Source organism: Asterias rubens, chromosome 16 (assembly GCF_902459465.1).
Source record: "Asterias rubens chromosome 16, eAstRub1.3, whole genome shotgun sequence".
Taxonomy (NCBI): Eukaryota; Metazoa; Echinodermata; class Asteroidea; order Forcipulatida; family Asteriidae; genus Asterias; species Asterias rubens.
In genome coordinates, this window is record NC_047077.1 from 7,781,192 (window position 1) to 7,832,476 (window position 51,285).

Consider the following 51,285-nt stretch of genomic DNA (forward strand, 5'->3'; position numbering starts at 1 on the left):
ATGGCACTTCAGAGGGAGCCGTTTCTCACAATGTTTTATACCATCAACCTTTCCCCATTGCTCGTGACCAAGAAAGATAAAAATAATTATTTTAAGTAATTACCTATAGTGTCCACTGCCTTAAAATAAATAAGTGCACAGCTAAACTTTAGTATTTTAAAACAGTCTGCATAACTTTAATTGAAAACTGCAAGCATATGGAGGCCTGGACGTTGTGGTAGGAGATTCTGTTCCACATACGGCGATCTTTGAACAAACTTCTTCTATTATTACAAATATAATAACAAGTCTACCTAAATCAACGTGAACACTTTAAAATGGACGAAGAATGCACACTCAGAAAATGTTTCATTTAAAATGTAATTATAATAATATATGATTGTATAAGTATACCATACAAATCAAATTAAATAAGTTTGTGTAATCATAGGGACGATGTTTATACTTCATTACGTGATCATGTGTCATTTTTTTCCATTACAAAGTACTTTTCCAAGAGCAACAATTTTCCATCTTGGATAGATTTCAAGGAACCATTGAAACCCGTGATGGTGCACCTAACACTGGCAAGAGGTATGGGATGTAAAAAGATTTTGCTTGGGGGATGGTGTGGGTTGAGGTGGTAGACCGAACATCTGACGTCACACTTCGAGGCTCGTAAATAACGCCAGAGAGTGGCCTCTATAGCGTAAGTCAATCCCACTGATCTCATAGCGGGTCGAGTGCGTTCAATGAAGTCGCAAAGGACGCCATTTTGAAACACCCAAAACTGCAAATATCTGCATACAATCCTATTTTTTATAGACGAAATTATTTAGCAAAATATCTGCTTGTGCGGGAAAAACTGCAATAATAGATTATACCATGTTTGTGGAAAGACATGCTGTCTATTTTTCGCGATTGTTTATTTGTTTTTAATATCATATACCAACAGTGTGTGCATATAAATAAGCACTGGGAAAAACAACATGTTTATGTGAGAAAATGCACTCTTTAAAGTAAAAAATACATCGTAGTTTGATTACCCGCTATGTGCATCTTTTGGGTGTTTCAAAATGGCCGCCAATCCGCTCCAGTCAGTATAACAGAAATAATCGGCCAATCCCCGTTCATCTTCACCTTTCACCTATAATCATATGCAGGTGACGGCATGTGCAGCTGTCAAACGTCAACTCGGACCAATCAAACACATATAAAGCTTAATACGTCACTGCAAGTTTATCATATTAATTGATCGTACCCAACGGTTCTGAAAAGCAGTATCTGTACCAGTATCGTTTGAGGGCTCCTTCTGAAGTAAAACACAGAAAACAAACTTGATTGGGTACGAGCTCGACTCCACGGGCACTTCCCTTCGGTACAAGCTCGACCCCGCCAGCCTTTCCCTTGGGTACGAGCTCGACTCCACGGGCATTTCCCTTGGCCCGCGAGCTAACTTCACGAGCCTTTCCCTTAGTCGGTGACCCCACCAGCCTTTCCCTTACGACCTTGACCCCACGAGCCTTTCCGTTTGGTACGCCATGTTTCACGTTCATAGTTATAACAATCTTATTTTAAAAACTGGTTCCAAAACGCGCAGTCAGATAATGATCAATGTCATGTCTCTCTGAAACTAATGCATGACGAATTTGAAAAATTTGTATTAACATTGAAAACAATCAAAATCTGTTGACAAATATTGAGTACTGTCTCGGTTAACCTTTTCCAACCCCATTGGATACACTCTAAACGATCATTAATTTTGCTTCAAACCTTTCTATCATAGAATCATGATATTATGAATCACATTTAATTATGACTCCGACGACATTACTTCTGGGTAAAGTTCTTCTACCTTTTGCACAAAATTTCTGACGTCTTCTGCAAGTAACTCAGGGACTTCTAATGCTGCAAAATGGCCGCCGGTTGGGTAGGTTCGATAGGTGATAATGTTGCTGAAGTGACGGGCTGCCCAGTTACGTTGGCTTCGGTTAAGATCATTTGGAAGATCAGCCAAACCAGTTGGAACGGTGTTTATGAACCTGCAAAGAAATAAAGAAACATATCAAAGTGGATTGTTCTACCATCATATTGCATATTGTCTATTTTCTTGTATTTTTATCAACATTTATTGTTCAGCACATTTGAACAAAATTATATTGGAATTTTCTCTGTGTAGGCCTAAAAGAAGATTACTTCGATTTATTACGGTAATTTTAACTATGCGTAAATTCATTTGATCTTGATTTGCACTTCGACAAGCGTAGCAAACAGGTCGAACTGCGACACTTTGTTCGAAGACACTTTAAATAGGTGTGGCAAATAGGCTCATCAATGTTACTTAGAAAGTGTAGATGTTTCTACGACACCCATTGAAAATTACGTTACAAGCTCAGAAACGCCTTTACTGAGGTCAATGGAGACATATTCTAGACTTTTATCATGCTGTCTCCATATTGGTCACGTTCCTCGTATCAATTTACAGTAATGAATGCTAATAATCTTTTTGCAAATAAGAACCAGACTATTTTGTTTTTCCAGCCTCAGTTTGGAAATGTTGATTTCAATGGGAGAAATTCAAGATGGCTGCACCATGATAAAGGTCGATTGGCTGAGAGTAGTGTGCAGCGCGTTACCCACACGTGATTAAGGTCAATTGGCTGAGAGTAGTATGCAGCGCGTCACCCACACGTGATGAAGGTCTATTGGCTGAGAGTAGTGTGCAGCGTGTCACCCACACGTGATTAAGGTCTATTGGCTGAGAGTAGTGTGCAGCGCGTCACCCACACGTGATTAAGGTCTATTAGCTTTCCAATGGTTGACCTCAGCAATGGCAAATCAGAACAAAGTACTTAACTTACTTTTTAAGCTCAGACGATTTTGGAATGGTCTCTTTGTACAGACGCAATGATGACGTAATGCATCCTGACACCCAATAGATCATGACGTTATTTAGCAGATCATCTTTGGACCAATAGCCATCCAGTCCGCCGTCGTCCAAGTCAATCCAACCGTAATTGGTCCAAACAGAAAACTTCTCAATGATGTAAGCAGCGAGCCCAACTGGGGAGTCGGTGAGGGCGTGTCCTGAAAGTCAAATGTAAACATGAAATGTCATCTGTACAGGCGTTTGTAGCACACACACACGCACTAATTTGCGGCTTGCCCACGTGAACAAAACCAACCCCAACCCCAACAGAACATCCGTATTATCTAACAATATAAATAGCAATGACGTCAGATCAAATATTCATGGGAGACTTTTGAGACGCTGGTGGCAGATAAAGGTCCGTTTTGTGCAGCTATGTGCGTGCGCACACATGCTCAGTATTGCCAACGTAGGCCTGAGCAAGCACACAACTGGCGAGAACTGTGAAAAAGTACCTTCCAAAAGTCTACAATTCAAACTGTAAAATATTAATGTCCGATGGAAGTAATAGGTTCAGGAATAGACTTACCGATAGTGTCTGGTTTAGTTGCATTCAAATGTAGATACCCAAACTCCTTCAACCCGAAAACAATACGACTCCAACTTGGAAGAAATTTACCATACGATTCGTCATCTAGGACAAGAGACGGGACCAGCTTGCCGAGTACCACCTGACTCAATGGAGCGAGTTGTGAAGTAAAATTACTGTGCATTCCACGCACGTGTCTAATAAAGAAAAAAAAAAAAAAAAAAAAAAACCGAAATGTTACCTTAAATTGACAGCAAAATAAGAACGGAATTGATCAGTTTTAATAAAATGTTGTTTACCTAGCTGGACCACCTGCTTAAAATGCAATATTAAATCATATTGTATATTTTGTTCCACCTGCCTAAAACGTTGTTTCATTTCAAACATTATTTCACTGTTTACATGTGTCTTTTATTATTGCACATTTGCCGAGGTTTGACCTGACGTATTGGTCCATCGTCCTGATTTCAAGACGTCTTACATTTATTCAAGTCAATCTTTTTTTATAAATCGGAACCAATACGTCGTCCGCGACAGACGTCTGCCAACTACTATTACTACCTTTTGCATAACAAACTTGTATATTGAACATACATTCCAAAAGGCCCTTTTATTGACACATTCATATTTGATTGCCGTTTTCCGATAATTGTTGTAAGTTTTTTGGCCTCTCTGTGTTTTAAGTATCCTCTGTCCTTACCATGTGAAAGTTTTGTCTGTCGATGGGAAACATACTCAGAAATATTGTTTCTCTTTAGAATAGCTGTTTTTTTTTACACGTTTTCGTGTTGTAATGGTGCTCGCTACGTTACCAGTTATAGTACGCCTATGTCAAAAACATGAAGTAAACTTACGTTAACTAGATTGAATTGAGTCCGCATGATCAACCTCAATTAGTAAAGGCTTTCTATACATTTCTTTAAAGGCTGTGGACACTATTGGTTATTACTCAATAATTATTATCATAAAACCTTTCTTGCGTACGAGTAAATGGGGAGAGGTTTACAGTATAAAACATTGTGAGAAACAGCTCCCTCTGAAGTAACGTAGCCTCGGGACAAAAGAACGCTCCGGGGATCACCTCGGGAGTCATAGTTTTAACCATAGCACTCGAAGCAGTCAATATTTGTTTACTATCAACCTCTCCCCATTTACTCGTAAGCAAGAATGGTTTTATGATAATAATTATTGAGTAATTACCAATAGTGTCCACAGCCTTTAAAGAAATGTATAGAAATCAAGCATTTGAAAGCACCCAACTTAATAATAATAATAATAATAACATGGATTTATAATGCGCACTTTTCCAGAAAACCGATCAAGGCGCCTACACAAAATGAAAACATTATACTTCGGGTGACAAAGGTGTTTTTTCTTTCATTGTCTCACAACTTCGACGACCGACTGAGCTCAAATTTTCACAGGTTTGTTATGTTATGCATGTGTTGAGATACACCAACTGTGAAGACTAGTCTTTGACAATTACCAATAGTGTCCATTGCCTTTAAAACAAAATAATGTTCAACTTCCCTATCCATAATGCGCGGTTTGAGACTCAAACCAGTACATTAGTCGTACAGGCGCCTCGCTCTAACGGCTTGATAAAAAAGGCCCAAGATTGCACTAAGTTTTCCTCTGATATGACGTTAAATGACGTTATACAGGATTGCAGTTCTGTATAAAACTTACCTGTAAATGCCTAATCGAGTGGTTGAGCTTTATACTAACATAATATCCAAAGACAGTGTTCATATTTTGAGTGATCAACCATACTGTAATATATGACATAACAAACATGTGAACGTCTGGTAAGGCTTAAAGGCAGTGGACACTATTGGTAATTGTCAAAGACTAGCCTACACATTTGGAAATCAAATTCGTGGAAAATTACTTCTCTCTCGGAAACTATGGCACTTCAGAGGGAGCAGTTTCTCACAATGTTTTATACCATCAACCTCTCCACATTACTCGTCACCAAGAAAGGTTTTATGCTAATAATTATTTTGAGTAATTACCAATAGTGTCCACTGCCTTTAATCCGTTGTGTTGGCCAGGATAAAATAATAAAACATTTTCACAACTCCTATTTAGTAAGCCAGCACATTGTCATGTCATATCTGCAAGTTGGCCTTAAATTTACAAGCTGTTGTGTTTTCTTTAAAATTTCATTTACACTTTTTGTCCAATATGAAATATTCTTCGAAAATATTTCACAAAAAGTATCATGTTATAACAATGGTGTTTGTTGTACTTTGACCAATACCGTATAACGGCCTAAGCTTGATTGAGTCACTAGGTAAGCTTATCAAAAAGACCAAGATCACAGAGTGAAATCTGAGTCCAAAATTCTTTTTTGGTTTCAATCTGTTCAGGTTTTCTACTGCAGCGGGAAGTGACACGATAGGAAAGAGGTCATAACGTGACCTTGTTCATGAGATATCGCTTCCACGTCACACGGCCAAAAGGCCACTGTAATGTGAGGGCTACACGTAACTGATTTTGGGCTGTCAACTAAATCAACTGACACCAGAGGAACGTTGCTACCTACTCCTGGGGCTGAAACAGGGTTACCCCCTTGACAGTCCAGATGGATGTAGGCATGGGTATCATCCACTAGGAGCCTGGCTGGTAGAGCAGAATGCACTTTACCTTCCTGACTCTTGTGTGTTTTAAACAGCAAATAATCAAAGTGAACTATGTGTGAACTCAAATCTTTCCATTCAACCGAGGATGTGGTACCAATATCCATTTCCTTCCAGTTTCATTAAATCAGTTTTATGGACATATTTGAATTCACATGAGAGTAAACTTGCTGTCTTGAAAACAATAATTGTCATCGTGTGGATGCCCATCATCCCAAAGCAGGCGGGGTCCTGGAAGACCCAGCAAGTCCATACTCAATACCCTGATTGAGGACGCGCAGGAGTAGTTGAGGGGCTAATCGGTTGAACGGCAGGATAGAGTTATGTGGCCTGGCAGACATCAAGCCCGACTACTCAAACATGCGGCAATGTGACAACTTGGGTCGACTGATTGAGTGAGTGAATGAGTGAGTGAGTGATTGAGTGATTAAGTGAATGAGTGAATGAGAAAAATAAGTGTCTTACTTTGGGAACATTCCAGCCGTCTGATCAATCACCATAGACCCCCAATCACCTCCTTGAAGGTAGTAACTTTCAAACCCCAATCGAAGCATCAACTTGTGGAAAATACGGCCAATCTCCCTCACGTTCAGACCTAGACCATTATAATATACGTGTTTACATTTTAAACAAGATACAAATCTTTATTCAACCCTTTAATTGGCGCTTGCGCTGTTGGATGCTGTATTAAAATAACAATAAAATACAAAATAATATGAAAGTATGTTATGTTCTAAATAATTATATGAATCAATAATATATATATAGCATTTGCAGAACGTCAATGCGTATTATCATACACCCTTCTATAATTGAATTGAATTCAATTTAATCTAATATCTATTTCCGTACTCATAATAAGATAAGACAGAATCATTGGACAATATGAAAGTACAATACAAGCAAAGTGGAAGCATGGCCAATGATAATAATATTGCAATTGTTCTTAAAACTCTAAGCTTTGAGTAAGGAGGCTGTTCAAACAAGCCGAGGCATGTTGGTAGCATCCCCTGAAATAGTACGACAACAATAAGCAAATACAAAGAAACAAAACAAAACAAAACAAACCGATAATGCAAAACGTACCAGTAATAAGTTATTTATACAGATCAATGCCCAAGAAATAATAAGAGAACATAACAAACAGCTATGGAGCTTTGTACTTTTTGTAAGAAAAAAACCCATAATGTCCACAGATTTTTGTTAAAGGAACACGTTGCTTTGGATCGGTCGAGTTGCTCTTTGAAAAGCGTTTTTGTGACCGTTTATTATAAAATGCATATGGTTAGAAATATGATGTAAAGGAAGAATACGATGATCTACACAAATATGCCTCGAAATTGCGTGTTTGTTTTGGAAATCAAATTCGTGGAAAATTACTTCTCTCTCGGAAACTATGGCACTTCAGAGGGAGCAGTTTCTCACAATGTTTTATACCATCAACCTCTCCACATTACTCGTCACCAAGAAAGGTTTTATGCTAATAATTATTTTGAGTAATTACCAATAGTGTCCACTGCCTTTAATCCGTTGTGTTGGCCAGGATAAAATAATAAAACATTTTCACAATTCCTATTTAGTAAGCCAGCACATTGTCATGTCATATCTGCAAGTTGGCCTTAAATTTACAAGCTGTTGTGTTTTCTTTAAAATTTCATTTACACTTTTTGTCCAATATGAAATATTCTTCGAAAATATTTCACAAAAAGTATCATGTTATAACAATGGTGTTTGTTGTACTTTGACCAATACCGTATAACGGCCTAAGCTTGATTGAGTCACTAGGTAAGCTTATCAAAAAGACCAAGATCACAGAGTGAAATCTGAGTCCAAAATTCTTTTTTGGTTTCAATCTGTTCAGGTTTTCTACTGCAGCGGGAAGTGACACGATAGGAAAGAGGTCATAACGTGACCTTGTTCATGAGATATCGCTTCCACGTCACACGGCCAAAAGGCCACTGTAATGTGAGGGCTACACGTAACTGATTTTGGGCTGTCAACTAAATCAACTGACACCAGAGGAACGTTGCTACCTACTCCTGGGGCTGAAACAGGGTTACCCCCTTGACAGTCCAGATGGATGTAGGCATGGGTATCATCCACTAGGAGCCTGGCTGGTAGAGCAGAATGCACTTTACCTTCCTGACTCTTGTGTGTTTTAAACAGCAAATAATCAAAGTGAACTATGTGTGAACTCAAATCTTTCCATTCAACCGAGGATGTGGTACCAATATCCATTTCCTTCCAGTTTCATTAAATCAGTTTTATGGACATATTTGAATTCACATGAGAGTAAACTTGCTGTCTTGAAAACAATAATTGTCATCGTGTGGATGCCCATCATCCCAAAGCAGGCGGGGTCCTGGAAGACCCAGCAAGTCCATACTCAATACCCTGATTGAGGACGCGCAGGAGTAGTTGAGGGGCTAATCGGTTGAACGGCAGGATAGAGTTATGTGGCCTGGCAGACATCAAGCCCGACTACTCAAACATGCGGCAATGTGACAACTTGGGTCGACTGATTGAGTGAGTGAATGAGTGAGTGAGTGATTGAGTGATTAAGTGAATGAGTGAATGAGAAAAATAAGTGTCTTACTTTGGGAACATTCCAGCCGTCTGATCAATCACCATAGACCCCCAATCACCTCCTTGAAGGTAGTAACTTTCAAACCCCAATCGAAGCATCAACTTGTGGAAAATACGGCCAATCTCCCTCACGTTCAGACCTAGACCATTATAATATACGTGTTTACATTTTAAACAAGATACAAATCTTTATTCAACCCTTTAATTGGCGCTTGCGCTGTTGGATGCTGTATTAAAATAACAATAAAATACAAAATAATATGAAAGTATGTTATGTTCTAAATAATTATATGAATCAATAATATATATATAGCATTTACAGAACGTCAATGCGTATTATCATACACCCTTCTATAATTGAATTGAATTCAATTTAATCTAATATCTATTTCCGTACTCATAATAAGATAAGACAGAATCATTGGACAATATGAAAGTACAATACAAGCAAAGTGGAAGCATGGCCAATGATAATAATATTGCAATTGTTCTTAAAACTCTAAGCTTTGAGTAAGGAGGCTGTTCAAACAAGCCGAGGCATGTTGGTAGCATCCCCTGAAATAGTACGACAACAATAAGCAAATACAAAGAAACAAAACAAAACAAAACAAACCGATAATGCAAAACGTACCAGTAATAAGTTATTTATACAGATCAATGCCCAAGAAATAATAAGAGAACATAACAAACAGCTATGGAGCTTTGTACTTTTTGTAAGAAAAAAACCCATAATGTCCACAGATTTTTGTTAAAGGAACACGTTGCTTTGGATCGGTCGAGTTGCTCTTTGAAAAGCGTTTTTGTGACCGTTTATTATAAAATGCATATGGTTAGAAATATGATGTAAAGGAAGAATACGATGATCTACACAAATATGCCTCGAAATTGCGTGTTTGTTTTTTGTCACCTCGTCCAATCACACGGTCGGCCATTTATCGGAGTCAAAATTTTGACTCCCATAAATGGCCGACCGTGATAGTTCGCGACGTAAAAAGAAAACCGTGCAATTTTGAGAGATACTTGTCTGGATCATTATATTCTACTTTTAAAACATCTTTCTAACCATATACATTTCATAACAAACGGTTTCAAACGCTTTTTATAGACCAACTCGTCCGATCCAAGGCAACACAGCCCTGAAATATTACTTGCTGAGGTGCTAGAATGTTTGAGAAATGAGTAAAACAATGTCATGAAAAACAATTTTCGTCTCAGTGATCATGAGACGGCTTATTTTAACATGTCAAAACGTAGTTTCATGACACTGTTTTACTCATTTCTCAAAAAACTAGAGCACCTCAGCAGCAACTAATATTTTAAGGTACGCTTTCTACTATTATTATCTTCAAACGGTGTAAGTTTAATGTAACCTTGTGGACATTGTGTTTTGTGTTACAAAAAATACCCAAATCCTTTAAGCAAAGAGAGAGCTGATGACAAGCAGTTGATTCGCAGTAGAAGGCTTACTTACATTGCGAGCGAGTAGGGCTTTTCGAACAAGGCTTAGTAAATTGACCAACAGAAAGCTGTTTTTGATCCTGGTTTTGAAGTATAGGTTGTCAACACTACAACAACTGGTGCCTGTCCGGATATGAATCAGCAACGCTAAGGTCAACAGTGACTACAGAGCACTAATATTGATCACATGACCTATATTGCATGGCTCTGCTTACCGTAAGCGAAGAATTAACGCTTACGGAAGAGTGGAGTTCCGCATTAACGTCAATGCTTGTGCGCGCGCGTACTCCCAGTTACTAAAAAAATCATGAATTTAGTTTGTAGAGGATACCCTTTTTTGATTCGAATTTGAACGTCTTCCCGTGTTGCGCGTGTGGGTTCTAATCAATCTTAGTAGAGAAAGTACCCGCGATGTGCAATTCAATTAGTGATATACTGGCTGTTTGTTTGAAGGACTTATTTCTGTTTGGAATTAAAAACCTTTGACTTTATCTGCCAACCTTGTTTATGCGCAGCCTCAGAGAAGCCGTACCCGGGAAGAGATGGGCAGATTACTTCAAATACGTCCGCATCAGTCCCTCCATGATTAGTCGGGTCGATTAACATTGGAATAATCTGAGTTGTCAAATATAAATAAAAAACTCACTTAGTGAGTTTAGGCACTCTAGTTTCTCAAAGACTGGTCACATGGGGGTGTAACTAAATGATAGAATGAGCAACCTTATGACCTAACCGTAGCAATTAGATTTTATTTATTATAATTTTTATTTTTTAATATATTTATCAATGACTCTTTAAAAATCACAGTGCAATGTCAACTTTGGGTATGCACTATGCATGCAAGAAAGCAATATTTTCGGTGTGTGTATTGATTTGTTAATTTGTTAAGGAGTGATCACAATGTCACTGGTGATCCTCACACTGTCATGTCCCATTACGTAAAGGATCCCGATATTGAGAATTTGTTATTTAAAATAAATAATGTATTATTGTTCACACTTTCGAAGCGAATTAATCGGCACGTGGTCCCCTTCAAATTGTGACGCAAGAACATTTGCTTCACAAGAAGTATGAACCAGGTCTTGGTGATAAATAATTGGCGATTTTAGAATTCTTTATGTATGATTAACAATCTATACTTCGTTCGTTCTGATTCCTACTAACAAATGACAAACTCCTGATACCCACTCTCAAGTGGGGTAGAGACAGTGACCTGCCCTGTATGTCTTAGTGACTGAATTGAATGTGGCTGGTGAGTAAGCACAAATTACTCAACCGCTAACATTACTGGAATTAAAGCGCAGTGATTGTCTCCACATTCACATGAGAACATGAAATACTAGCACAGGATGAAACCATAAGCAAGTGAAATTGCGTGTACAACCATGTGTAAATCTCTTGATTTTGTGTGAGTGTTAACTCTAAAAATGCCGTTTTCGAACAGTATACTCTGCTCGTCTTCATGAAAAAACACACACCGGCTCTTTTCAAAGCCAACACTCACACTAAAAAGATTTAAATATGGTTGTACCCGCAAGTTTGCTATTTATTAATAACTTCTTCCTATTTGTCCATACCAAGAAAAGCTTTTAAAAATACTAAAAATCTAGCATGTTAAATTGGAGACTGAACACGTTTCATTATAAAGCCCTTTACCTTAAAGAACTCGTAAAACGATCCTGGCCATCCATGCACCATCATTATTGGTTTTGCTCTCTGTCCAGGTTTCAGCTTACTGGGTGTGGCTCGTACAAAGTGGATATCAATTCCTTCAATATTTGTCTTAAACTGTGGATACTTGTTCAGACGTTTCTCTTGTTTACGCCAACTTAAAACGAAAACAAATAATTATAGCGTTATGCATAGGGTCATTATCGTCTGAAAATAAATATTATGACCTAACTTCACTGACGTAACAGTTTTTTTTTGCGAAACTTTCTTAAAAGAACCATAGGAGGGCATTCAAAATATCTCCCCTTTAAACGATTAAAACTTGTTAAATGTCATAGGAACTCAATATCTTTATTGGTAGAAAACATTTCTATTGAACCTCACCAAATGTTCGTTGTTGTTCATGCTAGTCTTTAAAGAAGTGAACAACCCCAAAACAGAACAAAAAATTTTACAAGAAATCGAATCGACAAATTAGAAGAAAAAAACACATAATCTGACTTTATTTCCATATAACATCTTTGCTTATTTTTCACTTTTAGACTTAGCCCTAACATTCTGAAGACAATCGGAGCGTATGAATCGAAACGTTGAGTTTTCAACCATCGGTTCTTTTCAGAACCGAAAGCAAACCCCGCCTAAATAATTATACTTCCATATTATAAGAGACGTAAAATTTGCATCGGGGATAAAAAATATTTAATTTTTGGTTTTTTTCAAATACACCGATGTGTGTTGTACTTTCCCGACTCCCTTAAATAAATATCCCATGTTACTCGGGTGGGATTCGAACCCACGACCTTTGCAATTCCAGAGCAGTGTCTTACCAACTATTGCCCGGTAGCTAGAGGCAATCGAATTTTACTTCCATCGTGAAAAGTTTCAAATCGTACTTACTCGTATTCGTTGAGCCAGTATTCCTGTATTGACTTCATGTATTCTGGTTTGATACCAAAATGAAACTTGGTTTCTTCAACACTCTCAAACCATCGGGCCTTTCTCAAACGATCTAACAAGAAAACAAGATATTTGTTTGCTCTTCCATTTTTTTTCCAGAAAGCCGATAAAATTCGACAGAAATATCGAACCTTAATACTGTAAAAACGTCTATTAACATCTGTTAAATTCAAACAGACTATGAACTTATACTCGAACCATTCTTCTGTGACATAATTCCCTCTGAAATGAAGTCATATTTTGAATGAAACTAAAATGTGAAAAACGCAAGGCAACTGATATTGGTTGTCACAACAAGGACATGGTGTTAACATGCTGGTTTCCGAGCTTGGTTTTTCACTTTATTATACCTAAGCAAAGATGAAGCCCAAATTGTCACTGGCTTAAAACTATGCTTGACTAAAAAAAGTATGAACACTGGAGTTACATATGTCTTAACTCTCCAATCTTGTTAACAACACGCCTCTGTGATTCAACAATACAAACAAGTACATTGAACTATAGGAAGGATTCTCACCATTAAGATCTTCCAATTCTTCAGCAGATATCTCCAGCTTGAATTCCCTAATTGCCGCATGTTCCTCCTCCTCTGGTTTTTTGCCTCGTCCCCACCACCCATCTAACACTGGCACTATGTTACGGGGGGGACCAGAAGAGCGTCTAAAAGCACCACTCAAATACACAATCAGAACCCCGGCAGACAACACCCCGACTGCTACTAGCATTAAAGCCATGTTAATCAGCGTCTAGTCGGTAATGGACGAGTCTGTCTTGAAAACGTGTCCTTAGATACAAACTGGTAAATCGACTTCAACTTCTGCAAATCAAAAAACAGATTTCAATCATTATTATAAGGAATGACTCTATAGTGCACTGACATTGGTTTCTTTTAAACCATGAAACACGTTGCATTACAAACAGGAAATGACAATATCACCATAATGCATATAGTCACGCCAAATGGTTATACGTTAGCATAGAAGGGATCGTTAACCGAGAGATCGTATGACGAGATGACAAACACCAAAAATGCACGGAAGTGGAAGTGGTAACACACAACCTCGTTCCCATAGCTGCTTCCTAGCAAAATAGTAGACCTTTTGTTTTAACCAACATGATTAATCATAAAAGTAAACAAGTCCCATATCACAAAAACGGGCCTTAGACGCATCCAGAAAGATGTGCGCAACGCCCGCTAATCTGTGGCGTATGTTCCAATTATCCAATCGTACTGCCTTTAGTTTATTGACAACACTGTACCAAAAAAAAAAAAAAAACACACACGACAAAACAACAATTTCTCTTTTTGTTTTCTAAAGCTGAATACTTGGGTTTAAATAAACTATCCGGAGAACGACACTGAGCGGACTTCTTCAAATTATTTTAAGGGATCTTTAAAGTAAACTTTACCGGTATCCTCAATAATTAACTTTCATATGTAAAAGCAGAGTGGGCCTTCCATTCGAGTTTGTCTCCAATTTCACCCTGTCTATCATAATTACTTTTTCCATAATTTAATAATCAACATAATGTTACATGCACAAATTTAATACACAGTATAGATGATATGATATTATAAACCTAACACAGTTGTTTACTTCAGTACGCGGCGAATTACAAAGAGTATAATCAATCAATTAAAGTGCGATTCTTTGTATTTATATCTTTTAACATAATAAATCTCACATTATACTCTCTTTAAAAAAATAAATTCCACAGTTTGGATGTTAAATTTAAATAAATTTGATGAACGTTTTCCGCTGGGAATTGTGTATAAAAGACTGAGATTTGCTCTGCCAGAAAGTAAACCGGCTCAAATCTTGAAGTTAGTGAGCACCTCATGGTACCACAAACTCAAATCGAAACTCAAAATTTATCATTCGAGACTATTCGCACCAAGTAAGTGGTCAGGCTACCTGTACATACCATATCAAGGGGAGAAATCTGTATAAAGGCCTGACCAGGCTCTCTGGTTGACTCTCAATCTCTTCAAAGCAGATTTTTTATATATTTTCTTTTTAAACAGGGATACTACATTGCTCGATATAAACTTAAATGTCACTCATGCAACCATGAACAAGATTAAGAACAAACTTTGACTTGGCCCTAGGTTTCCGTTAGTGTTATCGGAAATCTCCACATGTTTGACAATCGCAAACACCTTAATCAATGCATGATGTAACCAACTGCCTGCTTTTTAACCTGGCTTCGGTAGACTCCTGTGTAATTGGCTTTAATTATTGCTACCATTCACTGGTATATCGGTAGTTTCGAAGACTGCAACCCAACTTTCATCTTCATTTAACAGCTTATCAAATGTTTCGAGGGAAGGAGATTTTTTAAAAGCCATTGGACACGTTCGGAAAAGAAAAAAGAAAAAAGTTCACAGATTTACAACAGGGTTTACAGATGGTAATGGTGAAAAACTTCTCATGAACTATTACTCCATGAAACGCTTTATTTTTAGAGAAAACATTACAACAATTATCATTTCTCGATATCGAGAATTACGGATTTATTTTACACACATGTCATGAGGCCGCGAAACGTGCGGAAACAAGCGTGGGTTTTTCCATTATTTTCCGTTATCCCGACTCCGATGACCCATTGAGCCTAAATTTTCACAGGTTTGTTACTTCATATTTAAGTTGTGATACACGAAGTTTGGGCCTTTGGGCAACACTGTTGACCGAAAGTGTCTAATGGTTTTAAGCAAGCTCAGTAATACTAAGTTTGACTTTAGCAACTTACGAAAGATACAATCTTGTGAAGTCTTGAAACTCTGCTCCTCAGCATAACTCAAGATTGAAACTGAATTGAACTTCTAAACTTGGCATAGAACATGAACATTTACACAAATGCGCTACTTGATCAATGACGTCGTGATGACGTCATCAGATGTCAAATTACATAAAGCTTAATACGAAAAAAACCCACAAAAACACACGAACAATTAAAACCCAACGTGAAACTTATATAAAATAAAATTTTAATTTTAACACACCTTTCAGGGCAGCTCAAAATAAATAATGGAACAAAAATCTCAAAAAAAAAATGGACAATTGTATGTACTGATGACGATCTGGCGATGATTGTAATTAATACAGTAGCAGGTTATTCAGTTGATTTTTAAAGCTTGAGATTATCGCTTCTTTATTTTGAACTAAACGTGGACATTCATACCTAAAGAAACTGGACAGTTTTTGTAACTGTCACAAAGACCAGTACTCTCACTTGGTGTATCCAACCATATGCATCCAATAACAGGATCTGCGAAAAATTGATCGTCGAAGTTGCAGTAAAAAAAAGAAATAACTAGACATTAAGTGTTTGTGAACAAACACTAAGCTGTTCCTTGTTGTTTTGCTTGGATTATGTGCTTCATTGCCCAAGGAATATATAACTGAAAAAAAGGTTTCAAAAAAGTTGTGTAGCTCTTGTTATAAGGTTTTACTTCCCGGTTGACCCGTAAGTAAAGGTCAACATGGGCCCACAGCTACCAAAGATTAATCTGCAATGCCAAGGAGTCTATAAAATCGGTTGTGTAGATCTTGATATATAGTCCCACTTCCGGTTTACCCAGAAGTAGAGGTCAACTTGGGGTCACAGTTTTCCAAAGCTAATATTTATTGCCTAAGAGTCTGCAACTGAAGTTTGAACATTAGCTTTGTACTTTGTTAGATATGGTCCCACTTCCGGTTGACCAGGAAGTAGGGGTCAACTTGAGGTCACGGTTTTTTAAAGTTAATATTTTATGCCTAAGGAGTTTATAACTGAAAATATTTTGAGAATCTGCTGTATAGTTCTTGAGATATGGTGACACTTCCGGTTGACGCGGAAGTAGAGGTCAACTTGAGGTCACAGTTTTTTCAAATTAATCTCCAACCCCCAAGGAGTCTTTAAAAACAAACAGTTGAAAAGTCAGCCGTGAAGTTCTTGAGATGATGCTGCAAAGATTTCCTAATTAATATGCATATGAGGGTCACTGGTGGTTAATTAATAAATAATTTTAATATGTTTTATGATAGGAATTAAGCTAAACATCCTTAAACTTCCATTTGATATTATTTTACGTGTTTAAAAACAAATAATTAATTTGTAGGATACTCCTTTATTTTCCTACTCCTGCCGATAGGGGGCGCTCTTATGAGACATTTCAATTGCACGATTTCTGCACCGTAATGTCTGTATCTGACTCTGTATTTGTATGTGTACGTCGCAGAGACCAAAACTTTCACAAAATGTCAAGCTATAATTTCCCCTATAGAACACGGCCCAGTTTTATGGCTCTGTCTGCTTCAACCAAACTCTGCCCATTTATTATACAACCACCATTCTCCGCTTACTGTGCAGGCGCTGAAATATCTGTACAATTAGTTCAAAGCAAAGATTACATATGATAAGTTTCCCCGCGCACAAGCAAAAATATCCCTGCTATGCTGTGAAATATGCTTTAAGTAAGCGATAATATCCGCGCTTCTGATGTGTCAATTCTTTGCTTACGCAGTGAAGCAGAGTCAAATTGGACCAGTTTCACAAGATTTCCCCTCATGTACTAACAATCTTTTTTGACTTTACATGTTTGAAGTGTAGGCCTTACCAAACCTACTTACAGGGCAAAATTATATGGTTCTCATGACCACCAAAGTCTGCGCTTACGATCACCATTTTCCGCTTTACTGTGATGTGCAAGCTTGGAAAATAATGTGCGAACTTGGAAGCACACAAACAAAAGAAATCCCTGCTATAAGCAGTCTATTTCGCTTGACGTAAGCGCAGAATTCAATGCTTCTGCAGAGCACTGAATCTTTTTCATTAAGCAAGTTCCCATCATGACTCGACTAGTCGAACCTCAAAACTAACTACGACACTTGTCGAGATAAAATTAATACAGATTCTCAAGATTTGTGCCGCTATGTGCCGCAAAGGCAATATTAATTATGTTGCGAATGGATGACTAGTGAATTTTACTACTCGACTAGTCGCACCTCAAACCTGCCTACGACACTTGTCGAGATAAAATACGGATTCTGAAGATTTGTACCGCTATGTGCCGCAAGGGCAATATTAATTATGTTGCGAATGGGTGTGACTAGTGAAATTTACTACTCGACTAGTCGCACTTCAAACCTAACTACGACACTTGTCGAGATAAAGTACGGATTCTCAAGATTTGTGCCGCTATGCCGCAAGGGCAATATAAATTATGTTGCGAATATAAGCAACACAACTGGTTCACCAAACAGGTAGTCGGGACAAATTTTTTAATTATGTTGAGAATGGGTGTGACTAGTGAAATTTACTACTCGACTAGTCGCAATTCAAACCTAACTATGACACTTGTCGAGATAAAGTACAGATTCTCAAGATTTGTGGCGCTTTGCCGCAAGGGCAATATTCATTATGTTGCGAATAGTAGTAAGCAACACAACTGGTTCACCAAACAGGTAGTCGGGACAAATTTTTAATTATGTTGAGAATGGGTGTGACTAGTGAAATTTACTAGTCGATGTAGTCGATGTGTGGACACGATTATAACGGAGTAGAAAAAAACAGTAGTCGCGACTCATATAATAATTTCTAGTCGCGGCTTTAACACTAAAGCACACTCTAGTCGCCCCTGCCTACTTTTGTCACAAGTAAAGCACGGTTTTTCCTGCGAATGCAAATCAAATTTTTTAGTCACTGTTTTCGCAGTGAAAGTTTCGCAGGAGTTGAGCACAATTAGTCCACTGTAGCAAATTTTTTGATGTCAATTGTGAAGTGAAAAACACATTCCCTGCTAAGCTGTAAAATACGCTTAGCGTAAGCACAGTTCCCCGATTACGTAAGCGCTGTGATTCTTTCCTTTAAAAGCCATTGGCCCAGGACCAAACTACATAATAGCTTTTTAAACACAAAAAGCAGCTTAACCATGCCTATGTTCAAGTTGTGAATCCAGGTATTCTGCTCAATTTCTGCAATTTTGTAAAGCAAAATGTTTTGCCTTTTTATTATAAGCAACTCTATAAAACTGAGCCACTCAACCACCAGAGAAACGTCAGCATAATAAAGTCTCTGCTTTTGTATTCCTGTCACAGAGTTTTTGTTTGTCATGGTCTAATTTCCGAACGTAACGCGAAATACTGGAATTAGTTTAGGCAAATGGTCATCGGCGCGAACAACGTGACTTTACCCGTAAATAATTCCAAATCCCGGGCGGTCTATTTTCGTCGTCCACGCTCGTCGGCTGAAATGAACCCGGTACACGACGCACCATGCTCAGGCTTGTCAAATTTTGGGAACAAGTTTAGACTTGTGCTAGTCGGTTACCGTAAGAAATCTATGTATATTGAACAAAAAACGCAATAACACCGGTCGAAAATGGTATAAGGCCTTGGTCAAGTTAACAGTTTTACAATTTTGACTATTCAAATCAAGTTTTACGCCGTACCCATGATCTTTGAAAAAACATCCCCGGAAATACAGGTTTTTTTAAAATAATTACACTGTTTCTATAAGTTCTGATGCTTTTAAAATGACCATCAATAAAATATATCTTAATCTAAAGCAATTTTGGGAAGTGTACAACATGTAATTTAATTTTAATCGAATAAATTGTGTTTTGGAAAGCTGGGTTTGTTTACACTTCAAGAGCCATTGTGTTTGTGCACAGACACAAAACGTGCATTACATGACGTCATGGTGACGTCGTCGAGAATTTTATGTCGGAAATCACATTAACATGACATGACTAGTGTATAGCTGAAAAAAGTTTCAGGATCGGCGGTCTACTTTTTGAGATATGTTGTTAACAAGGTTTGCTAATTAAATATTCATAAGCTTTATTGAGGATTATTAATTAACAATTTTAACTTTTTTTTACGATAAGAATTAAGCTTATGTTCTAAGCTTCAATTTGGTATAATAAACTCACTCTTTCGTATTATGGTTTAGGAGATTAGGCTGCCACAAAAACGTGTACAAACACTATGGGATTTAGGGAGAAACAAAGAATAATAATAAAAACTAGACATTAAGTGTTTGTGAACAAACACGAAGCTGTTCCTTGTTGTTTTGCTTGGATTATGTGCTTCATTGCCCAAGGAATATATAACTGAAAAAAAGGTTTCAAAAAAGTTGTGTAGCTCTTGTTATAAGGTTTTACTTCCCGGTTGACCCGCAAGTAAAGGTCAAAATGGGCCCACAGCTACCAAAGACTAATCTGCAATGCCAAGGAGTCTATAACTGAAAAAGTTAAAGCAATCGGTTGTGAAGATCTTGATATATAGTCCCACTTCCGGTTGACCCAGAAGTAGAGGTCAACATAGGGTTACAGTTTTCCAAAGTTAATATTTATTGCCTTAGAGTCTATAACTGAAGTTTGAACATTGGCTGTGTACTTATTGAGATATGGGCCCACTTCCGGTCGACCCGGAAGTAAAGGTCAACATGGGGTCAAATGTGTTTCAAACTAATCTTGAATGTCCAAAGAGTCTATAACTGAAAAAAGTTTGAAAATCGGTTGTATATTTCTTGAGATATGGTCCCACTTCCGGTTGACCCGGAAGTAGAGGTCAACTTGAGGTCACGGTTTGTCAAAAGTTATATTTTATGCCTAAGGAGTTTATAACTGAAAAAAAGTTTTATAATCTGTTGTATAGTTCTTGAGATATGTGTATTGCAAGAGCCATAGAGATGTTTAAACATTGCAATGAAAGTGACTGCACCCAATTTATGAAGTACTACGTTGTACCCATGATGCCAAGATTCTAATTGATTAATTAATTAATAGACGAACATTGATTGCTTTTATGGACTGAAACAAATCTTATTAGAATCAGTGTATTTTTCTACACATAATATGATATTTAGGAAACTAACAAATAAATTATTTCGAAGTTATTGTGTTTTTGACCAGTTTAAAGTATAGATTTGAAGAGCCATTGTGTTTGTGCACAGACACAAAACGTGCATTAAATGACGTCATGGTGACGTCGTCCGAAATTTTATGTCAGAAATCATCTTAACAGGACCTGACTAGTGTATAGCTGAAAAAAGTTTCAGGATCGGCGGTCTACTTTTTGAGATATGGTGTTAACTAGGTTTGCTAATTAGATATTCATAAGCTTAATTAAGGCTTATTAATTAACAATATTAATTTTTTTTTACGATAAGAATTAAGCTTATGTTCTAAGCTTCAATTTGGTATAATAAACTCACTCTTTCGTATTATGGTTTAGGAGATTAGGCTGCCACAAAAACGTGTACAAACACTATGGGATTTAGGGAGAAACAAAGAATAGTAATAAAAACTAGACATTAAGTGTTTGTGAACAAACACGAAGCTGTTCCGTGATGTTTTGCTTGGATTATGTGCTTCATTGCCCAAGGAATATATAACTGGAAAAAAAAAGTTTCAAAAAAGTTGTGTAGCTCTTGGTATTAGGTCACACTTCCCGGTTGACCCACAAGTAAAAGTCAAAATGGGCCCACAGCTACCAAAGACTAATCTGCAATGCCAAGGAGTCTATAACTGAAAAAGTTAAAGCAATCGGTTGTGAAGATCTTGATATATAGTCCCACTTCCGGTTGACCCAGAAGTAGAGGTCAACATAGGGTCACAGTTTTCCAAAGTTAATATTTATTGCCTTAGAGTCTATAGCTGAAGTTTGAACATTGGCTTTGTACTTCTTGAGATATGGGCCCACTTCCGGTCGAACCGGAAGTAAAGGTCAACATGGGGTCAAATGTGTTTCAAACTAATCTTGAATGTCCAAGGAGTCTATAACAGAAAAAAGTTTGAAAATCGGTTGTATATTTCTTGAGATATGGTCCCACTTCCGGTTGACCCGGAAGTAGAGGTCAACTTGAGGTCACGGTTTGTCAAAAGTTATATTTTATGCCTAGGGAGTTTATAACTGAAAAAAGTTTTATAATCTGTTGTATAGTTCTTGAGATATGGTCCCACTTCCGGTCGACCCGGAAGTAGGGGTCAACTTGAGGTCACGATTTTTCAAAATTAATCTCCAATCCCCAAAGAGTCTTTAGCAACAAACAGTCTTAAAATCGGCTGTATACTTCTTGAGATATGGTGCTGCAAAGATTTTCTAATTTAATATGCAAATGAGGGCCATGTGGTTAATTAGTTACTAGTTGCCATTTTTCAACAACAAATTAAAGATGCAAACATCACAACGTCGTCTTCTCAGACTCTCCCCGAGAGTCTTCAACACATACAGGTCTGCAGTGTGTTGCAAGAGCCATAGAGATGTCAAACCATTGCAATGAAAGTGACTACACCCAAATTATGAAGTACTACGTTGTACCCATGATGCCAAGATTCTAATTGATTAATTAATTAATAGACGAACATTGATTGCTTTTATGGACTGAAACAAATCTTATTAGAATCAGTGTATTTTTCTACACATAATATGATATTTAGGAAACTAACAAATAAATTATTTAGAAGTTATTGTGTTTTTGACCAGTTTAAAGTATAGATTTGAAGAGCCATTGTGTTTGTGCACAGACACAAAACGTGCATTACATGACGTTATGGTGACGTCGTCCAGAATTTTATTTCGGAAATCACATTAACAGGACCTGACTAGTGTATAGCTGAAAAAAGTTTCAGGATCGGCGGTCTACTTTTTGAGATATGGTGTTAACAAGGTTTGCTAATTAAATATTCACAAGCTTAATTAAGGATTATTAATTAACAATTTTTACATTTTTTACGATAAGAATTAAGCTTATGTTCTAAGCTTCAATTTGGTATAATAAACTCACTCTTTCGTATTATGGTTTAGGAGATTAGGCTGCCGCAAAAACGTGTACAAACACTATGGGATTTAGGGAGAAACAAAGAATAATAATAATAAAAACAATAAAAATCTAGACGAAAACAATACCTGTTCCGACGGACGGTCGGAACAGCTAACAATAAAAATCTAGACGAAAACAATACCTGTTCCGACGGACGGTCGGAACAGCTAATAAAAACAATAAAAATCTAGACGAAAACAATACCTGTTCCGACGGACGGTCGGAACAGCTAACAATAAAAATCTAGACGAAAACAATACCTGTTCCGACGGACGGTCGGAACAGCTAATAAACAACCTTGTTACACAAAAGTTATGTGTTTTAGGATGACTGAGGAAAGCGTCAAGCCAGAAGTCTTTCTTTGAGTGAGAATTCACCTCTTTGTCAAAAACTACGTTACTTCAGAGGGAGGTGTTTTTACACAATGCTTTATACTGTCAACAGCTCGACTCGTACCAACTAAGTTTTTATGCATCATTATTTTGATTAATAACCAAACGCGTCCAGGGCCCAATTTTATGGCTCTGCTTACCTCCGAATTCTGCGCTTACGATCACCGATGCCCAGCTTACTTACAAGCGCCTAATTTCTGCGCTAGCCTTGTAAGCATAGAATGCCTAATAACGTGGAGTACGCACGCGCAGAAGTCAAAACTAGCTGCTAACCCGTGAAATACGCTTGCCGTAAGCACAGCATTCCCTGCTTCCGTAAGCGCCGATTCTGTGCCTACGGTAAGCAGAGCCATAATATTGGGCCAAGGTCCTTTAAAAATTTCAGAATCACTAAATGCGCGTGATCGATGGCTCACAATGCATTGGTAGAACATGACTTGAATGAAGCAAGTACGCATTTATCATGCGCAGTCAGCATAGAAAGCACGTTGAATCCAATGTGATCTAATTATCGTTGGACTGCATGTAACTGAATAAACTCCCCACGGCATACAAAGACAGTTGAATAATATACTCGAAACAATATATAGTCCCTAGGGTGCTTGATGAAATCGAACCGAAAACATTGACTGAAAACTCAACCCTTTTAACACTTCAAGTTTGAGTAGGTTGGTTCTTGAAACTAAGCTTTTAGCCTCATCTAAACTTGAAAACCCGGATAAATGATTGCAACCCTTAAACCTTAATTTTACCTGAAGTCCCTATAACGAAATCTGTGATTATAGTCACAGCAGCTTGACAAGATATTTCGTCGTCGGGTGTAAAAGATAGATACAGCTGAGTGTCATCGGCATAGCAATGGATATCAGGCAGATCATGCTCCACGATGTCAAACAATTTAGAGGCATAGACAATAAATAAAAATGGTCCTAAGTAGGATCCCTGAGGAACACCACAGTTGATAAGGTACCTTGAATGGAATACACGTTGACTTATATCTGACAAATATGACGAAAACCAATCGAGGGCTTTGTCAGTGACTCCACATTTAGACTGAAGACGTGTCAATTGATCAACAGTATCGAACGCTGCACTCAGGTTTAAAAGGACAAGCAGAATGTTGGAAATTCATCCTCACCAGTAAATCATTTTTAACCCTAGTAAGAGCCATGTGTGTACCGTGATGCTTTCGGTAAGATTATTCGAGATATGGGAACATGGATCTATTTATCATACATTTATTTGTCATAGCATGGTGAAGAAAATTACGGTGGGATAAGCGGCGCCCCATGACTAGTTTTGGCAATGAGAAGCATATTGAGCCAACATAATTTATATTAATTCCTTTACAGCTTTCAGCGGCAGAAGTCTGCCGGAGATCAGCAACTGACCGAGATCCTGGCCCTATGAGGCAGTATGACGACAGGTCCTTAAACCTATCCGATAGGGATAAGTCTGACTACAGTGTCATGTCCACTGCGCCCCCTTCTTGAAGGAAAGAAGTTGGTGATGCTATTGACTTTCAACCAGCTCCAAAGACAAGATTGACTGAAATTGCTTTACTTCCCGACCTGAGCTACAGGACCAGTAAACTGTGGGGGTGGTGGTCAACCGATTCCAGACACTGGGGAATGACTACGAAGGAGATGAAGGTACGGTTAGAAAAGAGGACGTGAGGAATGAAGCAAAGGGGAGAGTTAGCCCAACAATACAGGACAAGTACACTGTGGAGGCAAGGTGGTGGTCAACCGCTTCCAGACACTGGGGCATGATTACGAAGGAGATGAAGGTACGGTTGGAAAAGAGGACGTGAGGAATGAAGCAAAGGGGAGAGTTAGCCGTACCATACATGACCAGTACACTGTTGAGGTGGTGGCCAACCGCTTCCAGACACTGGGGAATGACTACGAAGGAGATGAAGGTACGGTTGGAAAGGAAGACGTGAGGAATGAAGCAAAGGGAAGAGTTAGCCGTACCATACATGACCAGCACACTGTTGAGGTGGTGGTCAACCGCTTCCAGACACTGGAGAAAGATTCCGAAGGATATGAAGGTACGGTTGGAAGGGAGAACAGAGGAAAAGAAAAGGGGAAAGTTAGCCTAACCATACAGGACCAGTACACTGTTGAGGTGGTGGTCAACCGCTCCCAGCAATGGAGAATGATTACGAAGGTGATGAAGGTACGGTTGGAAAGGAGGACGTAGGGAAGAAGCAAGGGGGAGAGTTAGCCTAAACATACAGGACCAGTACACTGTGGGGGTGCGGTCAACCGCTTCCAGACAGTGGAGAATGTTTACGAAGGAGATGAAGGTACGGTTGGAAGGGAGGACGTGAGGAAAAGAAAAGGGGAAAGTGAGCCCAACCATACAGGACCAGTACACTGTTGAGGGAGTGGTCAACCGCTTCCAGCACTGGAGAATGATTACGTAGGAGATGGAGGTACGGTTGGAAAGGAGGACGTAGGAAAGAAGCAAAGAGGAGAGCGGCGCCCCATGACTAGTTTTGGCAATGAAAAGCATATTGAGGCAAAAGAATTTATATTAATTAATTTACAGCTTTCAGCGGCAGAAGTCTGCCGGAGATCAGCAACTGACCGACATCCTGGCCCTTTGAGGCAGTATGACGACAGGTCCTTAAACCTATCCGATAGGGATAAGTCTGACTACAGTGTCATGTCCACTGCGCCCCCTTCTTGAAGGCAAGAAGTTGGTGATGCTATTGACTTTCAACCAGCTCCAAAGACAAGATTGACTGAAAGTGCTTTACTTCCCGACCTGAGCTACAGGACCAGTAAACTGTGGGGGGTGGTGGTCAACCGATTCCAGACACTGGGGAATGACTACGAAGGAGATGAAGGTACGGTTAGAAAAGAGGACGTGAGGAATGAAGCAAAGGGGAGAGTTAGCCCAACACTACAGGACAAGTACACTGTGGAGGCAAGGTGGTGGTCAACCGCTTCCAGACACTGGGGCATGATTACAAAGGAGATGAAGGTACGGTTGGAAAAGAGGACGTGAGGAATGAAGCAAAGGGGAGAGTTAGCCGTACCATACATGACCAGTACACTGTTGAGGTGGTGGCCAACTGCTTCCAGACACTGGGGAATGACTACGAAGGAGATGAAGGTACGGTTGGAAAGGAAGACGCGAGGAATGAAGCAAAGGGAAGAGTAAGCCTAACCATACAGGACCATTAACACTGTGGGGGTGCGGTCAACCGTTTCCAGACAGTGGAGAATGTTTACGAAGGAGATGAAGGTACGATTGGAAGGGAGGACGTGAGGAAAAGAAAAGGGGAAAGTGAGCCCAACCATACAGGACCAGTAAACTGTTCCGGGAGTGGTCAACCGCTTCCAGCAATGGAGAATGATTACGAAGGAGATGAAGGTACGGTTGGTAAGGAGGACGTGATGAATGAAGCAAAGGGGAGTTAGCCTAACCATACATAACCAGTACACTGTTGAGGGGGAGGCCGTTCAGTACACCCTCTGCCACTTCACTTCGGATCTGCCTGCCGACTGAAATTACCTCGTCCACATCCATTGCTTCCTTCAAAACTGGTTTGAAGACCCACTTGTTTCTAAAATGATTGTACTGCCTTCTAGGTTTTGGTTACTGTTTAGTTTAAGTTTTAATTTACTTATTGTTGTAATATGTTTGCTTAGAACTGCTACTGGCTTCCTTTAAAATCCTAAGACCCACTTGTTTCTTAAATGTTTGTACTGCCTTCCAGGTTTTAGTTACAGTTTGGTTTAAGTTTACTCTATATTGTAGCTTGTTTGCTTAGATTTGCTTCTGGGTGGTCCAGGTTTTAGGGATGGTTCATTTCCAGATTTTTTAGTGTGTTTTTATAATTGTATTGCTGGTTTTAATTTCTGAGGTTTGTCAATGATTTATTACTTAGATTTGTTTTGTTTAGCCTTTGATTTTTTGTTCTTAAATTTTTATTTATGTTTTCGTTATTATTATTGTTACTTACATTGGCACCATCGCTAAGGTTGTCACCCGGACAGAAACACTTTCTCCCAGATTAGAAGGGCTTCAGAGTATAAATGAAAAAAAGAGAGGTAGAAACCAAGAGTTTAATGACTTGACGTTTCGACCCTCGCAAAGTATTCCCCAAAGGCTACATGACAACACAACAAACATTAACAGGCATAAGTGTAACAAGCAATCAAGTGGGAATACATGAATAGAAAGAGGAAGAGAGAGTCCAAAGGAAAGCAGCAATAAGCAAAGGGGGGTTAACAATGCAAAGAGAGACAAAGACGGGGGAGGGAAAGGGGACTGGTTTGACCACAAGAAGATGGAAACACGAAAGACAATATCAAAATAATGCGGGAAGAGGGGAAACAAGTTATTACCAGTAAATGCGGCAGGGTAAACATTGGGACATCTGTGTGTAAAAAAATTTGGCAAACATAAAAGGTTTTTAGCCGTTCCTTTTCTGGATGTTCAGACCATGGGGTTGAACGATCTGAATGCGCCTAATATCCACTGGTTCTCTCTATAGACGAAAAGTCCCTGTGTGTTTACCTAGTACCTTATTTGTCCTGTACCATCATGTCAGAAGTAGAGTGATTATGAAGATTGAAGTGATGTCTTACAGCTGTATTCAGCTTTAAAGTGTTGAATGTTGATCTATGGCCGTAGAAACGCCTCTTTGGTGTAGTTCTTGTTGCAACCTTAGATTAATTTACAAGATATGAGATACATGAGATTAGTGAAGTGGGTGTCACGACTCCTTTGTCTAATGGTTGGTACCATCGGTGTTGCTGATGAAGGAGTCCGATTCGCTGATGTGTTGTCTACAGACGATGCAGTTGGAAATGTATGAACATTTGAAAGTACCCTGTGGTATATCGAGATTAACAGTATCAATAATGCGAGGGACGTCTGAGCAGATAATGAGATCCCTGAGATTGGGGGCTTAGGGGCCTGAGGGCTTGGGGGGCATCTGTAGGCATCTATGATCGGTTGTTTGATTAATTGATTGAGTTTATTCGTATACTTTTTTTTTCAAAATACATACACATTTAAAAATGACAATACAATATGACCGACCGAAATAGAACACAATAAAGAAAACAATACTACACACAATTATCCAAGGATAACCTAAAAATCACAAACACAATTCTTGTCCAGGACGTTAATCTGAAAATTTAAGAATATGATGGTTAGAACTGGTCAATTTACGACGGGGGAGGGAGGGAGTAAGAGGTGGAAAGTAACAACAAAAGGAATGTTCGTCTTGGAACTCTGTCGTTGCGTTAGTCTTCAAGAAAGTATACACTCCCTAGAGCAAGCCTTTACTTTCTGGATCGCTAGATGGACCACTAGGAAGCTATGACACCGATGGAACATTGAGTTTCGTAAGTTCCTGCGAGTGATGGATCAACATTCCGTGTCATCACACAACTTCTTGCCAATGTTGGGCAACTTGGAGTACATTGTCATTGGTCTCTGCGAGTTCCTACACCCTATATGGGTTATATGCAGCAAGCCACAGTTCAATAGGTGGTACATAGTCTGGGGTCCTGGTCCACACTTGGAGAACCCATTTCTTGTTGTTCCCTTTGCATTTCCCTGACCTGAGTGCAGTCTGTTATAACGAGCCATGTAAACATAAAACATTTGTTATCAGATCTTAATACAGTTTTTTTCTTCTTTATTATATCCATACGACATACGATACCATAGTTGCGTGAAGAACCAAGTGCGCACGCGCAAACTCAACGACGCCAGGTCGCCTATTGTTTGTGTAAGGTATGTGTGAATGCGAGGAGTCGTGAAACGACCGCGGTACCACGGGTTCGGCTTTTGAAGTCCCTTCGTTCGAGCTCCTTCTCTTCCTTCCTCTATCGTAATGACTAAACAAAACCGAATATTCAAGCCAATCATTCGTACTGCCTACGATTGAAATTGTTTATTTAATTTACCTTTCCAACTAAACATGACTACGAAACATTAAGGCCATTAATGTTCTCAAAATCGCAAATTGAATGTTGCTCAGATTCTGAAACTCCCTTGACACCTACTTATGCTTCACAATTTTCAATACACACTTTGAATGAATATCATGAACATCAATATCATATTATCTTATCATACCTTTTGAAATAATTTAGTATTACGTCAGCCAACGATGCAACGCGTGGTTAGGTTGCTTGTACATACCAAATCTAGGGGAGGAATCCGTATAAAGGCCTGACCAGGCTCTCTGCTTGGCTCTTAATCTCTTCAGAGTTTGAGGAAAGCAGATGTTTCGTCTTGTTCAAAATCTTCATCACTACTAAATCTCAACCTGTGACTTTGTATTACTCCAGACAATCTACAAGTAGTAAGTTTCCTGCACTTGGCCTTTTTCGGAAGTAAACATTCTGGGTTCACTATGGAACAAGCTATCGTCGTGCAAGCGTATGTAATGATGGCACAGGGTTCCGTTGGTATAGCTGGAAATCTTCTTGTGTGTTTGACAATTGCAAAAACTAAATCAATGCACAATGTAACGAACGGCTTTCTCTTCAACCTGGCTTCGGTAGACGCTTTCGTTTCACTCATGGCTTTCTTACAGCCATACCTAGAACATCATTTTGGTTCCAAAATCACTGCATTTGGATACTGCACTCCATCATTCGTCTACAACTTCGCCTGCAATTTCATCACGACATGGTTCGTGAGAAGTTTTTTTACTTGCTCAATACTGAGTCTGACTTTAGCAACCCTCGAACGCTACATTGGGATCATTCACCCATTCCAGCATTCAAGTTTCTTTACAAGAAGAAAGATCATTATTTTGCTGTGTTCCGTCTGGGTGATTTCTTTTCTTACTGAGACACCGTTTACAGTAGCCTTTATCACCCTGTACGTATCCGATAACTGCACATTAGCAACAAACGACAAGTACCCAGGTTTGCTTGTACAAGAAGTAGTGAAATCATTCGCGACATTTGTATTGCCTTGCATTGTACTGGCTTTTATGTACATCAAGATCATGATCAATTTGAAGTCAGGAGCTCAACATCTTGAAGAACAAGGAGTCCAGGGGCCACCTCAAGAACTGTATCGAGCTCACAAGAAAGTCACCCAAGCTCTTAGCTTCGTGATAGGAGCCTTCTTCATTCTCATTTTGCCAGGTCAAATCTTGAAGCTCGTTATAGTTTACACTGGACAGTTTGGTGGTGATCGAAGATTATCATCTTTTGTCTCTAGAGTCTCATCCACAGTGATAATGACGAACTCTGCCATAAATCCAATCGTATATGGATTCAAATACACCCAGCTACGTAGAGCCTGTATTGCCATCATATGCCCATGTAGTACACGCTGTAACAGGTCCAACCAAGTTCAACAAGACGTTCAAGGCACAACTTAAAAATAGTCGATTCAAAGAGCTGTACACTGAATGTTTCTGCCACAAAGTTAATTCTGAAATGCTCTCATAGCAGTTTTAAAGGCAAGGTTAACATTTTGATTTTAGAAGCGACTAATTGGTTTAATCATGTATAAATGTAGTTGTACATGTATACAATAACGTTTAACTTTCAACGTTTCATTTGATAATGTGTTTCTTAACGATTTTGAGATATCGCCGAAAGTACGGAGTGAATTTTTCCAGGTAGGTAAAACTGTTCTTTTGATATGTTCCTGAGCCACTATTTCCCCCATTGGTTATGTAATTAAGTTTAAGTTTTAATTTACTTATTGTTGTAATATGTTTGCTTAGAACTGCTACTGGCTTCCTTTAAAATCCTAAGACCCACTTGTTTCTTAAATGTTTGTACTGCCTTCCAGGTTTTAGTTACAGTTTGGTTTAAGTTTACTCTATACTGTAGCTTGTTTGCTTAGATTTGCTTCTGGGTGGTCCAGGTTTTAGGGATGGTTCATTTCCAGATTTTTTAGTGTGTTTTTATAATTGTATTGCTGGTTTTAATTTCTGAGGTTTGTTAATGATTTATTACTTTGTTTTGTTTAGCCTTTGATTTTTTGTTCTTAAATTTTTATTTATGTTTTCGTTATTATTATTGTTACTTACATTGGCACCATCGCTAAGGTTGTCACCCGGACAGAAACACTTTCTCCCAGATTAGAAGGGCTTCAGGGTATAAATGAAAAAAAGAGAGGTAGAAACCAAGAGTTTAATGACTTGACGTTTCGACCCTCGCAAAGTATTCCCCAAAGGCTACATGACAACACAACAAACATTAACAGGCATAAGTGTAACAAGCAATCAAGTGGGAATACATGAATAGAAAGAGGAAGAGAGAGTCCAAAGGAAAGCAGCAATAAGCAAAGGGGGGTTAACAATGCAAAGAGAGACAAAGACGGGGAGGGAAAGGGGACTGGTTTGACCACAAGAAGATGGAAACACGAAAGACAATATCAAAATAATGTGGGAAGAGGGGAAAAAAGTTATTACCAGTAAATGCGGCAGGGTAAACATTGGGACATCTGTGTGTACAAAAATTTGGCAAACATAAAAGGTTTTTAGCCGTTCCTTTTCTGGATGTTCAGACCATGGGGTTGAACGATCTGAATGCGCCTAATATCCACTGGTTCTCTCTATAGACGAAAAGTCCCTGTGTGTTTACCTAGTACCTTATTTGTCCTGTACCATCATGTCAGAAGTAGAGTGATTATGAAGATTGAAGTGATGTCTTACAGCTGTATTCAGCTTTAAAGTGTTGAATGTTGATCTATGGCCGTAGAAACGCCTCTTTGGTGTAGTTCTTGTTGCAACCTTAGATTAATTTACAAGATATGAGATACATGAGATTAGTGAAGTGGGTGTCACGACTCCTCTGTCTAATGGTTGGTTCCATCGGTGTTGCTGGTGAAGGAGTCCGATTCGCTGATGTGTTGTCTACAGACGATGCAGTTGGAAATGTGTGAACATTTGAAAGTACCCTGTGGTATATCGAGATTAACAGTATCAATAATGCGAGGGACGTCTGAGCAGATAATGAGATCCCTGAGATTGGGGGCTTAGGGGCTTGAGGGCTTGGGGGGCATCTGTAGGCATCTATGATCGGTTGTTTGATTAATTGATTGAGTTTATTCGTATACTTTTTTTTTTCAAAATACATACACATTTAAAAATGACAATACAATATGACCGACCGAAATAGAACACAATAAAGAAAACAATACTACACACAATTATCCAAGGATAACCTAAAAATCACAAACACAATTCTTGTCCAGGACGTTAATCTGAAAATTTAAGAATATGATGGTTAGAACTGGTCAATTTACGACGGGGGGGGGGAGTAAGAGGTGGAAAGTAACAACAAAAGGAATGTTCGTCTTGGAACTCTGTCGTTGCGTTAGTCTTCAAGAAAGTATACACTCCCTAGAGCAAGCTTTTACTTTCTGGATCGCTAGATGGACCACTAGGAAGCTATGACACCGATGGAACATTGAGTTTCGTAAGTTCCTGCGAGTGATGGATCAACATTCCGTGTCATCACACAACTTCTTGCCAATGTTGGGCAACTTGGAGTACATTGTCATTGGTCTCTGCGAGTTCCTACACCCTATATGTGTTATATGCAGCAAGCCACAGTTCAATTAGGTGGTACATAGTCTGGTGTCCTAGTCCACACTTGGAGAACCCATTTCTTATTGTTCCCTTTGCATTTCCCTGGCCGGAGTGCAGTCTGTTATAACGAGCCATGTTATCCGACGATGATCCGTACCTGAAGGGAGTGACTCGCGAGGATTGATGGCGTTTTTTTTGGCCGGTTCTGTAGGGTTTTTTTTTTCCACATGAAAATCGGAAGTGTAAAAGGTGAGTTGTGATTGACTTCTTCATTTACTGCTTGTGGTGTTTTCATGGAAATATCAAAGCATATTTTTACATTTTCAGCGATTTTCCTGTCATTAGCGGTGGTTCAAAATATGGGTATTAGCACACAAGAGTGGTTGGTATTCAATTGTGTTTTTCGTTTTGGTGGGCGAACGCGTACATATTTTTTATCAGATCTCAAAACAGTTTTTTTCTTCTTTATTATATCCATACGACATACGATACCATAGTTGCGTGAAGACATTTTCTGAAGCTTTCTTCGTTCTTAAAAAGAGGGGTTGGCTGGCGTGGATGGGGTTTAAAGGAGAGGCGAAACGGGGAAAGTCAACAAATTACGTTGAAGGGGATCTGATTTCATACAGTGGAAACATCATGAGCGGGTTGTTTCAGTTAAGGTTTTGAAGAAGAATAAGACCGAGCATTCAACAGACTTCCAACAATAACCACCAATTAATATGCACAAACATGTCGTTACTGAACAATTAGTACAACACGGCAAGTTTTAACCCAGACAAAATTAAGTATTTGGACTAGTCATGCCGATAATCCTTACTGCATTAATTCTATTGTTCAATTCAACGTGGATTCCCCCCCCCCAAAAAAAAACGCAATTAAAAGTAGATCAAATATCATAGAAAGACTAGTAAACACATAATACATTAAAAATTAGTCATTGATCATACTGAGAGGTAATTTTCTTTTTCTTTTGCCATTTAATTGTTGTCCTTTCGTAAATTATTTTTTTGATCGGATCCTGTAACTCCCTTGGTACCATTTTTGGACACACAAGCTACACTAATGCTATTTATGGTAGTGTGGTATTGCGTCAACTGACGATGCAACGTACGGTTAGGTGACCTGTACATGCCATATCTAGGGGAGGAATCTGTATAAAGGCCTGATCAGGCTCTCTGCTTGACTCTAAATCTCTTCAGAGTTTGAAGGAAGCAGATGTTTCGTTTATTTTAAAACCTTCATCAATACTAAATCTTAACCAGGGACTTTTTTACTCCACACAATCTACAAGCTGATAGTTTCCTGCACTGGGCCGTAGTCTGAAGTTTAAATATCACAACAGAGTTGATTTTTACTTGTCACTATGGAAGAAATGAATGCCAAGCTATCATCTGTAATGACGGCACAGGGTTGCGTTGGTGTAATCGGGAATCTTCTAGTGTGTTTGACAGTTGCAAAAACTAAATCAATGCATAATGTAACAAACTGCCTGCTTTTTAACCTGGCTTCGGTAGACGCCTGCGTTTCAGTTATTGCCTCCTTGGAACTTGTCATTGGACGTTATTTCCTTCTCAGAATCGGTTTAGTCGGTTACTGCTCCCCATCATTCATTTACAACTTCGCCTGCCATTTCTTCATCAAATGCTTCGAGAGAAGTTTTTTTACATGCTCAATACTGAGTCTGACTTTAGCAACCCTCGAACGCTACATTGGGATCATTCACCCATTCCAGCATTCAAGTTTCTTGACAAGAAGAAAGATCATTATTTTGCTGTGTTCCGTCTGGGTGATTTCTTTTCTTACTGAGATACCGTTTTCCGTAGCCTTTACCATCCTGTACGTATCCGATAACTGCACAATACCAACAAACGACAAGTACCCAGGTTTGCTTGTACAAGAAGTAGTGAAATCATTCGCGACGTTTGTATTGCCTTGCATTGTACTGGCTTTCATGTACATCAAGATCATGATCAATTTGAAGTCAGGAGCTCAACATCTTGAAGAACAAGGAGTCCAGGGGCCACCTCAAGAGCTGTATCGAGCCCACAAGAAAGTCACACAAGCTCTCGGCTTTGTCGTAGCAGCCTTCTTCATTCTCATTCTGCCAGGTCAAATCTTAAAACTCTCTATAACTTACACAAACACATTTGGTGGTAATTACCGTTTAGCAAATCTTTGCGCAAAAATATCTGCCACAATGATAACGACGAACTCTGCCATAAATCCAATTGTATATGGATTCAAATACACACAGCTACGCAGAGCCTGTATTGCCATCATATGCCCATGTAGTAAACGCTGTAACAGGTCCAACCAAGTTCAACAAGACGTTCAAGTCACAACTTAAAAATAGTCGAGTCAAGGAACTGTACATGGAATGTTTCAGTCAAAAATTCTGAAATGACCTCAGAGTAATTGATGACTACATTGGGTTAAGAGTTTTATAGTAGTATAACATTAACTACCTTGTAGAAACATTGATGTAAAAAAGTATTCATTATCCCACATAAATCAAAATGGTGAAGCCGTTTTCGTAGACACTCCTTCAGTCTTATCAGTTACCCAATTTATCACTATGAACATGATTTTTACTGTCATGGTTGATATAATTATTCAAATATAAGGCCTTACTAAGTAAAAAATATGTAAATAGTTGATACCAGGTACTCTGAACACAATAAAAACTACCTTTATTACGAGTCTTGATGCCGGTTATTTTGGATCGTTCCCAAAACGCGATTATAGCTAACTGTTGTGGTTTCCATGTTGTGCAAGCAACCCTTTCAATATGCATTATGGCGTTCGTGTGGTCTCTTGTAATTAACCTTGTTATAAGCCTCAATCCCTAGGATAGTCATTAGGCCATGAATATTATCGCATATTATTTCTTGTTAAGTGGCCTTTGTTCTTACATCAGGGAGAGGGGTTAAATGAGATGGGAATAGGAGAAAGTGTAAACAGTTACTTTAAAGGGGATCCGATTTAATACAATGGAGGAAACAACACGATCGGCTCGTTTTCAGTAAAGGTTTGGTAGGAAAATTAAACCCGACATTCACCAGACTTTGTAATTTTAAATATATTTACCTATGTATGCTAAAATTACTGAATACTTAACAGGTAATACTTAACGGTAAGCTTTAACCAAGAAACAAAATTATAATAATACTCGACAGTAACTTTACATAGAAAAAGAACTAATGTAGATAAAAATTATTAACGTACTCTAAAAAGATTATTTATCAAGACATTACGAATTAGTCACTGGTCACACTTTCTTGTACTTCTGTTTTTTGTTTTTTTTAATCGGCAAATGATTATGATTCAAAAACTACCTTTATAACTTATTTTGATACAGGGTGTCATTATAATTGCTGTTAATAAGTTTGGTATAACGTCAACCAACTATGCAACGCGTGGTTATGTTGCCTGTACATACCACACCTAGGGGAGGAATCTGTATAAAGGCCCGACCAGGCTCTCTGCTTGACTCTAAATCTCTTCAAAGTTTGAGGAAAGCAGATGTTTCGTCTTGTTCAAAATCTTCACCAATACTAAATCTCAACCAGGGACTTTTTAGAACCGATTTGAAACTATGGAACTTAATCCCAAGCTACACTATGTACAGCTGGCTGAGGGTTGCGTTGGTGTAATCGATCATCTTCTAGTGTGTTTGACAATTGCAAAAACTAAATCAATGCATAATGTAACCAACTGTCTGCTTTTTAACCTGGCTTCGGTGGACGTTTGCGTTTCAGTTATGGCTTTCTTGGAACCATTCGTTGGACTTTATTTTCGTTCCAAAATCGTTCTCGGATACTGCACTACAGCATTCATCCACAACTTCAACAGCCATTTCATGATCAAGTGCTTCGAGAAAAGTTTGTTTACATGCTCAATACTGAGTCTGACTTTAGCATCATTCAAACGCTACATTGGGATCATTCACCCATTCCAGCATTCAAGTTTCTTGACAAGAAGAAAGATCATTATTTTGCTGTGTTCCGTCTGGGTGATTTCTTTTCTTACTGAGATACCGTTTACAGTAGCCTTTATCATCCTGTACGTATCCGATAACTGCACAATACCAACAAACGACAAGTACCCTGGTTTGCTTGTACAACAAGTAGTGAAAACAATCGCGACGTTTGTATTGCCTTGCATTGTACTGGCTTTCATGTACATCAAGATCATGATCAATTTGAAGTCAGGAGCTCAACATCTTGAAGAACAAGGAGTCCAGGGGCTACCTCAAGAGCTGTATCGAGCTCACAAGAAAGTCACCCAAGCTCTCAGCTTCGTCGTAGTAGCCTTCTTCATTCTCATTCTGCCAGGTCTAATCTTAAGGCTCTTAATAGTTTACACTAATTATTTTGGTGGTAATTACGACTTATCGAAATGCCTTGATAAAATCACCTCTATATTGATTTCATGTAACTCTGCCATAAATCCAATTGTATATGGATTCAAACACACGCAGCTACGTAGAGCCTGTATTGCCGTCCTATGTCCATGTAGTACACGTTGTAACAGGTCCAACCAAGTCCAACAACACGTCCCACGCAGAATTTAAAAATTATAGCCGATTCAAGAAAAAGGTGCATTGAATGTTTCAGTCAGCAATTTCTAAAATGTTATCTTATGTTGACTGTATGGGATGTCACTGAATACCTTACTTATTTGATATTGAAATCAAAGGTATACACAGCCATCATCGGTACTTCTGATGTGTCTTCTCTATACACAGACACTCCCCAAGATGAAGGGATTGCTGCCTGCTCTTCAGCTCTGGCTATTCATCGTTTAACCCTGGCTTTTGTCGGTGTAATTTCTAGCTCCACCCATATATTTTCACTGCTTTTGTTACACTTACTGTTCACGTTGGTTGTGTTGTCATTAGGCCTTTGAGAAGGACTATGCTAAGGTCGAAACCTCCTTTACTTATGCCATATCCTTGAAACCTTGCAATGATCCTGCGCTCAGTTAAAAAAAAACCTCTATAACAAAAGTTGTTACTTTGGCGCTCGGTTTAACCGACTACTATACGTGCCCTCGTTTTAATCTCGTATTCAACTGCACTTGGTGAAAACTATACTAAATATCATAAGTGATAAGTTTAGCTGCACTTAGTAAAACTATATACATTGATGATTCAAGCTATTTTGCAATATGTAAACACTACCGGTTGCTATGCAAACGTCAGGCCAAGACTGTTGTTTGCATAATTGAAACCTTGCATTGATAACCCCCCCCCCAAAAAAAAAAAAAATAAAAATAAAAAATAAAAAATAAAATCTATAACAACTGTTGTTACTCTTGCACTCGGGATAACAGACTACGTCCGCCTCTGTTTAAATTACTTATTAAGTTAAATTACTTATTCAACTGCACTTGGTGAAAACTATACTAAATATTATAAGTGATAAGTTTAGCTGCACATATATACATCGACTTATTTTGCAGCCTGCAAAAACTACCGGTTATTAATTTCCACGTTGATATGATGCTACGTGTCGACTGCAGTCAGTTAAACCATAGAGGTAGAAATGTTATCCTTATTGGTGTATAGTTGATTTACACAAAGTAAAAACTATGTACATCCATGGAGAAAGAAAAAACATTTTATATGCACTAAAAACCAACAAACAATAGTACTACATACAGCTAGCATTTTCTATCTGCACCCGAGTAAAAGCTATTAGGTAGATTATTTATAAGGCGTGCACTCGGTAAAACTATACTTGACATACAATCGTTGATCATTATAAGTTTATCTGCCGTAAGGAGCTTCCCTTGATGTACACATCGAGTTCTTGGTGGTTGTAAGCAGTTGAACCTAGTTCCCTGCCTTACTAGAGCACTTGTGAATACTGTTCCTAGTGGTGTGGTTCCTAGAACTGCTGGCAGGAGAACAGTGCAGTGAGATCAGGTGACAAGCAGGTTTTTGTTACTTCGTATGGTTCCATTTCAAGCCTTGCCAAGTCTCTCTGTGTTATGTGATTTTCTCCATGTAGTTGGGTTCACAGGTGGTTATTTTATACAATTCTTGTATTGAGTGTGTTTTACTGTATTACGCATGTAGGAAAACCTCTGCTGGGTCATTCAACTGGTAATCGTTATGTTTATACACATAGAATGCTACCTTTCTACTCAGCAGCCAGTTGATTGGCCTACCAGATGACCACGTTGGTTACTTTCTAATTTGGTTTTTGCTCCAAATAAGTCATAAAAAAAGAGAAAAAAATATCTAAATCAACACCTCCTGATCATGGAGGTAATTTTATCTGCAAAACTACACTGGGTAAAAATATTTGATGTCATCATCGATGATATAAGTTTACAGCAAATTAAAAAAGTGTTCATCGTCTGCACTTGACAATTTTTTTTTTTTAAATATCATCGTTGATATATTTTAAGGTTATCTGCACAAAGTAAAACTAGGAATAATGTCTGCACTTGGTAAAACTTAAAACTTAAATAATATCATTGATATTAATTTGTCTCTATTCACCACGTTACAAATATGTACATCGTCTGCACTAGCTATTTTATAAAGTATATCTTTACCAATTATAAAATGTGCACATCGTTTGCACTTTGTGAAACTATTTCATAAACACCAAAGTAAATCTTCACCAAGTTTAAATGTGTACATCGTGTACACTTTGTGAAACTATTTCATAAACATCAATGTTGATATAAGTTATCTTCACCAAGTGTATTATAAACCTCGTTGATAAAAGTTTATGTACAATACGTACAACGTCTGCACTCTGTAAAACTATATATTAAATATCACTGGTGATGTAAGTTTATCTGCACCGAGTAAAAACCGTATACGTCGCCTGCACTTGGCAAAACTATATTGGCCAACCAGAACAATGATTCAAGCCTACTTGAAGAATAAGTTCATTTACACCATAGATACACGTTTATCTGCACAAACTAGAAATTATGTACATGTACATTGTCTGCATTTAGCAAAACTATATATTAATTATCAATGTGACAGCTGTTTATCTGCATGAGGTAAAAACTATATAGTCTACATCGTTTGCACTTTTGGTGAATTAGCGTCGGTGGCGTATCGTGTCCGAGCAAATGAGAACATCGGACTCAAGCTGTGGTGTTTCTAATCAGCAGAGTGTGGGTTCGAGTCCTGGTCGTGGCACCTGTTTCTCAAGCAGAACACTTAACCATTGCATGTTGTGCCAGTATAGTGTAAACCATTGCATGGTGGGAGCAAAGAACTAGTATAGTTCTCATCTTTCAAAACTGTAGCTCCACATAACTTGTTATATAAACACTGAGCGCTTTGAGACACCATCGGTGTGATAAAGTGCTGTTAAGTTATTATGTTTATCAGCAAAGAGTAAAACAATTTACATCTCATCCTAAAATATTTACAAATGGTTGTACCCGCAAGTTTACTATTTATGTATAGTTTCTTCTTATTTCCCCACAACATGCAAAGCTTCAAACAATACTTACAATGCACATAGTAAAATTATATATTATTGAAAAAAAAAAATTGAAAAAAAAAAAGTTATCAGCACCAATTAAAAACTGTGTCGTCTGCGCTTGGTAAAACTACATATTCAATATCGTCGTGAATATTATAGTCGTTATTGTAAAACTATAATGGTGCGTTCGATAAGCTCCCCGGGTCAAGGGTCCGACCCCAGTGGGTTTGAGTAGAATTTACGTCATTGTTGGGGCTCACTCGGATCTGACCCAAGTACTCACAACGATACGTTTCTTGTTTTTAACTCAGCGGAGGTCTTTAAGTACGTTTGACATACATTTTCACCCCTACACCAGCGAATTTTGATTATTAAAGTTTTTCGTTTCCGTTGATGCTTTTGTAGCAACGTTGGATTTAACAATTTACGTTGCAGTTTTAGCCTGAACTCTTTAGTTTACTATCTGTTCGTTAATCCACAAGTTTCAGAATTACCGCACACTTTGGAATAGTTCCGGTCGGTTGTCCCAAGATGCATTGGTTGCGGGAAACGGAAGTTGGATCGGTTGCTATAAGAGGCTAAACACGATGACCATACTAGGTTCAACCGAGGAAAGCTTATCGAACGCACGTATTATTTAAAATATCAATGTTGATATAAGTTTATAATCACTTATGTTAAAAACTAATATGTCTGAAGTAAGTAACACAAATATAAAATGTCGCTGATATAAATTTATTTGCTCTAATCAAAAACAATCCTAGAATTGCACCCGGCAAAAGAAAAACTCGGTAAAAACTACCATTGTTAATATAAGTTCATCTCCACTATGAAGTGAACCTCATTGATATCAGCCAATTGGCACTCGGTAAAAACTACCAATGTTAATACAAGTTCATCTACACTATGTGTACATCGTTGACACCAGGTATTTGGCACTCGGTAAAACTACATTCATTGTTTTTTCATGTTCATCTGTACTATGAACATAGTTCATACCAGCCGTTTGGGCCATTGGTAAAAACTACCATCGTGTGCCCGGCAAAAAGGCGTAAGGCCTTACGCCCTTTTGCCGGGAACATAAAGTAGTTCGTCCCAGTAACAAAAGGACGTAAGCAACAAAATGGCTCCTGACATGAAAAATATGTCATTTTTGTTTGTTCTTTTGCTAGAATTACCCTGAAGACATGTTTCCCCATTCCCCATGCAGAATTTAACCTTTCTAGAATGACTTTTGCATGGCAACAAATTTACCAAACTTTCCCGCTCATAATTCTTGAAACACAAATTTTAACATAAATTGCTTACGTCCTTCTGCCGGGAACTTTCCCTTACGTCCTTTTGCCGGGCACACGACGCATTGTTAACGCAAGTTCATCTTTACTATGAACATAGTTCATATCCAGCCATTTGGCACTCGGTAAAACTACATTCATTGTTTATTCAAGTTCATCTGTACTATGGACATAGTTCATACCAGCCGTTTGGGCATTTGGTAAAAAACTACCATTGTTAACGCAAGTTCATCTTTACTATGAACATGAACATAGTTCATACCAGCCACTTGGCACTCGGTAAAACTACATTCATTGTTTATTCAAGTTCATCTGTGCTTTGAACATCGTTCATACCGGCCATTTGGCACTCGGTACAAACTGCTCTTGGTAACACAAGTTCATCTGTACGAAGTAAATACTATGATAATCGTTTATAGCTACCATTTTAGCACTCGATAATGTTTGTATATAAAAACATTTGTCTTCATATACAACATTAAACATCACTGATTATTTACTTGCACTTTTAAGCAACAAAACTCGACAAAACTCGACAAAACTTCAACGTCAGATGTCTAGGGGCTAAAATTAATTAATTTCCTAGAATGGACCGTTCCACATAATATAATAGCGGGATCAGGTCAAAGATGTGATTTATTTATTTATTTTACGCATTTCTTCTTTACCCTTGGGAGACCTCTCAGTGAAACACTGTTTTTTCCGAGGTACCCAGCAACTACAAACAAACATCAAATTAAAAAAAATGTATTTAATACAATGTGAAACAGCTTTAAGATTTTCAAAATTATTTGGAAAAAAACCCACACAAATTATGATAGGTATTACTGATTTTTGCCTGTTTGCTCCCTTGGGATAAAGTCGGAGACGCCCCTATAATTGTCACATTGTGCCACATTATCTTGTAAATCATAACATGGTGTTTTGACTTAAAGGAGTAGATACCATACGTCAAAGGTAGTCTAATACACATTGCAGGAAACTACCAAACGTTGAAGCGCCTTGAGCGTGACGGGGTGACGGATGAGCGCTATGTAAGAAGCCATTAATAATATAAATAGTTAAGGGAATAATAGATCAATACTGGGTAATTAATGAACCCAAATATCTCCAGACAATATCTCGGCATGTTAAAAAGTCACTTATTATTTAAAATTGTTTAGGTAATGCACAACAAATATTAATTATTATACATTAAAGGGACATTACAGAATTGGTAAGAAAAAAACCTCTAAGATCACAGATTTCATAAAACTTACATAGTTTAATGATAATGATATTATAAATATCCCTTAAAATATTTCTGCCTTAGAAATAATATGTAAACCTATCTTCCTGTTTGGAGTTAAAGTTTATCGCTCATTGAGCGTTTTATTCATTTGTTTTTAAATCGATGTCATGCAAAATGTGTACTCGGTTTCAATAATCTGATCAAACTTCTACAGGTTTGTCAGTTTATGTATATAGTGTTGCCATGTCAAGCTATGGAATAAAGCTATTGTGACTATCCCGCGTTTGATACCAGCCGGTTGGTACCCGGTAAATATTATTGTCATCGTTCATACAATTTTAAGATATAAAATCGGACCCACGATTGGTACATATTTAGCCGACTAACCACATAATATAGTATTTGAATATATACAATAAATAACTACTTGTCGTTATAACCGTTCGGTTGCTATAGTCCTATATAAATGTACATGTAGACCAACAAACTAATCTGTAAAAAGTTTGTCACGATTTTTGTGATATCGCCGACAATCCAGAGCGATGTCCACGCAGGAAAAATAATCCCTTATAGACAAACACAATCTGAGAAACGTTATGCGGTAAAGCTTCTCAGATTCAACTTTTGGTGCACATCAAGCTGATATCTTTTAACATAATCACACTTCTAGAAGTGAGGTGTTTCTCAACATGCTTTATACTATCTAGAGCTGCTGTAGGCATCAAGCTGATATCTTTTAACATAATCACACTTGTAGAAGTGAGGTGTTTCTCAACATGCTTTATACTATCTAAAGCTGCTGTAGGCATCCAAGCAACAGTTTGCATTGCCAATAATTTCCAAAGTGAATATCAAGCGTTTTTTAAGAAATGCTCTCGGGTCAAATTCCACTTTGTGATCATTTATTTTCCAAGATAGAGTTCTCATAACCTGATGTTAAAATTGAAGTCTCTAACCAAAATTAAAACAAAAAAAATGTGTACTGTAGTTTAATTTTAAGGTCTTTCAGAGTGTAATTCCAAACGGGACGTCATCGGACATTGGTCTGTTCATTTCATTGGGGAATGTTCTTGCCTGTCAAAAGGTCAAATTCAATGTGATTTTGGTTGAATACCATATCAAATAGGGAATGAACTTAAAATCAAATGTACTAAAATGTACTTAGTGACCATAAAACGTTCGATGACGTACCATTCTATAAATATTATTAGAAATGTTACGTCAATAGAACGTTTTTGGATTTTGAAAAATATTACATTTGAATACTAACGAAGAGTACATTTTAACAATTTAATACAATAAGTGTGTGGTTTTGATTGAATGCCAAACAAAATAGGGAATGAACTAAAAATTACATGTTTGTGATATTTTTTCACAGGACTCGGGAAAGTTAAGTATACAGTGCTAACACACATCGACGTATGGGGTATAACCAACATTAATATTATTTACCCCTGATGCAAATTTAACATCCCTTATAAAAACTACATGTACACAAGTGTACAGACTGACCATAAAACGTTCGATGACGTACCATTCTAAATATTATTAGAAATGTTACGTCAATTTGAAAAAAAGTTAAACTTGAAGACTGACGAAGAGTTGCGCTCGATCGTACTCTTCAAGGATGTAACACAGTTCTGATCAGAGCCTACAAAGCTGAGTTTTCAGAGTTCTTAAAAGCTTTACGGAAGAGGAGTAGCTGATGCACTGTGTTTGTCTTGATTGGTCACGCTGTTTGGTTAGATTAGTCACCGGTAGAGGGCGCAACAACAGATGTTTGGGAGGCTGACACGCGGATGGACTGGGCAAGGCTGAAATACATCGGGATCGAAGCAGCGTGTTAATTGTGGTGAACGATACCAACCAACCATCCATGGATGTCATCATCCAGCCGCACGGCAAAAATCAAGAAGTCTTCTTAAAAAAAAAACATGTCCAACACCTAACAAAATCTCCGGAAGAAACCAGAATCGAACTCTGGATAGAAAAGCTTGAGGAGGACCATTCTCAACCTGTAATGGGAATAACCCCACTGATGATGAAAGCCTATAGCCTCTAGCCTAAAAGGCCCATAGGCTCGATGGAAAACACTCGACTGCCTTTAAAACACGAACTGGACACTATAATATAAAGTTAGCGGTAACAACATGATAATCTCCCAAGGAATTATGGTGGTTCTGAAAAAGAACTGTTGGTTTCAACTCGACGTTTCGACCAGATGCTCCGATCGTCTTCCGAAGAAGAACTGTACAATCAATCACAAGACGATCTGGTCAGATTGGGCTTAACGACTTGCCCAACCATTCTGATGAAGAAGTTGACCATACTTTGGACACTGCCTTGTTTGGCATGTACCATACCTAACCTTTGCATCTCGACAGATCTTGCAGTGTTCAACAAAAACGCAAAGGAAACTGTCGATTGACCATTATACTTCAGTTTAACGAAAGGAAGAAAAAGCCGGATGCTTGTGTGAAACTATCTCTTCTCCAGTAATTCGTGCCGTGGACAGTAAATCGTGGACAGTATATCGGTGACTACGTTAACAAAATGAACGTCACTAATCAAGACTAGCACTGTATTAGGAAATCATTCCAGAGTCAAGGGGCAGTGCTGCCAAGGGTTAGAGACTTGTAATTGTTAAAGAACTCTATGATAGATTCACCATTAATGTTACTTAAATCTTGGTAATAAATTATTGAATGATTTCATTCATTGTAAACTATAAACCGTAAAACTCTAACGCATTAAAACCACAATTCACGATGAAAATATTCTGTGTATCGAATTTCTTCTTAAATCATAATAATGGTGTTTGTATTCTGCATGCAGATAGCGCTACATTGATACGGATTTGACATCTAGATAAGGTTTTGCTTAAAATTGAGAAAAAAGGTTTTAAAAGAAATGAAAAATAGGAGTACTTATAACCTTTTATCAGGAAGGTTTTTTTTCCTCTGCTTTCTCTCGATGCTAAAATCGAGAACTTGTTGGTTGCAACAACGCTGTGGTTCATTGACTGCCCATGCTAACAAGATTGTCCAACGTTTCGAAGTGTAATTGTATTTTGCAGTTCGTCTCCATCGACTAACAAGTATTTCCAGGGGGGGGGGGGGCTGATTTCACAACAAGCGATGTCACAATACAATCAATATGGTTAAACTACACATTGATCTGTTGAAGGTTTGTGCAGGAAGTAGTGAGGAATACAGATTAGTACATTCGAACCAGCAACTACTACGGCCATTTACATGTAAACAATTTCACATGAGTTGCATAATTCAAGACACCTGCCATGAAAACCCTACCGATATTCTACTCATTTTATCCATTAGTATATTATAGGATTAACTGCAGTGCATTAGTGCAATACATCTTCCAAGTACAATGCAGACTTAAAGACTTTTACAGGTATGGTGTGAAGATCGCACTGCGAGGTTATGCCCGCTCTCCAACTCTCATGTACAGAATATATTCACAGGATGTATGTTGTACAGGTGAAGTAAATAAAATACTAGACGGTTCCTTCCCCTCTCAATGCGACCTGGAAGGAATTGAGAGTTGTGAAGTCACCAGGGTTAAAGTCACCTGCAAGTGGTATTTTTTCAAAATAAAGCTTTTGTCATTAATATATGTGTTTTGATGAGTGGAATGTAAATAAACAGTTAACTAAGGTTTTAAAAAATCAGTTCTTATGTTATTTACAAATTTAAGAGTAGACCCCGACCTTAGAGGGCGCTGTTCGTGACGTCATCGAGGCAGACTTTGCCTGTAATGCGTAGAGTAAACACAATTGCAAAGTACATGTACGGACCAAGTCGTGAGTTTGTACGTTTCCAATTTTTTTTTTTTTTTTTCCGGCAATGCCGACCAGGTGTATTGCTGCTGAATGCAGAAAAACACTTTTTGAAATGTACCAACTCACGACTTGGACGTACATGTACTTTGCACGTGTGTTTACTATACGCATTGCAGGCAAAGTCTGCCTCGATTGACGTCACAAAAGGGGTAGCAAACAATTACTAAAACAATTGTTTTATTGTTTGTAAGCATATACTCTTATGTTTGAAAGAAAAAACAAATCTATTTCCAGGTGACTTTGAAGAGTTCTGCTCTTACTAACTTTAATACAGTTTGAGCCTCGTCTTATACAATCTCAATTAACTCTAGACTCTGTTATACATGTAGGTCCTAATGGCAGTGACACAGAATAGCTTGGTCAACGGGGATTATGAGTACAGTCACACACAGTTTAAACTACATCATTGAGCGCCCAACAACAAACACACTATTCATTTCCAACAGTGATTGTCTTACATACATCCGTCCATTATAGCAACGAACATTCACTCCTACATACACATTTACATGTACACGATTACGCGTGCACGAGTGTACTGCAACATAACGTCAACTTCAATTTTGAGACCCACACAATTACAAATTTTCAGACTGTAAATTTACAAATTTTACGCAATGAAATTCCTTAAATCTACAGCACAATAAGTACCTATGGATGTTTGCGGATGTAATGAGCATAAGCATGGATTGATATGAATGAATTAAAATGATTAAATGAAAAGTTTAAAACAACGAAGAAAGTTTGGTAGCCTCACCTGATTGAAGATTGTGCTGGCTGTGAACTACACGTGTACTGTGTGTGGTGTACTTTACTGTGTGTGTGGATACAAACCAAAGATCGTATAGCGCCGCCTAGCGCTACGTTCTGTGGCAAAGTTTACTTTGTGCGCATGTGTGAACTCTGGTAATTATTTTGTGCACAGGTGGCGTAGAAGTTTTCGCGAGGTTTTATGGGTTTTAGTCATCACTGATGTTGACGGCTGTTTTTGCGCCAATTTTCATGATTGTTTCAGCATTATATAACCAATTGATGTGTAAACAATTAATTGCCCTTTTACATCATATTCAGTCTAATTTCTACTAATGATCACAACAAAAGTTAAAGACAATGGACACTATTGGTAATTATTGTCAAAGACCAGTCTTCTCACTTGTTGGTGTATCTCAACATGCATAAAATAATAAAAGGGTTTGTGAAGTTTTGAGCTCAATTTGGTCATCGAAGTTGCGAGATAATAATGAAAGATAAAACACCCTGGTCACACAAAGTTGTGTGCTTTCAGATGCTTGATTTCGTGACTTCAAATTCTAAAACTGAGGTCTCGAATTCGTGGAAAATTACTTCGTTCCCGAAAACTACGTCACTTCAGAGGAAGGCCGTTTCACACAGAGTTTTATACTATCAACCTCCCCCCTTTACTCATGACAAAGTGAGGTTTTATGCCAATAACTGTGTTGAGTATTTACCAATTGTGTTCACTGCCTTTAAGGTCGAATTTGTTCTGTGAAAAGTAAAAATCAAAGGACAAATCAAAATAAACAATTATATAATCGAAGTTAATCCGTACACGACCATTGTAATTGGTTCAGTAATTACTGTCTGATTAAAGGAAGTGGACACTATTGGTAATTGTCAAAAACTAGTCTTCACACTTGGTGTATCTCAACATATGCATAAAATAACAAACCTGTGAGCTCAATCGGTCATCGAACTTGCGAGATAATAATGACAGAAAAACACCCTTTTCACGCGAAGTTGTGTGCGTTTAGATGGTTGATTTCGTGACCTCAAGTTTTAAATCTGAGGTCTCGAAATCAAATTCGTGGAAAATTACGTCTTTCTTGAAAACTATGTCACTTCAGAGGGTGCCGTTTCTCACAATGTTTTATACCATCAACCTCTCCCCATTACTCGTCACCAAGTAAGGTTTTTATTGCTAATTGGGTAATTACCAATAGTGTCCACTGCCTTTAAAGTGATACAGCCTGTTCGATTGTAGTGACCAAGTTACGCCTTAATTGGGTTTTCATGATGTCAAATCTATGTGAGAACTGTCCACATTTACTAATTTAATGTGTCTGGAGCTCAGTTTAAAACCTTTCAATCTGCTATGTATTTGTCAGGCTCCACAATTTTGACAAAGTGCCGTTAGAACATAAGACGATGCTGTCCAGTTTCTGATAATGCCCTACCCCCCCCCCCTAAAAAAAATAATTATTATAAAATCTTCATTGATTGACACAGTCTGTGTTATCATCTACACAGACTGATCTCTACAAACGACAAACTGCAACTTATTTCTCTGTAATTACTATTCAATGCCAGTTTGGACGTGTACGACTGCAAGCAATTAGCCTACTGTGTCTGGAACACTATACATAATTTACATCACATTTTAAAGGGAAACGCAGTGAAGAAACCGTCGCTAATTTCTTCGTAGAGCAAGTAACATTAATTATTAACCTGTACTGTCCGATTCGTTATTATAATTGGTGGCATAGGCCCCGCCCGCCCCCAGATAAATCTTAGCCCTGTTAAAAACTGTCTACCAGGGCAATTAAATGCAGTTGAATTATTGATACATGTCAATCTGTACATGCAAACCATAATAATAGGGAACTGTATGTTGAAGGTGAACTGATTAGTGACGTAGTTGAGTGCCACCATACGCTTGCAGCAGGTATGGGAGAGGCAATACAATGATAAGTACCTCAATCTTTTGACTTAAAAAGATGAATACAGGAAACAATAATAATATCAGTCAAGCTAGTTTTAGTCTAGTCCATATTATATTTATAGCATCAGTCTTAATATTAATCTTTTAATATTAGAGACAATAATTTCTCCATGAAAAAAAAGAAGAAGAGATAATCTCCTCATTTAATTAATAGAGATATCTCGATATTACAGACTGTAAAATGCTAATGTTGCGCGCGTAATTAACAATATAAATATTTCTATTTTGGATGTAATGTCCAGTTCGCACGCAACACTTTTCCCAGAGGTCCCTTAACCCTAAATGCATCAGAATAGTGCACAAGAAGATTAGGCCTACATACACCAGCATACACATAAACAAAAGCTACAATGGTTATGATGGGACACTGGAATTTAAGGGCAAAAGAACTAAATGCGCCTTATTTTTGACCGCGCGAGGGCGCTATAAATAGTACTTTTATCACTTCCGGGGGTATACGCGATTCGCCCTGCACAGATTAATAGGCGTTCTGTCACTAGTGTTGCGCCGTAGTTTCAATTTGTTTTAGAGGTGGATTATAACGGCTCCTTTAAAAGTCTTATTGTCCGTGATGGATTAGATGTCTGTGGTGGTAATGTGTTCCAATCTTTAATAACTGTTTTGGGTATGAATGAATATACCCCCGGAAGTGATTGAGAGCGCCCTCACGCGGTCAAAAATATGGCCCATTGGTCAATTGAAACCGACAACTCATTGATGGCTCAAACAATGGACAAAGAGCTTGAACGAGCACAAGAATGTAGGTTACTGTGGATTGCAGTCAGATAGTTGCTAAACCTTCCGAGGGCCCCAGACATAGGCGGTAACATTAAGTGCATTATGCATAACACTAGACATACACAAACACGTTTAATGTATGTTGCTTGTCGTTGATGAATAACAACCATAGAAAGCTAACTGCTGGTCATGTTATTATTTGTGCCCCGCTCAACATTAACTATGACCCCATCCCGTTTAACCAGCGACATAACCAAGACTTGATAGGCTAGGTCGAGGGGCCATCGTGATGGGGGGGGGGGGGGGGTAGGTCTACGTGTCGGGTATATAGTGCTTTTATTTTAATTTGAAGCTTTCCGTACCTTTTTATTAGGTATTATACGGTACACTGGGTAGGGCCTACACTATTTTTTAGACGCTGGGCCAAGACATGGGGGAATTTCTACCTCCATGGTGTGCCTTAACCTGCATCGTGACCTTTGATAAAAGATTTTTACACCATTTTGTTCATGCTTGTGTTTTGTCCGTGATAATATCAGAAAATGTTTATATGCTTTTCGTTATGAGACATCTGTCGAAAATCGTTGCAATTCAACCTTTTTTGCTACACAGACCTGTAAATTGAATATGTGCCAACATCACACGACGATACTTGTTGAAGTAGTAAATAATAACGTAGCCTTATCAGAAGTATAGCCTATAGCTCAACACAATTTAAGAATCTAAAGGCAAAACACAATAATGAAAAGGAGGCAATTCCAGGCAAATAAAAATGTATGTCATTTGATAAAAAAATTTAAAAGATGTGGAGTTTATCATTTATTTATGTGTATTTGTATTGTGCAAAAACAAACATAATACATAAAGACCCCCACAGTCCACTCATATACGCCTCTGAGTTGAAGCATTGACCAACACTCCAGGCGGAGCAAAACATTGCGTATTAAAGTGTAAAAACATAAGAAGTCAGAAAATTTTGTCTGCAAGTTCATACCATAAACATAGACATTTCAACTGATTGCTAAAAGTCAAAATGGTAAAATAGAATAAAGTCATATCTTAGTCTTTTCTTACCTGCCGATTGAAGTCGCACAGTCTCACCCACGTATTTCACCGTCGTTATGTCAATGTATATAGAGCAAGGATGGCCAAGGGTCTCCTGTGGGTCACTGCTACCACTAAGCTTCGGGCAGTTGAATCTCTCCACTCACATAAAGCGGGCATACACCTAGTCTTGGTGCAAAACGTTTGAGTCGGTGCGGGCGCTGTCGGTGAATTGGCCGTGGTGTGCGTGAAACGAGAAACGTCTTGCACCAAGACTAGCATACATCCTACTACAACAAGTATGTACTTGCTTGCAAAGTCCGTCTTACGATCTGACCTTGGATATATCAAACATGCATGCTCCAAGCAACTACACTTTTTGGTAGGTATTGCACTTTACTTAATACGCAGT

The 51,285-nt window shown here is 38.2% G+C and overlaps 2 protein-coding genes across 6 annotated transcripts; one reads left to right on the top strand and one right to left on the bottom strand.

Moving 5' to 3' along the window:
• Window positions 1-240: 240 nt before the first annotated feature.
• On the bottom strand, window positions 241-51,002 carry LOC117300816 (epoxide hydrolase 1-like). Of its 5 annotated transcripts, none has more exons than XM_033784649.1 (13): window positions 50,904-51,002; window positions 31,555-31,696; window positions 30,992-31,051; window positions 27,497-27,638; window positions 26,933-26,992; window positions 13,269-13,568; window positions 12,692-12,803; window positions 11,780-11,951; window positions 10,624-10,738; window positions 8,676-8,805; window positions 3,438-3,634; window positions 2,841-3,066; window positions 241-2,021 (listed from the first exon to the last, which is right to left on the bottom strand). In XM_033784649.1, the coding sequence occupies exons 6-13, from the start codon at window positions 13,483-13,485 to the stop codon at window positions 1,793-1,795; spliced, it is 1,398 nt and encodes a 465-aa protein (XP_033640540.1). In that variant the 5' UTR covers window positions 13,486-13,568; window positions 26,933-26,992; window positions 27,497-27,638; window positions 30,992-31,051; window positions 31,555-31,696; window positions 50,904-51,002; the 3' UTR covers window positions 241-1,792. The 5 variants fall into 5 exon arrangements, with proteins under 5 accessions (XP_033640540.1, XP_033640542.1, XP_033640541.1 ...); XM_033784651.1 differs by having other exon boundaries at window positions 27,490-27,638; XM_033784650.1 differs by having other exon boundaries at window positions 31,548-31,696.
• On the top strand, window positions 29,348-30,331 carry LOC117301084 (neuromedin-U receptor 2-like). Its single transcript, XM_033784966.1, has one exon. It carries the CDS (start codon window positions 29,348-29,350, stop codon window positions 30,329-30,331), a length of 984 nt encoding a protein of 327 aa, XP_033640857.1.
• Window positions 51,003-51,285: the final 283 nt, after the last annotated feature.

Bases quoted from the DNA above. Each gene is read 5' to 3' on its own strand.
- LOC117300816 (XM_033784652.1), bottom strand. From the start codon at position 13,485: ATGGCTTTAATGCTAGTAGCAGTCGGGGTGTTGTCTGCCGGGGTTCTG. The intron at 12,804-13,268 runs GTGAGAATCCTT...TTTTCTTGTTAG, and splicing joins AGAATTGGAAGATCTTAATG to ATCGTTTGAGAAAGGCCCGA. The intron at 10,739-11,779 runs GTAAAGGGCTTT...TTGACAACTCAG, and splicing joins CGTTTTACGAGTTCTTTAAG to ATTATTCCAATGTTAATCGA.
- LOC117301084 (XM_033784966.1), top strand. From the start codon at position 29,348: ATGGAACAAGCTATCGTCGTGCAAGCGTATGTAATGATGGCACAGGGT.